This window comes from Clarias gariepinus, chromosome 1 (assembly GCF_024256425.1).
Source record: "Clarias gariepinus isolate MV-2021 ecotype Netherlands chromosome 1, CGAR_prim_01v2, whole genome shotgun sequence".
Lineage (NCBI taxonomy): Eukaryota > Metazoa > Chordata > Actinopteri > Siluriformes > Clariidae > Clarias > Clarias gariepinus.
This window is the reverse complement of record NC_071100.1, coordinates 38,207,374-38,268,321: the sequence shown is the minus strand read 5'-3', so window position 1 is coordinate 38,268,321 and position 60,948 is coordinate 38,207,374. Positions and strand designations below refer to the sequence as shown.

The 60,948-nt window shown below is 38.3% G+C and overlaps 3 protein-coding genes across 3 annotated transcripts; all 3 read right to left on the bottom strand.

The window, feature by feature from the left end:
- Positions 1-3,749: 3,749 nt before the first annotated feature.
- myom1a (myomesin 1a (skelemin)) lies at positions 3,750-42,133 on the bottom strand. The gene is made up of 41 exons (XM_053504424.1): positions 42,025-42,133; positions 40,729-40,958; positions 36,086-36,136; positions 35,910-35,960; positions 35,738-35,788; positions 35,585-35,635; positions 35,334-35,462; positions 34,926-35,103; positions 33,672-33,829; positions 31,809-31,901; positions 31,579-31,667; positions 30,088-30,120; positions 29,774-29,935; positions 29,289-29,450; positions 27,896-28,037; positions 25,870-26,069; positions 25,702-25,758; positions 25,402-25,526; positions 23,918-24,101; positions 23,008-23,182; positions 22,775-22,896; positions 20,584-20,780; positions 16,724-16,850; positions 16,017-16,192; positions 14,317-14,431; positions 14,051-14,207; positions 13,441-13,547; positions 13,116-13,160; positions 12,849-12,985; positions 12,595-12,739; positions 11,673-11,732; positions 11,520-11,587; positions 11,264-11,389; positions 10,481-10,568; positions 10,336-10,374; positions 9,797-9,902; positions 8,559-8,722; positions 8,369-8,405; positions 8,076-8,098; positions 7,739-7,794; positions 3,750-4,831 (listed from the first exon to the last, which is right to left on the bottom strand). Exons 2-41 carry the CDS (start codon positions 40,860-40,862, stop codon positions 4,571-4,573), a joined length of 4,581 nt encoding a protein of 1,526 aa, XP_053360399.1. The 5' UTR covers positions 40,863-40,958; positions 42,025-42,133; the 3' UTR covers positions 3,750-4,570.
- A 956-nt stretch (positions 42,134-43,089) lies between these two features.
- bag1 (BCL2 associated athanogene 1) lies at positions 43,090-51,054 on the bottom strand. Its single transcript, XM_053503065.1, has 7 exons — positions 50,981-51,054; positions 50,586-50,711; positions 48,796-48,878; positions 48,042-48,155; positions 47,829-47,936; positions 45,636-45,698; positions 43,090-45,522 (listed from the first exon to the last, which is right to left on the bottom strand). Exons 1-7 carry the CDS (start codon positions 51,018-51,020, stop codon positions 45,433-45,435), a joined length of 624 nt encoding a protein of 207 aa, XP_053359040.1. The 5' UTR covers positions 51,021-51,054; the 3' UTR covers positions 43,090-45,432.
- Positions 51,055-52,785: 1,731 nt separating this feature from the next.
- On the bottom strand, positions 52,786-56,389 carry chmp5a (charged multivesicular body protein 5a). The gene is made up of 8 exons (XM_053498120.1): positions 56,246-56,389; positions 56,043-56,147; positions 55,842-55,888; positions 54,294-54,387; positions 54,055-54,126; positions 53,727-53,835; positions 53,526-53,641; positions 52,786-53,207 (listed from the first exon to the last, which is right to left on the bottom strand). The coding sequence occupies exons 1-8, from the start codon at positions 56,309-56,311 to the stop codon at positions 53,157-53,159; spliced, it is 660 nt and encodes a 219-aa protein (XP_053354095.1). The 5' UTR covers positions 56,312-56,389; the 3' UTR covers positions 52,786-53,156.
- Positions 56,390-60,948: the final 4,559 nt, after the last annotated feature.

Sequence of the window (60,948 nt, the reverse complement as noted above, 5' to 3'; positions counted from 1 at the left end):
CACCCAGACAGGAAGAACACCTACTGTACATTTGAATGCTTTACATAGATTTTAGTTTAGCTTTCAATACTATTATCAGCCAACACCTGATTGGAAAGCTGAGCCTGTTGGGCCTGAAGCATACAGAAAGGAATTGCAGAGGCTAATGGACTGAAGTAAAGTCAACAACCTGTCTCTGAATTGTTGCTAAAACAAAAGAGATGATTGTTGACTTCAGGAGGAACACCACCAAATTCCTGGGTGTCCACCTGGAGGAGAACCTCAACTGGTCTCTCAACACCAGCTCCTTGCACAAAAAGGCCCAATAACGCCTTTTCTTCCTTAGAAGGCTGAGGTAGGCCTAGCTTCCACCACTGATCCTTACTACTTTCTACAGAGGGGCTATCGAGAGCATCCTGAGCAGCTGCATCAATGTCTGGTTTGGGAATTGTGCTATCTCGGACCACAATACTACAGACGAATAGTGAGGACAGCCAGAAGATCATCAGGGTCTCTCTTCCCTCTATCAAAGACATAAACACCACACGCTTCATCCGCAAAGCCACCAGTATTGTGGCTGATCGGACACCCTCTCACTCACTCTTTACCCTCCTGCCATCTGGAAAAAGGTACCAAAGCATTAGGACCCTCAAATCCAGACCGTGCAAGAGTTTTTTCCACAAGCCATCTGTCTCCTTAAAAAAAGGGACTGGACTGATAAGCACACACACACACACACACACACACACACACACACAGACTGAACTGATAAACACACATGTGGTTCAATTCTCCCATTAACAATATAATGTTGCGGCCAAAAATGTAACAATTTTAGATTAGATAAGGTTGTTGAACCAAAGCCATCATGAACACATGCACCATAATCAAGGCTAAAGAAGGTGAAACATTAGAGTATGCTTTATTTTTAATTTTATTATAGAAACAATACGTATTATAGTGTACAGTGCATCATAGTGTATAGTGTATAGACAATTGAGAAATTAAACAACAATTGCATCTTTTATTATTATTATTATTATTATTATTATTATTATTATTATTATAAAGGCTATTAGGATTTAGGTTGAATTATTATTGTAACCAGCAGATAAACTGTTTAGATTTTGGGATTAATTAAAACCAGGTCAAAGTCACGACTAGACGACTAGACCCGAATTGTTGGGAGGGCAGACATGCTGTTGACATTGAGTTCTACTTGTTTAAATGTTTTTGCCATTCAAAATGATTAATTTTAACCAATTTATTTATAAATGTGTTATTTTATGAACATCTATACTCACAGAATGATAGTTTGAAGAATGACAATTTCACATTTTATAGATTATTGAATAGAAATTTGATAGGTTGGCCCTGGTGTTCATAAATAAATTAAAGATAATTAATTAGAAATGAATCCTAATGTATGGGATTGACTGATATTGTTTACTTAGACTCTTTTAAATTGAAAATTGACATATTTATAGATTGTAGGCTACAATATTTATGAATTAGGTAATAAATATGTCTTATAATCTTAACTCTTAGTGTATAATTTATGAGAATAGACCGAATTTCCTCTGCTTCCTGGTTGGTAATTAGGCCTCAGATCTATAATAAAAGAGTCTGATTTAGTCTGAGAGGGCACCTGTTACTAGTTAGCATGTGTTTTTTTTTTTTCTTCTTTTAGTTAATATATTCAATATTCAATATCCGCCTCAGGGCTAGACTGAGGTAAAAGTAACTTTCGCTCTCCTTTTTGGCTGACAATCACCCAATATGTGATTCACAGTAAGCTGTAGAGTTTGAGATACCGTATATATTCATTGTAAGAAACAGGACTCACACTTGAAACAGTGCAAAAAAATATTCCTGTATCAACATATTTAAATTAAAGTTTATTTAAAAGTTTTATATATACCATAACATGTGCCTTTTGTCGTACCCTGATGCACACATCATTCTGGACTTATCATGACCTTGCTCCAATGCTTAATCTTCTGATTGACCTCACAGGTACGGTATATAATTTTCTTACTGTAAGACTACACAGCTGTTTATCTCCAATCCCTTGGGTTCTCTTTGCATTGTTCGTGTGGAAGCGCTCTTACTTTAACTGTTAAACATAGCCGTGTCTTATACTTACTGTTCTTGTTTTTTACAATTTGTTTCCACTAAGCATTTAAGTGATCTCTTATCATGTTCATTAAGGATAGTTTTCTGACCATATTTCTTCCCTAAAACTGAAAAAGATGCTTAAATGTTTTTTCTTGATGCAGGATATAATAATAATAATAATAATAATAATAATAATAATAATAATAATAATAATCATTCATTAGCAATCTGTAACCAGGGCAACAATGCTGTGCTAAATCCCCCCGCAGTTCTCTGCCTGAAATTTCTTGTGAAACTGGATTAATTTTATTCACCAATATGTTTTTACCTCCCACTGTGAAGACTTGGTGTGAGTATGAACACAATATGAGTGCAGACTATCCCATATAACACAGGACAGGTTGTAACCCTAGCTGTATGTAAGTGCATTTCTGTTGGAAGCTAATTGTTTTAGCTAAACTATTAGCCAGCAAGCTACAGAAACCTCTAAGTTAAACAAGCAGCTGTTGACCTTCTGTACATACTGTAGTGCTGAATAATCGACAGAAATAGTTATTAAAGTTATTCTGTTGTAAGAGAGCAATACTGTGTTAGAACTGAATGTTATTCTCTTCACAACACGGTGTGCCCTTCAGTTACAAGTGTGTTACTGTGTCACAACATACGTAGTGTTATCCTGTTAGTGTTTCACGTGTTACGTGTTATTTTTTCTAAAACGTGTATATTCTTCTAAAATGTGTAATTCTGTTATAACACAGTATGATCTTATGTTGTGTTATTTTGTCACATACTGTGGGTTATGCCTTAACAGCAGTGTATTGCTTTTTCAAGTGTTATTTAGTCACAAACATGTATTCTTCTTTTTTTGTTGTTTAACATCAGCTGGCATCAGGTTGGTTACATTACCGCCAACTTCTCCCTCATCTTAATGCCTCTTAAAGCCAATTTTCCAGACCAGCCTTTCTTAAAAACGTCTAATGCATCCCTTCCCTTGTTGTGTCCTGAACGCTTCACCTGCTTTATCCAGTACTTCCACACACTTTTCCTTCTGACCAACTAAGCATCTAGTTGGAATTCTGTTGGGTGCATCACTGGCATCAAGAGATCTCTCTCTTCTCAGCTTCCTTGTATTTGTAACAGAATAACACTCTTGTAACAAAATAACGTGAATCACTGCGCACAGATGGTTGTTTTTGAGAAAGACTGGCCTGGAAAAGTCGGCTTTAGTGGAGAACATAAAAGAGTGTGCTGTTCCATACTTCTTATTCTGTTATGACAAACTTTGTTATTCTGTTACAATAGAGTGTTCTTCTATTACAACACAGTGTGTTGAGTATAGGGCAATAACAGAGTATTATAAATACAGAGAATTATTCTGTTGCAGAATTTCTAGATTGCATTTCAACAGGGTTGTAATTGAGGTAATTTACAGATATTAAGCTTTTAGTTGGTTTATACCACATGCTGACTGCAGCCCTCAAATCGTTTTGATCATTTTCAATTTGCAATAACCAATACCAGTTAATGCATCCTGAGCCAAGTAAAATAAATTATAGAAATAAGCATGCATCACATATCAGCTTTTTTTTTTAGTGAACTTATGGTAAGGATAACTTGACATCAGCCCAAACAGGTTTCGTGAACAAAAAGGACATTTTTTGCATTGCAGAGCTTTATTCGTGATTGTCACATAACACTGTCTTTTGGTTTCTGTTATTAAGACATATGCAGGGTGACATCAGACCATCAAACAGATATAAACAGACAGCCTAGAACCTTAAAAGCCTTTTTTTGCTTCACGCAGTCTGCTTAAAATTAAAACACATCCATATAGCACTAATGCAATTTCAAATCCGGCATACAGAGATACATTAGAGTTAGACATTACACCAATTCCTACAGCGTGCTGGCTTTCTTATATCATTTTTAAGAGGTTCCCTTTTAGTACTAATATAATGAATATATTTAGACAAAAGGAGTTTACCCTCTTAGCTGAGCTGTTTCCTAAATTACTGTACCTTCAAACATGGAGGGATGACCTCCAGGTTGGAAACAACAAATAGTACGGACACAATTAACGCAAGACAACACAAACAGAAATAAAATATTAAAACAGCAAAGACATGTGCTAGTTTGAATATGGCAACATTTAAAGCATTTTATTTCAAAGCATGTTCACCTTTCTCATGAAACATGAAAAGTATAATTGGTTGATTAAAGCTGGGTACTGAATGTGCCATGTAAGTGCTTTAGATCTGGTGTTATTCTAGATTACAACACTGGGCGCGACTGATATGTTTGCTTTTCACAAAGGTGTTAAGTATTCTGGTTAATTTTTGATGAAGTAATAATTAATCATTTATATATGTATTCTTATGTAACACTGAGGTTGCACATGATTTGGAATAAAATGCTTTAGGATACACACTGGTCATATCATAGCCCATCTCTCTCCTTCAGCTTCTGCATTTCTCTAATCCTTCTTTTCAGCCTCATCTTCTGGTATGTAGACGCTGACTGTGAACTCGCCAGCCTCTGTTCCATACTTGTTCTTCACCATCAGGGCGTACTTGCCCGAGTCAGTGGAACTGACTGCTGCGATGGTGATGCTGGCAAACTTGCCGTGCTCGAACTTGAGCGTGAGGTGATCATCAGGTACCAGCTGTTTGTCATTCTTCACCCAGCTGACTTCAGGCTGTGGGTCGCCCCACACGTTGCCGGTGAGGTTCAAAGACTGAACGAGAATAATGGAAAAGAATATGAGCATCCAGAAAGCCAGTACCACAAACCTAATGTACTTGGATAGTGACACAATTCTTTGTAATTTCACCTCCATAATGAATTAGAAATTGAGCAATCAATATGTGATTGAAGTGGCGACTACTCAAGAATTAGTTGTTTCAAAATTATCGCATTAACCATTTAGGAATTATAGACATTTTTTACAAAGTCTGTCCATTTTTCAAAGGTTCAGAAGCAACTAGACAAACTAAGGAAAGGACTTGTGATGAAATTTCTCATGAATGGAGGTGCAAAACTGATAAACAATTACAGAAGACTTAAAACACAATTCAGTGATGAGCCACTCGTTGAATGGTGCCAACGTTTTAAAGAAGGCTGTACGTCTGTGAATCATGATCCCGGCTGACCCCCGTGGAAATTCAGCAAGTGGAACAGCTGATCCTTGAGAATTTAAGAAATGCATCTGGCTGTGGGAACTGTACAAGCAATCATTCGCAACCACCACTTGCACATTACCTGCTTCTAGGAGCATTTCAGTTGTGAAGCATTTCAAACATTTCCACCATGATGGGATCCAAGCACTAGAGAAATTCCTGGATAAATAGGGGCAGATTTGACTCTCATAACTGTGTTTTGTCATCCTGCATAATCAAAAGTCCCGGTTTGACTTGAACACATCGTATTAGGATTGCCTTCTTTAGCTTCCCTCCCTTGAGATGCTTTTCCAGGTCTTTACTGCAGCCACCTTCTGTTGCTGCCTGTTTGTTGGGCTTTATGTCTTTGTTTTTTTCCTCATACAGTACAGTATGTTAAACGCATGCTCAATTGGGTTAAAGTTAATTGAGTGACTCTGCCTTTAAATAACATTCATTTTTCACTTAAAGAAGAGCTTGGGTTACTTTAGCATTATGTTTTGAGTCATTATCCATCTGCCCTGTGAAGTGCTGTCCTATAGGATTTGTAGCATTTGACTGAATCTGAGCAAAAGGAAGAGCTCTATACACTTTAGTTCTCATCCTGCTACTTCCTACAGCATATCCATAATAATACAATTATATGTATAATACACGTGTAGCCAGGTTCAGTTGGGAACCATGAATGTTCATGCCTTGCAAATGTATTGGATCATAAGCCCTTTCTTTGCTCCTTCATATATATTTCTTATTTTTCTGTTAGAGCTGGGCGGATGTTTTATGTTTTCTAGCAAATCAGATTTGTTTGTACTTGGCTACATGCTGTGAATGGGTTTTTTCTTGACCAAGGATCATTCAGGATCATCCATTGTACTGTAGTTGTCTTTCATGATCCTCCAGGCCTTTTGGAGCTGCTGAGCTTGCCAGTGCATTCTCTCTCTTTTTAAATAATGCATCACATTATTGATTTAGCCTCCTCTAAAGTTTCTATCCTTCTGATAGGTCTGTTTTGTTTTTCCAGGTTGAATGATGGACTTCTCATTTAGGACTTGCACCAATTCCTCTTTGGACTACAAATTTAAAATTCCCATGAACAGCTTAAATAAAATGCAAGAAACATTCTTCTTAATAACAATAACAAAATAGTTGAAACCGCTCAGTCAATTGTCTAAATGCTTTAGAACTTGTGGAAATTAAGTGACTTTGTAAAAATGTCCGTAATTCCTAAATGGTTAATGCAATAGTTTTGTTGGAACCCTTGGAACTCAACCGGACGTCTTAACTTCAAACACACCATGATTGCTTAGTTTCAAATCTTGTATCTTGTGTACATGGTACAAATACTCAGACGCATAATCACAGTATAGCATATACTACATATCTCATATGAAGGCATTTAGCCAAAATACCATATAAATGTTTATATGAACAGTTTGAGAGCAGTTTTCCTGTTTGAGTATCTCATGTATCTTGTACACAAAGCGTTTGAGTGCTATGGGCTTTTGGAAATATTACTATAACATCTATCATGGCTTGGAAAGAGGAAAAACAGACAAGTATTGATTTTTCGGGTGAAACGGAAGGTTGCGCTACAGTATCCCACATAACTTTATTAAATATATAACATGGTGTTTACACAACATCCACATTGCATAAGGTCCCTTTTTACAGCACATCTCCTGGATGGTAAAGAGCGCATTCTGTACCTGTAGGTCCTAAAAGCTGGGATAAGAGTAATTTATAAATGTTATTCTTCTTGGCTTCACCATTCTCCAAAAATACATTTAGCGCATCTATTTCACTCACACCAGCTGCTATTTTGCCCGGCACAACAGTAGTTTCACTTCACTGATCCTGTGTCAGAAAGAAGCGATATAATGGAGTTTTTGGTTGCGTCAACTTTTGTTGTGTAACGCGGCTACTCCATTCCGTGGTTTCCCTAAAACGTAGAAGTTGAAAACTTCCAAAAAAAAGATTATGTAGCAATTTGTGCAGATCAGAGGAAAATAATTTTCCAAAATGAGTAAAAGTCAGAAAATGGCATTTATCGCATTTTGCAGTCAAACTGTTCACATGCTATTTTAGCTAAACAACAACACATTATTTATTATTTATTTATTATTGGCCTTATGCTATGTCGTGTGTCCATGAACCATACAAGTCTCTACAAGTAAGCTGTTACCATGGGAACAATACTGGATTATACAGAGTGCTTTAATATAAACCTGTAAGTTAAATTATATGTAGCTGCCACTATTTTCAGAGCTGCTCTCATTAAAAACTTATCAACACCTTTTGACTAATCAGTTTTTAACAACACTATGGTATAAATGACATTATTATTCAGAAAACTACTTTGCATTACACTGTAATAATCTGAAAAAAGAAGCTGATATCTCAATTAAGCATGAGGTGTAATGTGATAATGAGATATAATTTGATAATGGGTTTTCTGGCATCCTGTGTAGTTGGAGATGTATTACTACCTTGCCCTCCTGGATAGTCACCACATCTGGCAGGCCTCCGATTACACGTGCTCGGTCTAAGAATAAAAAGAAAGCTGTCAGTAAGCCTCTTGGTAAATCATCGTCTACTCTAAATAAATTTCCTTCTTTGAAGAAACAAAATCAGGAAATAAGGTGACATCACAGACGAGGATCGAAACATTCCCAAGACCTAGACAGGAGATGCCTTGCCTACTGCATCACTACTATTCATGCATGATTTGTGTAGGGAAGGTGGCTTGAAATAGCATACACATGCTTTTAGAACAAAGTGTCTTCAGGAAAGAAGACGACAGTGGCAGTGGAGACAATCACTTACTTCTTTCTGCAATAGCTGCAGCCCTGAGGAAGGAAATGGATAAGCACGCTGTTAGTGAAGGCTTTAAATAGCATCAGAGCCCGTTAAGGTGATATGGTCTACTTCCACATATCAGTGTCAGAAAAAGCCTGAGCTAATATCGTCATAAGGATGTACTCAGATGTTGTTTTCTATTTTAGGTAAGATTTTTTTGATAGGAGATTTTTTTTCTTTGCATGTTTGTAAATGATACGTTCAGTTAAAGATAAAAATCAGGATATAGATCATTTATTGTATTAGAATTAAGTACTTACTTAAGCCTCTGGAACTCTGAAAAGGCCTCTTCCCATACTTTTATGGAATAGAATAGGAGAAAAAATTAATATGATTTTGTTCAGCAAAAAAAAGGACTAATAATAAACGTAGGTCTAAAATTTGCAGTATCCTCACACAGAGACAAAGGCAATGCAGATAAAGCATGCTTGAAACACCTGAAGCCTTTACCTTGCCCAGTGAGGTCAAGAACTCTCCTGACGCTGCCCTCGCCGGCGAAGATGTCGATTGCATACTTGCCCTTGTTCTTGTCTGTGGGCTCGTTGATTTTCAGCCACAGCTGGTCTTCTGTGACCCCACACTGCACTTTGTCTGAGTATGAAATCTTGCCATCTCTGAATGGCCACAAAAATGAGAATGAGTCAGAGGACACTGTTGGGGCTACCAACGATTAAACTCATACAATAAAAAAAAGTGCTAGTACAGGGACATGCTGACATACGGAGAATACTAATTTTTTTTGCAGATGCCAGCATGAGTGCAGTTAGGGATGTAAACCTCAATACAGAACTAGCATGTGCTTGGTGTTGGAAATTGTAATGCACGACACAAAACACATTAGCAAATTCATTCTCCGAGAGCCAGACTATCTTTGGACTTTTGTTCTCTGTAGAGTGCGCTGCACTTAAAAAGTCCCCCGACTACACATTTGTGGATGTAGTGCAGTGGAGATAAAAGTGGCTAAAGGCAAATTTCACTTTTGATCTGACTCCAATACTGTTCCATAAAATATATATGAAATATATATGAAGTATATGATGTAAGAGAGGCTGGCATTTCAAATTCTGGGCATTTATTTAAATATTTTCGTTTTATGAGTGGTATGATGGTGCAGCACGACGCATAGCAGCCGTACGCCTCTAGAGTCCTCAGTTTGACCCCAAGCTATGTGGAAAGCCTGTACATTCTTCCTGTTCACATGGGTTATCTCCGGGGTTTGCCAGATTCCTCCCTTGTTGTTAGGCGACTGGTGATACTATATTAGGTGTGAATGAGTGTGTAAATGGTGCTTTGTGATAGACTTGCATCCAATTTATTGCCTAAGTATTCCCAGGACAGAATGTGTGCATACACTCTGATCATGATCATTAAGAAAATAATAATAATAATAATAATAATAATAATAATAATAATAATAATAATAATGAATTAATTAATGGTTACATAAGGTGAAGGCATTTCCGTTTTAACATCTGTGATTTTGAGGGGAAAAAAACCCTCTTATTTGTTAGTGTCATGTTTCCCAACTTTAACACTGTTTGCCTGCAGCTGTTTTGGGGGCTTATTTAAATGCAGTCTGTCTGCGATCTAACACTGACAGCAACATTTCAGTGCTCAGCACACATGTATACTAAAGGCACAAGGAAAAAAGTGCAAAGAGGGGATGAGTGAGGATGAAAAATACCTACTTGTGAAACCAGCCAACAGGGAGCTCCTCTGTATGATACACCACTTGTGTGTAGAGGATGATTCCATGCTCGGTGCTCTGAACCTTCAATTCGGTAGAAGAGTGGGCTGTGACGAACAAAAGAGCATCAGCATTACATACAGAATTTCCGGCCCTATTTCTTGCTGCCTTTCCCACAGACCTAAACGCAGACATCAGTTCGGCTCCTGTGCTTATTTTAACACAGCCAATTGAGCAGTCTTTGAAGCCGATTATCAGGCCCCAGTAACGAACCCTGCTTCAAAGTCACTTAAATCCTTTTCTTTTGCCACCTTGATCCGAAATCGACATCACCCGGGTCTGCTCAGCAATTTTCCACCAACTTCAAAGCACGGTCGGACATTAAATGCTCTGTAGTATCATGCAGTACATCTCATTTAATCAGGTCTTTCCTTTCATTTATCACCTTTACACCAGTAAGCATTAATGAGCCATTTCTAGAATGGTGTGAATGTATTACAAAATAGAAAAAAAAAAAAGATAAAGATAAAGATATCTCACCTATAACTTTGAACATTGCATTCAACACAGCCTTATAACCTTTAGGGAAGAGTCAGATCATCATAGGTTAGAATATCAGACTGCAGCCTTTCAGAAGACATAAGCCTCATTTTGATTTTTTTTACCAAAATAAAAAGGTTCTTACCTGCTTCTGTCAGATCAAGCAATGTCTTATCCTTTCCTCTGCTGTCTGACAGTTCCACCTCATAAACACCTGCGTCTTTCTTTGTGAGCTGTTCAGAGAATCATAATAGACACGAGAGAGAAAATGAAAGAGCCGCATCGCGGATACGAAATAATTTCAAAGAAGCAAACAAAAATAAACAACAAAAATCCGAAAAGGCAAGCTTTTTTCCTGCGATGGATGCTGCAGGTAGACAGGAACACCATAGTAAAAGAAGACAATGGATAGGTGAATAAAATCACATGAAACTTGGTGATAACTTATAAAATTATATAAAAAGCTGCAGACTTTGGGTTTGCTTGGGCTTCCTTTAATGGCAGATTTCAGTCTTTCAGATTTTCATTCTTTTTAACAAGCTGGAAATTAAACAGATACTGCAGTTAAGTCCAATAGCGTCCGGCTCACGTCTACAGACCTGCACGCACTGATGTTAACCGTTTCAAGCAACATGTTCCATTTACAAGAAAAGAATGCAACCTAATTGATAATCCTTAATTGTTTAACAAAAAAAGTGATATGACAAGAGAACAATTTATTTAGCAATATTTAGCACCAGAAACTGATATATTTAACGCACATTGCCATACATTGTGAATTTAATATGTTGCATGGAGTTATATGCATATAAAGTACTGTATTTATGCGGCCAACTAGTGAAAACAGAAGGTTTTAGCGAACTGAAGCCTGTGGCGTAGCTGCTAGCAAGGTGAACACATTTCCCACAATGCCCCGCATCTGCCTGACCTTGCCGATGTTGAAGGACAGCATGTTCTCTGCAATGCCAATTTTCTTAGCATCTTCATCACCCTCAGCAATGTCAATTCCATCCTTAATCCAGGTTACCTGGGTGTCAGCTTTGATATTTCCTACCTGAAGAGATGAGAATGGGGGAGGGGTGGGGGTGGGGTGGCGGAGTTGAGTAGAAGAGGCAGACATAAAATATTAATTCGACTGACCGGTGGAAGTGAGGAAAATTCATGATTATTGTGCACAACCTTACCCTGCTTTTAAGGTGCACATCACATTCTTCGGTGACCTCGAAACTAAGGTATTCCACAAAGTGAGGACCTGGGTGTGAAAATCGAAAGGGTGACATTGTTGAAAAGGTTAAAGTCGAAAAACTCATCCGGCATTCGAATGCTGCGTGGTGTACCTTGTCTCCTGACCCACTCTGCTCTCTCAAACTCGGACTTCTTCTGAAGCTCAGCAAACTCTGTTGCGTGAAAACACAATATCTCAATTTAGTCCTTTGTAACATTCATCCTCTACAGTAAGTGATTGCATTTCACCGGCCTGAGCTGCATCACAGGGTGGCATAACACTCTTAGCTGTCTGTACCCTCTTTAACATGCATGATTTTAAACACGTCCACTAGTGTGATTGACAAGCAGGGCGGGGCTTCCCGTTTTCTTCCCACTACCCAGCATAGCCAGTTTTCCAAACCCATTATTCCTCAACTATGAAAGGTTTTGGCACAATTGAGACTCAAATCTAAAATTTCAGGGAATGAAATGCAATTTTTTAATTTTTCAAATTTTTTTACCCACATTATGGTGTATACATTAAAAATACTTTAAACAATACCTTCCAACAGAGCTTCAGTTCAGGACTTATTATAGTCTTTAGAATAAAAAATATATATATTAAAATTTCACTATGCAGGCTTTCACACAACTACTATTCGCAGGAAGAACCTGGAGTTGAATTTGAGATCAAGTGCATGACTCCTGATACATAACAGCTTTAAATACTAAAGAATCTGGCAGAGAACAAAAAGCTGCTGTATTGTGGGATAATGCAGACTATGTAAAAACAGTCATTAGCGTTTGCCTCTTTAGCTGATAATGGACTCGGAGCTAAAACCCGATACAGTAGCACCCAACAATAGTGTTTAATAATGGAGTTATATGATCAATCAGTAAAGCCTGATAAAGTTCAGTCAGCAGTTAAGAGAACGCTGTCTATTGCTAATGGAGCCCTTGCTCCTGTGAGGATGCCTCGGTTTCACATGATCTTGTCCTGCCCTCTACAGGACATACCCAGATACGGCAAAGTGATTTCGGAGGAGGTGGTACCTTTTCCAATAAGCACCAAGCTGGTGCGGCCCGTAGCTTTGCCATCAACAAGGTTAAACGTGAAGGTTCCTTCATCGGAGATTTCCAAAGAGTCCATAAACATCTCAATAATGCCGGTGTTCTTGTCGAAATTCATGGTGTATTTCTGAGGAATTAGGAACATTTATCAGGGTCTGTGTATGTGTGTGTGTGTTTGTGTAATAAGACACATAATAAGTAAAATGGAGAGGCATGAAATGTGTCTAGCTGTATACCTTTCCGTGAGTAATGATGTTATCGTTGAAAACATGCTCCACTTTGCAGTTGGCGGTAAACTTGGCAACCTGCGCCCAGAATCGCACACGTCCTTTCTCCTGTAGCTCAACAGCCATTTGACTCTTGAAAGGAATAACTGTAAAGAAAACACCATGATAAGTATAGCTATTAAGTAACATAAAAAGGTTTCAAATAATAATAATCACAGGGAAAGGGCATTGAGCTAAACAGCAACTTTGATGCCACGGTTGTTGTTCTGTACTTACTGGGGAACTTGTGATCGTGGCTGATGTCCAACAAGCGCCTCAGACCTATGAAATATTTTCGAAACGCATTCCATTAACATGTACACCGGATAACGCAGCTCTAACAGGACTAGATAAAGATTGAATTCCTAGAATCCTTGCAACTTCTTCTAAAATCCGTACATACAACCTCTTTGACATGAGCACGCATGTCCTTGAATTGTTACGATTTTAAAAGGAGACATGATGCACCAGCTTCTGGAAAACATTACCAGTCTTTCTGTCCAAAGCCAGAAGATAGAATGTCACTGTCATTAGCCAGAGAGTTGGGGGGGAAGTGACTCACCCTCCTCTGTCAGTGTGTAGCTGGCAGAAACTCCATCAGTGTTGGTGACAGCACAAGAGTAGATGCCCAGGTCTTCCAGTGAAGGATCTTTAAAGATGACTCTGGATCTAAAGACGAGAATTAGAGAAAAGATGTGTGTAATGTTTTAATTGAGCGAGATTCTTTCCAACGAGCCGACAGTCTTTACATTCCAATAACACTAATTAGCCTTTGTGCTTTCTATAACGGCTAAATGACACCAATTAATTATTTTTTTTTACTTCGTTTTCCATAAAAAAAAAAAAAAAACTTTTCTTTACTCATTTTGCCTCACACTTTCATCCTGTCTTGGCTTTCGCAGCACATCTGGCACAGCAAAGGTGACACACGTCTCTTCTGGCTTCCAGACAGCCTGCCACTATTCATCCTCACACTAGCGCCCACACAGCATTGTCCAACGCCTGATACTAACTGCTAAATATCTACCACTGCCATGTGACCAAACCTTCCTCCACACAACACAAGCACTATAGATCTTACTGATAAAAAAAAACAACAACACACAGATAAACAACACAAGGTGTGAAAAAAAAAAACCCAAGTAGTTCTAATTACTAAGGCAGAAACTCACTTTCCCTTGACTGTTTCGACATTGAGACGGGAGGTATCGGTGAGTTCCTGGTAGTTCTTCGACCACACAAACTTAGAACTTTCGGTCATTTCAGAGCACTCAAAGATCAGCGAGATCACTCCGTCATCATCCACATCGACCACAATCTCATTAGTGCCTAAGGAAAGACCAGGTCATGAAAAACGGGATTTAAAAAGGCAGTCCTGGGAAAGACGCTGGAATGATAGATCGGTTTGTCCGATGGTGTCTGAGCCTGATTTGTTTACCTGGGCGAGTCTGAGCGATGATGGGGTCTGTGGCTTCAGAGGGTCCACCGACACCTGCGATATTCTTAGCATGGACACGCAGTTTGTAGGAGGCGCCTTCTTTCAAGCCAGATATCTGAGGCACAGAAAGGTTTATTAGTATTAATGACACACATCTTATTATAACAGCCTTGACATCGGTGAAACAGGATCCATCTTGTGTAATATTCCTTAGGGGAAATGGTGGTGACATGCTGGAACCGAGGGGGTCAGGAGAAACTACGGCGCTAATGTGGAACAGATTCGAACAGCACTCATTAGCTATACAGTACATGTGGTAGTCTGGAAAGGTCAGACGTTGCTAGAGCTATATGTCTGGAAAAGCCTGACATAAGAAAGCATGAATAAGAGTGTTTTAATTTAGACGCATTTCTAACCTTGTGTATTCCACAACAACGGTAGCTGACTCACGCAAAGAATATTAATCTTTCTTATGCACGTAATATAACTTAATTATTAATATTTATTGAATATTAACTTCTACTTCTAACGTACTACTTGTACGTTTCCACAAGCCCATATACCATAGTGGAACAGACATAGTCGTGTAATCAGTTTGTGTTCACTCTGATAAGGACTCTCCGATTGTCTGCGATGTTCCTGCGCCATCACATGGTCAACACCGAGTAGAGCATTTACACAAAGTTCTTCAACGGATTGAAAAAAGACATTCCTTCAGAAATGTAGGCCTCTGAACGAAACTCACTGAATGAATCAGAGCATATTTTCCTACTGAAAAGCGATCGAGTCAGTCAAGTGAAGAGGCAGTGAGGAGGAAGATGGAATGCCGTGAGTGACCCATACCTCAGCAATGTTTTCTACATTAGGTACATAAGGTCATAAAGGTACAAGGTGGTGTTCAAGTCAAACCGGGGCTTGATGAAATGTCTTGTGAATTAAGGCGGAAAAAACATTTGACATTTACAAAATCATGGTGCTGCAGTAAAATATCTGAACGGTGCACATGTTTTAAAGAAGGACGTTGTGAGTGACAGAATGTTCGTGAATAACGAGGTTGCTGGGTCCCACTGCAGTTTCTCCCGTGAACATTCATTGAGTGAAACACCTGATCTTTGAAAATTGACAGATAACTTGTCACTAGCTTGTGGAAGAGACGCATCTGACTGTGAGAACTGTCCACACAATCGTCCACTAACACCACATTACAGGAACTCGGCTGGAGTAATTGCTACATCCCTTATACAGTCTTGACCTCGCTCCAAGCCATTTCCACATGTTTAGGCCGTTAAAGGAGTTCCTGGGAGGCCAGTGTTTCAGATGTGAAGCATGATCAAGAGCCAATCATGGCTCTGGTGTATTGAGAAAACATTCTACCTTGATGGTATCCAAGCACTAGAAAAACACTAAGGTATTAGTGATGCAGGGGATTCTGCAGAGAAATAAATAACTCTGATAACTATGTTCTCTTATTCTCCACAAGCAGAAGTCCCGGTTTGACTTGAACACCCCTTATAGAAGTGTCAGGTCATTTTTCAGTGAAATTCAAAAGAATACTTCTAAGTATATATATATATATATATATATCAGTTCTGTAAAATCCTGAAGTTTTCACTGTACATACAGTATGACCCCCATGTGAATGTCCTTTCCAGGCCACCACACATCTTCAGTATCAGATTCTATGTGTGATTTAGTCTAACCTGTAGAAATTCATCCTTGGTGGACCTATCCTGAACTCCTCTCCATTTGCCATCCCCCTCCTTGATGTCCACATAGTAGCCGGTGATGGGGCTGCGGCCGTTGAATGTGGGTGGCTCCCAAAGCAGCACCAGTGAATCCTTTCTCAGCTCCAGCACGTGAAGCCCATGAGGAGGACCTGCGTTAGTGTTACCCAGATAAAAACACAGACACATAACAAGGATGCTTCAGATCATGTAAAAAAAAAAAATCAGATAGACTGTTAATTAGAGGGAAGTGAACATTGGTCATAATGAAGAAAGAGTAGTGAGGACTTAGAATCATGTCATGATCATCTGACTGCCTTTCTTATTATATGTTTGTAAAGGGAGACACCTGTCGGCCATTGTTGAAACTGCACATTGCAAATAGGTTCAATTTTCACAACCCATACTCAAACATGGACTGATTCCTATTATTGTACATAAGTGCAACTCTTCTTATACACTATATGCACTGCAATCAAGATAATGCAATAAGTTCATGCTGTTAATGCTAAATGACCCCTACTAGCTATAAATGATCATGAGCTCATTAAAGAGAGTCAGTGAATCATTGTATTTCCATCCAGCTTTTACAGGGTAAGGAAATGACCTATACAGCTAAGTGTTGATTAAATGATTCATTGAGCATCACTGCACAGTAGAACTTCTTCCGCTGACTAATTTACCTGGCAACGCAACAGTCCACTCCTTACACTCAAAGGCAACTTCGGTGACACAGGACTCGCTAATACCAGCCTGGTTAATTGCCCGAACCTGGAACTGGTACAACAGATTCTCCTTCAGGTTCTCCACCTGAACACAAGGAAAGGAGGGAAGTTATTTTAATAGTTTATTATACCTTTGTACATGGCCAAAACAGGGTATCGGTAAAAAAAAGTGTCTCACCTAGGTGAAAAAGTGAATGTTTAAGTAAAATCATATAACACCATTTTTCATAACTTAATTTTTCTTAAAAATTCTCTCAACCCATGCTTACTTTTTTGCAAAAATTTATATTTTTATCAGCCATTTAGCTCATGCCATTTAATCTAGTGTCCGTAACCTTATGGAATGCAAATCTTTCAATGATCTTGGCCAGTTTAGATTTGACATAAAAAAACATAAAAATGAAAAAGTTTATTATTCTAAAATGCAAAATTGCAACATGTACTGTATGTGACATGGTTACGGTCACTACAGATTTTTTACTTTTTAAACTTTTACCAAAAAACTATTTAAGCAACAATATGCTTTTAGAAGCTTTCGCCAATATGAATAATTATTATTGTTTGAAATACTGAAAAATGGCCATTTATGGGCATATGTAAAATCCCCCTATCAGTCACAACAAAATCATATCTTATTGTTTGAAATGCAGAAATTTGGAAAACTCATGCAGACAGAAATCAAAGTGCACCAAGTTTAAATCTTCTGATTTACTTCAGACACATTCATGTAGGAATATAGACGTGGGCTGTTTCTAGGCCTTTGGGGTCGAGTGTAAAATTCTCCTTGACACCACACTGCCAACCCAATCAAACAATTTAAGCTTAAGACCACAAGAGGGCCTCTATGGAACAATTAACCATGCTGAGAGCCATATGCTCATCATCACTAACTGACAAAATATATATTATTACAAAATATAAAATTCGGTATTCTTACAGGACCTGGCTCAGGGGTCCTAAGCAACTGCTTATACCACTTATAACTTGAGACACACACTTGGATGTGTCTTTTTAGCAAATTTCTTTCCTTTTTCCACTGTGCACAAACACATCTTACCTCTATGTGCCCAAGAACCTTCCATCCATCCATCATCCATCTATCCAACCTATGTAGTACAACTAGGGACTTTGGAGGCCAGCGGTACCACTGTATTTATTTCCATTTTATGATCGTGGTAGGACCGCCAGTTAACATTTACATGCGCAATCATACAGTACACTACGGGTAATTTGGGAACGCCGATTGGACTAATCTGCATGTCTTTGGACTGTGGGAGGAAACCGGAGTATGCGGAGGAAACCCACCAAGGACAGAGAGAACATGCAAACTCCTGGAGTCGAACCCACAACCCTGTACAAGGCCACAGTGCTTACCACTACGCCACTGCCATTATTTGTTCGTATTAGAGAACTATATAAATTCATAGTTAAATTTGTTAGGGAGGAAGGATACACACCCCTATTCTAAAAGCAGAGACATTACCATGGTAAAAAAAAGATATAGTGAAATACTTATTATATTTTGTTAACATTCTTACATGCCTTATTATACTACACATAACTACAGCATGTGAAGTGTTCTCGTGAATTAGCATCATATTTAATTCTTTCTTTAAAAGTGTGATATGTGCAATGTGCAGTAGTTAATGTATTTCCTGATTACAGTTCTGGTTCGAAGGTAAACCTATGGGACTCAACAACGGCACGCATGCACGCACGCACACACATTTTAAACTATCTGGCTTCTCGACAGAATTCATCTTTTAGTTTCGCAAGAGCAATGCACATATAATGTTCCACGGCTAAGCAGTATTTTATATTTACAGCATTTAGCAGATGGGGTTATTCAGACTGACTTACAAAATTGTTTGGAAAACTCTATCAATAAATCTATCCATATACTGGCTTACTACAGTATGTCACTCCCTAAGTGTACCATCAGTCTAAAACACTGTTGAGGAGAGTTTGATTGATTGATTGATTGATTGATATTGATATTGATTAATTAATTGATTAATTGTTAACCCAAATACTTAAGAAAATGTCATGTGTTAGATATTGTTTGAGAGCTGCCATTGACTCAGCTGTTCTGATATCTTGAGGATATTCTCAATGCTAAGTACATTCAGCCTGTGGTAAATTCGGTTGATCAGGCCTATATGGTAGAGTGGCCAGAGAGTCTCATCAGACCTGAGAATTTTGTTTCTCATGGTGCCTTTTGGTAAACTCCAGGCGGGCTTGCCATTTGCTTTTTACTAAGGAGTGGCTTTCGTCTGCCCACTTTACCATATAGGCCTGATTGGCGAATTGCTGCAGAGATGATTGTCCCTCTGGAGCTCTGATAGAGTGACCATCAGGTTCTTGGTCACCTCTCTGATTAAGGCTCAGTTTAGATGGCCGGCCAGCTCTAGGAAGAGTCCTGTTGGTTTCAAACTTCTTCCACTTATGGATGATGGAGGACACTGTGCTCATTGGGACCTTCAAAGCAGCAGAAATTTTTCAGTAACCTTCCCCAGATTTGTGCCTCGACACAATCCTGTCTCGGAGGTCTACAGACAATTCCTTCGACTTCATGCTTGGTTTGTGCTCTGACATGAACTGTCAACTGTGAGACCTTACTGTATATATAGTGGGACTCCCTCTGCCCTCCGGACCTGACTGACCCATCCTGGTGCCCCGCTTCTGGTTGGAGATCTCGTCGCATGGATGCCCCGTGTGTCTCTTTGGAATGTGTCTGGTCCCTGGGAATGGTTTTACTTTACCATAAAGACAGTTCTGGCCTCGACTGGTGTTGGCAGCTGTTTCTTGATAGTTCAAGATTGCAATTGTCTCCAATAACTACCTGGACTCCATATTTACATCAGTTAACATCAACTGTTATACCTGAACTGCCTGCCATCTAACACACTGTATAAATGCAGATCAATTCCTGCTTTCTGTTTCACCCACATGAGGATGGGTTCCCTGTTGAGTCTGGTTCCTCTCAAGGTTTCTTCCTATTACCATCTCAGGGAGTTTTTCCTTGCCACTGTTGCCCGCGGCTTGCTTACCAGGGAACGATCTGCTCATCTTGATTCATGCACACTTACATTCCATACAGACTTAAACAATTCTTTTGATTGTTTAAAGCTACTTTGTGACAATGACAATTGTTAAAAGCGCTATGCAAATAAAATTGAATTGAATTGAATTAAATTGAATATAGAAAGGTGTGTGCCTTTTCAAATCATGTCCAATCAACTAAATTTACCACAGGTGGACTCCAATTAAGCTGCAGAAACATCTCAAGGATGATCAGGGGAAACAGGATGATCAGGGGAAACAGGATGCGCCTGAGCTCAGTTTTGCAAACACTGTGAATACTTCTGTACATGTGCCTGAATTTTTTTATTTGTAATAAATTGGCAAAAATTTCAAGTAAACTTTTTTCACGTTGTCATTATGGGGTGTTGTGTGTAGAATTCTAAGGAAAAAAAAATATTTAATCTATTTTAGAATAAGGCTGAGACATAACAAAATGTGAAAAAAGTGATGCGCTGTGAATACTTTCCGGATGCACTGTATGAATTTTGCTCCCACAAGTACATATTAGAAATCTAACGTAAAAGTTTGTTAACATCCATTTTTGGTATTAAACCCTACAATTCAGACCTCTAAACAAAAGACAAGTGCATGCTGATTGAAAAGTATTTTTAGAACCTAATAATGTATGATTTGTACGTATCTATTTTAAAATACTCAAACGAAAAAGGTGTGTACTGTATTTATTCTTCTGTATGAATCCTTAGTGAAGTCTAGTGAGTTGCTTCACAATTTACCTTATAGGAAGTTCCAGTGACAGCCTTGGTGTTGATCTCATGCCACCTGCTTACGACACTGCCCTTAACGGTCCTGTAGTCCAGGTAGTAACCCCTGATGTCGGCTCCACCGGTCTTAGGAGAAGCCTGCCAGTTCAACACCATGTAGTCACGGACACGCTCCACCATAGTGAGACCAGAGGGAGGAGAAGGCACCTCTGTACAGGGAACATCTGAGGGTTAATCATCTACTCCAAATGATCAATCTAACTACTCTATATATCCCACATACACCGATCAGCCATAACATTAAAACCGCCTACAGTACCTAATATTAAGTGGGTCCACCCTTACTGTATATCATAACAGTAATGCACTGTGTGTTCTGACACCTTTCTATCACAACCAGCATTAACCTTTTTCACTGATAACCCTGTCGCCAGTATTGTACACCGGTTTTCCTTCCTTGACTTACTTCTGGTAGGTTCTGAATGCTGCAGACCAGGAACAGCCCACAAGAACTGCAGTTTTGGAGCTGCTCTAAACCAGTCCTCTACTCATAACAATCTGGCCAGTGTCAAAATCACTCAAATCCTTATGCTTGTCCATTTTTTTCTCCTTTCAACATAACAACCTCAGGAAAAAGGTTCACTTGCTGCCTAATATATATCCCACCCACTTCCATGCGCCATTGAAAATGTAGCTACTGTGAAAAGGGCCAAATTTTAATGGCTAGACAACTGGGTCAGAACCACTCCAAAAATATTTCCAGTTCATTGGTTGGACCACTTTTGGTATGCCCTGACCATTGCAGTTAGGGAACATTCCACAGGAGATGCTCTGACCCAGTTGTCTAGCCATTACAATGTGATCGAGGCTCACTGAGCTACACATGGGGAGATAATGCTGGTTTATATACTTTGATACAAAACATCCAAAGCTACTGCAGCTCAATCTGAAGAAAAAGTTCATGCTGGTTCTACTAGAAAGGTTTTTACTGTTTTGGGTTATTACCTACAGGTGGTCATGATGTTATGGCTGATCACTGTGAAGTCCTGTCTAAATGTACACAATATTATCCATCCTGTTATTAGTATATAAAAATAAAGGTTCTTAATATTAAATAGGAAGAACCAAAATGATGCTGTTACTCGTAAAACAATAAATTTTACACCGAGGTACAATCAGTACATTATTACCCAGCTAATTTAGATGATCCCTATAGTCATCATCATTTTTTCAGCCGAGAAACATTACTATAAATGTCTAGCATTGCTTTTTAACTCTTATTAAAGTTAAGTAAGTCAAGTATAAAAGGTCCGTTCCCAAAGTGTACTGATGATACCTGAAACGATCTCATAAAATGTGAACATTCTGTGCAGATCATATCTTACCAAGAATTCCGGTTAAAAAGCCACACATCACCTGTTGTGCATTTTAATAAGTTGGATTAAAAGTTAATAGGAGAGAACACTTTCTGATAGCACATTCAGTACAAACCAGCTCTCCTGTCAAGCATTATCACATATCATGCTTCTACTCACTGTGCTCTCATTCCCACCATGACTCTGGGATGGATCAGGAGCCTCTTCGTCATGTCGTAAGCACCGCATGCCCTAAAGTCATTTATGAAACACAGCAGGAGACACACAGCATGGACACAGAATGCTGCACACTCCACATTCTGAACATAAGGCAGGTTATTTATTAAGGCCAAAAGGAAACTACATAGCTGATTCTATCATAGGTCTCGATGATGTTAGGTTTGATTGGTGAATAATATGGTCGGATGCGAGATGGCAGTGCACATGCAGCACAGTCTCCATGCAGTAAGTCCACATCAGAGTGAGAACAGCATCATTTGGCTGTGTCCAAATATGTCTTCAAAAGGGCACTGTGAATGTAACTAGTTATTCTGCCCGGACAGGAGTTCTACAGGGTCCTGTGATAAATGAAATGATGGAAAGTGCAGAGATGGTGATGAAAACTGGCGGAAATGAAATTGTATGTACAGTACAGAGAAAGTATTTCTGTGTGTGAACAGTCAAAAAACCAAAGCTGCAGCTGTAAACAAAATAAAGGAATAAAGTCCATTCATGTCAGTGATCAATTGCGTTTGTTCTAATACTGATAGCGTGTGCACTTATTATATTGCATATTTCAATGAATAGATCTGCTACATCCTTAAAGGATATTTTGCTGTGGGACTCACCAATAGCTGCTTTTACAAGGCATTGTTCAGACTCGCTGGAATAAGTGCTGTAGCCGGCAGCGTTCACGGCCTTCACTCTGAACACACATTTGTCTCCCGTGTTCAATCCGTGACACACAAACCTACAAATCAAAGTTCCCACCAAGATCCAGATTGAGGCAAGGACACACACTGGTTTTATAGATTCAATTAGAGCAAAAATGTGGAAAAAATACATAAAAGAGCAGATCTACCTGGTGTCTTTGACTGGTTTGTTGTTACATGGCACCCACACATTGCTGCCAACAACGCTGACTTCCACGTAATAGCGCACAAGATCTCTGGCCTCTTTAGAAGACCCCCAGGTCACCACAACAGAGGTGGCGGTGTTCCTGATCGGCACAACCGGCCCGGGTGCCGAGGGCAAGTCTAAAAACGTTGGACAGTGAAGACAGATGGAGAGAAAAAAAAAAGAAACATTTTCAATAAGACTATTGAGTTAGTTGGAATAATTTGAAACAAAAAGGAAACTATTAGGTAAAAAAACACAATAACAAGTACTTAAAAATATAAGCAGAATATACAGTCGTGTGAAAGTTAGAGTTCCCTTTTTTAATTCTGTTCTCGTGTGTGTGTGTGTGTGTGTGTGTGAAAAAAAAGAAGACTCAACAATTTTTCGATGTCTGTCTAAAAAGAAAATGAAAGCATGACTGTGGTTTGCGAAATTCCTTCTGCATCCGAACAAACCACAAGACCAAAGTGGAGTTGTTTGGCCTTGATGCCCATCACCATGTTTAGCCTCATAGCCACTGTCAAGCATGGCGGTGGATCATCGGGGCTTGTTTTTGCAGCCACAGGACCTGAAACTTGAGTCATGCATCAGGGCAATGATGTGAAGCACACCAGTAAATCTACATCAAAATGGCCGAAAAAATTAAACAATCAAGGTTTTTGGAATGGCCTAATCAAAGACCTCAACCCAATTGGAACGCTGTGGTGGTACCTTAAGAGAGCTGTAGGTTAGGGATTTAAAATAACATAAGTACAAAAAGCATCACCTGAGTAATATTTGGTACAAGCTTTTGATAACTGATCAAAAAAACCCACTCCTGTTAATGAACTCAGACTTCAGCTCTTGGTATTCAGGTCGAATCGCTCTCTTACCCAGTCTATCTCCAACAGTCGTTTCTCCAGTTTCCTCAGATGACTCGCTGACACCTGCAGAGTTGCAGGAGCGCACGCGGAAACTGTAGGATTTGCCCTCGGCCAAGTCGAAGAGGGCAAAGCGAGGGGACTTTGCTGGCATTCCAGTGTTCACCCTCTGCCAGGTGTCCGTGCCAACCATGCACTGCGAACGAACCAACAGTACAACCAGTTACAGAGTCAGAACCAGGTCAAGGTGGTGTCGTATTTATAAAGTTAAAGCTCACAGTAGAAGAAGGATAGAATTTTCAAATAGTCAGAAAGCAGTTGTGCCAGTGTGTTTCTTGTCAGTGTGAATTATTTGCTTAGCGACTTTGGAGAGTTTCAAGGGATATCATACAGCATAAGTAAAAGCTATTGAGGGAAATGTATTTGAAAGGTATTTGAAAAGCAACAACTTAACATGATAGCTTCTGGGCTTTGTTTGGGGATTAAAAAATATATGTGTTTTTTTTTTTGTGGTTTATTCAGTCACGGTTTCTGTTCATTAGTAAATGGTTCATGGAGCCTAGACAGTGGGTCTCTGATCATATATTATGATCAAACAAAATATTATTCCATGCAATTAAATAATAAGACTAATGCCGAAATGGTTGGATTATGTTCATTAAATAAATGAGTGTTGTGACCTCCAGGTTTATAAAATGGTGCCGATTTAAGTTAATACATAAAACTGTTTAAAATTTGTCAAAGAATGTCAAACTGCAATTTTGTCTGAGATACACTATATGGACAAAGGTATTTGGCCAAACCTGCGATGACATTGTATCAAAATACATTGACTTTAATATGGAGTTGTCCTTCCTTTCACAGCTATACTGTAACAGTGTAACAGTGTCTTCTCTTCCACTCTTCTTGGGAGGCTGTCCACAAGATTTTTGGAGTGTTTTTGTGCGCATTCATTCTGTAGAGCATTTATGAGGTCAGGCACTGGTGCTGGACGAGAAGGCCTGCTTCACAATCTCCATTCCTGTTCATCCCAAAGGTGCTCAATGGGGTTGAGGTCAGGGCTCTGTGCGGGACAGTCAAGTTCTTCCTCATCAAATGTCTCATCTCAGTCCTTGATTTGTGCACTGGGGCACAGTCATGTTGGAATAGAAAAGCGTCTTTTCCAAACTGTTGCATTGTCTAAGATACCTAAGTACGCTGAAGCATTAGGATTTCCCTTCACTGGGGATAAGGGGCCTGACTGAAACACCTAAATCCAATAATTAACAGGTTCGGCTAAATACTTTTGTTCATATGGTGCACTTGTTCCATTTTGCGGTACAATGGATTTTGCTTTTTTAAATTTTATTTATCACCCATATACAGGATTTAAAATGAAACAAATTCCATAATTTAGTAATTTAACTATTCATATTATATCGCAAGGAATTTATATCTATCATTATGACCAGGACGTGATACAGGTATAGGTTATGTCCTTTCAAATATTTGCTCACCTTCTCCACATAATACATAACTCCTTCATGTCCTCTCTGCACAGGAGGCTTCCAGCTGAGCACCACGTAGCTCTTAGTGGCCTCAGTCACAGCCAGATCAGTAGGAGGCCCAGGGATTATACCAACTGAGAGAGAGAGAGAAGCATGAGAGAGGGGAAGAGAGAGGAGTAATGTCCTTAATAACCTCTATTCTGGATGAAATTGTGTTTATGTGTACTGTAGATCTCTCCGACTTCAAGAAACGCAAGAAGGAAATGTCTATACCACACACATATTACAAGTGATTCGATTAAATCTTACCTGTGGGTTCTTCCTCAGTGAATTTAATCATACCAGTCCATGGAGCAGAAACGCCAGCTAATGTAAGAGCAATAAGAAAGATGGTCAATGCCATACATCAATCCACTGTATACTGCACTGAAAAGAAAAATAATAATAATAATAATACAGTACAGAACGATCACTCACCTCTCAGACGGGCGCGGTCAGCTGGGTCCATTGCAAGTACAGGGTCAGAGACACGAGAAGGGTGACTGACCCCGGCTAGGTTCAGAGCGCTAACACGGAAAATGTAAGTGCGCCCCTCGATGAGCCCGGTGACTGGAAAACGGGCGTATTTTACGGGAGTGTCGTTACACTGGGTCCAGTGATGAGTGCCAACTTCACACCTGCAAACGGCACGTGAGTCATTAACATGTTATTTTAGTTAAAAAGATTATTCTCCAAAATTCTCCTGAAATCTCTCTCTCCGTTTCAATAATTGTAGAATTTGTTATAGGGTATATGATACATTATTTATCAAGAAAAAGTATTCACCAGGAATCAGTCCAAAAAGCAGTCCCTGAAACACTCACACCCCTCCTCCACCCTTCAAATCCCTTCCTCTCACTAATCAGAATTTATCCACTGTGAGGTAATTAAAGGCTGTTTTGTAACAGTGGAAAGAGACAGGCACAGAGGTTTAATTAAGGAAGGTTGCACGGGGAGCAAAGCTCATGTGTATTTGGTTTATGTGAATAGCAAGCAAACCAAAAGCAAACAAAAAAGCAAACAAAAACCAAAAGTTTAAATCAAAACGCACGATATACAGTATACAAGGGCTGTACTGAAAGTAATGCAAAAAGTCTAGTCTAGCATAGGATCATTTAAATTGCATTTAAGTTGGTAGAGTACCTCTATCTAATCGACATACTGTAGTGTCCCATCACAAGCGATTTTGCATTTGCTTTCGAGTCCTTATATAATCCTGGTCTCCCTCAGCATGGTTTGTTTTTAATGCTGAATTCACCATCTTCAAACGTCTTCATCCATCTGTGCATACCGCTCTTGTCAATGGTGTAATCCCCATAAACATTTTATAGTGCAGTAGGAGACCATCAACTCAACTGTACCTTTGTATAAAAAAAACATTTACTCTACCAATATGTGCAATTTAAACAACCTATGTTAATTACGGTATGCCCACTTTTGCATTACTTTTAGTACAGCCCTTTTCTTATTCAAGAACACATGTGGGACTAAACCAATATACTGTATTCCACCTACCGTCTGTGAACAGCCAATATCTCACAAGAAAAAAGGTGATATATGGAATGTTCACAGGCTTTAGGGGGAATACATTATACTGGTTTATTGTTACTACAGTGAGACCATCGTCTACGGCCATCTGTGCAATTTGCATGAATTATGTTAGTTAAGACAAAAAAAAAAAAACTATGCCCACTTCTGCATAACTTTTGGTGCAGCCGTCAAATTATGTACCCTAGGTTATAGTTGGTATGTGCAATTAAATTTTCACTCCTCACATCTATTCATGTAACTTTAAATTATTTTTAAAGATACCCTATATCCATAGTTCCATAAAAAATATACAGGGTGGCGTACAGGCTGCATCTATAGGCAATAATGTACTAAAAAATATTAATCAGAGCAAATGCTCAAATTGATGGCTTCTGACTTGTGTATATGTTGAATACAAAATGTTAAACATGTTTTAAATTATCAGAACTGATGCTATTACTGTACATGCAGGGGTGGTTTCCCCCTTTAATGCAGCGATATTATTCTGGACTGATCCTGATAGACTTTAGACAGCCACAATTAAAAAAAGAGCGGTGTTAAAGCTGATCCTATTCAGTCATCTGCTGTTAGTTTTAAAGCCATCATGGGACTGAAAAAAAAAAAAAAGTTTCATAAAAGGGAAATGAACACCAGTGGATTCAGACCTTGTTGCTACACTGTACAGTATATTTAAAGTACATGTATCACTGAGGATACCAACCCTGCAGAACAAGAAGTTCAGTTTGGAATAAACTTTTCTGACAAAACATTCCCAATACATTTGCATCCAGGAAAGAATTTGTATTCCCCCACTTCCTCCCACTGTAGCCTCTGAGCAAGTGTGTACTTTGGCAACCTCTGAGTCTGACTCATTTCATGTGGATGAACTTGCACATACACACACACTCACTCACACACACTCACACTCACTGACCTGTCTATAAAGTAGCCCAGGATGGAGCTGCTGCCCTCAACTGCAGGCTGTTTCCAGGTCACCACCACATAATCCTTATTAGCATCATGACACTTCACATCCAGGGGGGCAACAGGGACTCCTTCAACCTCCACGTCAGAATCTGATGCACACAAACACACATACATTCACTGTTTTTTGTTTTATTATGATGATGTATATCGTATAAAAAGTCCCAGTCTCAGGCAGAGTCACATAGCAGAACTTCATAGTTTGAACACTATAAAAACACAAAATGAAAATAAATGATTACTAGAGCACAAGACAGCTCTTGATGAGTTTAAAATGGGCTTGCATGCGTTTTTATTGCCATCCTTTTGGTGACTTCAGCCTGATATAGAAACAGCATTGCCTACTGTAGGTGAAACCTAATACAGGGAGCGTTCTTCTGCTGCAGCTTAAAGACACAGTGCAAAAAACTGCTCATGGAACTAACAGTCACATCTAATTTGCTTCAAAATTCTGAAATTCTATAAGGGGTGTTTCAAAACAAACCAGGACTTTTGATTGTGCAGAATAACAGATCATGGTTATGAGAGTAAAAACTACCTACATTTCTCTATTTCACCCTCTGTTACACTGATGCACTCATCCCAGTGTTTCATTAGTGCTTGGACACCATCAAGGTAGAAGGTTTTCTCAGTACACCTGTAATCCTAAAACGCTGGCCTCCCAGGAACTCCATTCAGCACCCAAATTCAGAACTGTACAGTCTCATTACCATTCAGTCTCATTAAAGTACTGTTATTGAAATGTTTTGTAAATGTCCAAGTCATCACTGTGATCTTGGTTTGACTTAATATTTGTTTGTATAAAATGAAAAATGTATAGAAGTCAATCCATGACAACTCTAATATTATTTCCTAAAAGGTGTATAAATGTACAAATTGACATGTCTCTCTAGATACCGATTCAACAAATCATTTGCTTCACGATGTTAAAGATAGATAGATAAATTACAATAATTTATACAGTAACACATTAGTGCCCCAGTACAAAGTGTTGCTGTTATGAACTTAAGTGTTATAAACTTGAGCCAATTTGTCACCTTCACCTTCCTCCTTGTTTGACTGATGGCACTTAATCAGTAAACTAGCATCCAAGGTATAAGTATTTAATCAATGACAGAAACTTCAATGCACTTTTTGTCAAATACCTAAATGTAAATGTGTCATGTCCCTTGTTACTGCTTCACATGTGTTAATAAATGATTTTTCCAAATAAAATATCGAAATAAAACCATATGTTAATGTTTGAAATCAATGACTCTGTTCAACTTTAAACCCACATGTAAATTTAACGTATTTAACGGTACAACTGGAGCCCTATAAGGCGTTGTGTTTGCAAACTTCACCTCGGACGAACACGAAGGCGGAGTGAGAGTCGAAGCCTGACTTGGTGTTGATGCGCAGAGTGTAAAGTCCCTCGTCTTCTTTGTTGAGGTGGAGGAGTGTGAGTGTTGCTCGCTGTCCGCTCCAGTGCATCTGCACCCATTTGGATGGCTCCAGAAGTACACCTTTTTAAATACATAAATGACTGTGATTGACGTGAAATTGTTCACGTGCCGTGAAATTGTTTGGTAACTTGTTTAGGACTAACTGACCATTTATTCAAATAAAATCTGTAAGATGTATGATAGCTTGGTTTATCCTATAAAAATTACACGCAAATTGAAAATCAAAATATAAATATCAGAACCTTAAGCATGTACCAGAACAGAAGATATTTGTATGTGATACAGTATCTATACACTCCATACATATTATATAATATAATATAATTTATCATTACAAATATCCATTATACATAGATATCTTTCTAAGCCAAGTGTCTACCCACCATTCCTGTACCAGAGCACCTCAGGCTGATAGCGTTTCACAGTGGGATACACGATGACAGTGCAGCCCAAACTCATGGTCTCTCCTTCACGGCCAAAAGCCACTCCAAACTTATCGATAATGGTGGTCCTGAAGGTAACTCCATATTCAGGACTGAAACCATCTTAGCAGAGGAAGACAGCTAAGAATTAGATCTTTAAAGTGAAAGATGTTTGGTGTATGTATTTAGTTTAAGAACTATACGACGCTGTAATACAGCACATAGATTTGTGTGAATGGATAAAGGTGTATGTTTATAGAAATCTAGAAACTCACGGGGTCTTTCAGACACTTCTTCATCTTTGAATCCTTTAAAAGACAAGTGCAAATAGACATCAGTTCTGCAATGAACAGATTTATTTAAATGAATATCCACCCACATTCACTGGAATGTTGCTAGACCCTAGACTGGTTTTAGTTCCTCTTCATCTAAACCCCTTAGCATTAAGAACACAACCAGCCTTAATAAAAGGGAATAGAGATAAGATATTTGTCTTTCATTTTTACTATAACAGTCACTATAGTGTTGCTTGAAAAAACATTTAAAAAAGAATAAACAGTTGTAATAAAAATCTGCGAAGATCATATCTGGGCCGTAATATGACAAAGAATGTCATTGAATTATTCTGTAAAAAGACCCTAGTTGACCTCTAGGGCACTAAAGGCCTAAAATAGAGACTGAGGAGGTGTCAGCTGGCTCTTCTGCTCCAAATATACTTTACTTGAATGTCTGCCTGCCTGCCTGCTACACACTCACTCCACTTAGCACATTGTAGTGGAAAAAATGCTTTTACTATGGGAAATGCATTAGTGAATGGAGATGACCCACCATGCAGCTGTGCACACTAAAGCGGCCAATCAGGTCTAAATTGTTGTTTGAGAATACTTCAGTGTGATTGTAAATATACATATATGGAACTAATAGTAATTAATAATAAAAAAAAAAAACTGCTTCATCCTGGTCAGGATCATGGTGGATCAAGAGATTATCCAAAGATCCCTGGGCAGGAATACAGCTTGGATGTGTTGCCCATCCTTGGCAGCGTACTTTATTAAAACCTAGGGGTAACTTATAGTCACTCGTCCACCTACCAATATGTTTTTTTAATGTGGGCGGACAATAGGAACACATTTCTTTGCCCGATATATTGTACTGTGCAAAAGTCTTTAGCCACCACTCATTTCCTCATATTAAATTGAATTCAATTATGTAGATTAATTAAAAGAAATCTGAACAAAGGTTGTTGTTTTTTTGCGACAGGCTGCAAATTGCTTAAAAAGAAAAAAATTAACAATAGGCTGTTTATGTAACAGCCTTACCAGCAGCCTCATTTCCCCTCTCGTCTGTTCCAACCACCAGCATCACCAGTATACTAATCACTGGTCTGATCATCTGGCATCATCTAGACCTGTTTCTCACTGGTTCATGCCACTTCTTCTGCACAATACTGTATATTGTTATTATCGTTAGTTTTGTGGTTATTTATGTAATATTAATTCCCCGAAAATTAAGTAATTTGACAATTCCGGATTAGTTTTTCATAATCTATGACATAGAACATAACATAAAAAAATGTATGAAACAGCTTTGTTTACAATGTCACCATGCCCTATTTGCTGTTACGCAAGTTGTTTGTGATGATAACAATACAGAGCACCGGATTTTCCTGAAGTGTTGATCTCATTTTACTTTGGACACAACCACAATAAAACCGCAAAACCTAAATAAAACCCCTAATATACTAGAAGAAGAATCTCTGAACTCACTTTTAATGATGACCGAGGCAAAGGCAGAGCTCTCGCCTTTCAGGTTGAGAGCTGAAATGCGATATTCTGCCGTGTCAGTGAATTCACAGCTGTAATGTAACAATAAGAGCAATATTATTACAAAATCAACTCATCCATAGCATCCATCAAAAAACAGATGTATTCGTTCAACAACAAAGTCAAAGGTAACTAGAAAGTCATAAGGCTTATACACAAGTCAATTTTCTTACTTTTTAATCTCCAGAGAGTGCATGTTGTAATTGCTTTCTGTAGTGTACTTCTCAGCATGAGCCTTAGCATCGATGAGTACGTTATTTTTGTACCTGATCACGAAGGAGGTAAACAAGGCAGAAAAAAAATACATTATACTGTATATACACCGTCTTATAAAAAAGTTTTGGCACCCCTTGATAAATAACAGATCTTGGTGATTTTTTTAAATTAAAAAGACAGTCTCTCTTAAAAAATAGAAAAAATGCAAAATTTTTCAGCAAACATTGATGCATAGTTACTTTTTATGTCATAAATTGAACAAAGATAAAAAATAAAAACATGATTGTGGCACTGTGCAAAAGTTTGGGCACCCTACATAATCAGTACAGTACTTAGTAACACCTCCTCTGACAGATATCACAGCTTGCAAACGTTATAACGTTTATAGCCAGCTAAAAGTTTTTCAAATCTTGTACTTCTTACTACTTTTCTTCGATTCTTTCATGCAAAAGGCTTCTAGTTCTGTAATATTCTTTAGACGTCTTGCATGCACAGCTCTTTTAAGATCTACCCACAAATTTTCAATGATGTTTAAATCATGGGACATTAAGCCTTTTACAGATGGTGTGATGTTTGCTTCCAGAATTTGCTGGTACAGTATTTAGTGGAATCCATTGTTTCCTCCAACTGTGCAATGTTTCCTGTGCCACTGGCTGCAGCACAACTCTGAAGCATGATACAGTAGATCCACCCCCATGCATAATAGTTGGCAAGGTGTTCTTTTCATAAAATGCTGCTCCTTTTTTTCTTCAAACATGCCTTTGCTGATTTTGGCTGAAGAGTTCTATTTAAATTTTCAGTCAGTCCACAGCACTTGTTTTTAAAACGCATCAGGTTTCTGTAGACCTTCTGTTGCATACTTTTGACATCGGATTTTAAAATGGGGACGCAGGTAAGGTTTTTTTCTGCTGACTTCTATGAAAGTCTTGTGAAACGGTGCACCACCACTCCTGAGTCTGCTAAATCTTCCTGCAGGTTTTTTGCAGTCAAATGGGGGGTTTAATTTGTCTTTCTGACCAGCATACGAGCAGTTCTCATAGTCTTCCAGATCTCATCTTGACCTCCACAGTTCTCCTGAACTGCCATCTCTTAATTACTGTACATTTCTCACAGTGGAAACTGCAAGCTGACAACGCTTTGCTATCTTCTTGTAGCCTTCTCCTGCATTGTGGCAACGATAACTTTCATTTAGAGTCCTAAACAGCTGCTTAGAAGAACCAGTGGTTGTTTAATAAGTATTTATAAAGCTTTGAAATTGGCATTTCCTTATGACAGCTGTTGCCATGCATCTAATCCAACAAGCTGACTATGGTCTGGAAACCTTGTAGAAAGAATCTGAGACTCTGGAACTCTTAGGGTGCCCAAACTTTTGCACAGTGCCATAATAATGTTTTTGATTTTTTATTTTAGTTTAATTTATGAATATAAAACTTTGAGCATATACACACACACACACAACTACAAGCAATTTTGGAAACGCCAATTTACCTACAACCAATTTTCCGTGGGAGAAATCTGAAGTACCTGATGGAAACCCACCAAGCACAGGGAGAACATGCAAACTTCATGCACACAAACCTATAGCAGGAATCAAACCCCTGACCCTGGAGGTGTGAGACCGCAGTGCTAACCACTGCATCTCCGTGCCACTTGAAGTTTTTTAAAAGCTACAAAAATTAAATCTATTTTTAAAAATTCTTTTAGAGTCAGCCTATTTTGTGTCCTTGTCCATAAACTTTGTTTATACGGCTATAAAACAAGTCGTTATGCCGCAAGCAAAAAAGAAATAATCATGGTGAATGGTAAACACAGAACCTCACCAGGCCACGCGAGGTTTGGGCCAGCCAGCGACGGTGCAGTGCAGCGTCACACTCTTTCCCTCCCACACAGTCTGACCACGCGGCTTCACAATGAACTCAGGAGGATGAGTCAGACTGTCCGTGTTCAGCTTCCTCTGGAACTCATACTTTTCTTCAATCTGTAATGGAGTAAACAAGAGTATGGTTCATCCCTACTAAAGCTAAACTGTACCAGTGCTAGAGTAGAGTTAGAAATGACGAGACGATTCTACAAATTAGATTAAAATTAGTTGGTTACAATAGATGGGCATGAGTATTTATGTGGCTGAAAGCCCTCAAATAAAATACTTTTATACTCCATCCACCCATCTAGGAACCTCTGTAGTCCAAATAAGAGGCCCCCGATTAACCGCCTCCCTCTGTTATTCCTGCTGTAAGTAGTTACCAGATTACGGGCCAAACTTCACTGAGTGATGATGGTCGAATAATTGAAAAAGTCTTGACTAAAACAACATAGATGAGGAATCACAAAGGATTTTTCATTTTCTGCAATTGAAAAGTACTCGAACTAGTTACCTTTATCAGAAGGTAATGCTATAATGTAACTGATTACTTTTTAATGACAGTAATTAGTTACTTTATTACTATATTTAGCACAGGGAGAACATATAAACTCCATCCACAAAGACCTCAAGGCGGGAATCGAACCCGAACCCCAGTGGTGCAAGTCCACAGTGCTAACCACTACACCACTGTGCCTCCAAAATTTTTCCATACATTATATATTTCTCAAACTAAAACTCCATGACTGAACTGAAACGTATTAGCATTTTAAAATCTGGTTTCCTGACAGCAAGAAAAAGTAAAAAGTTTTAAATTGTTTTCCTGACTGTGTTGCAGGAGCTCCAAGGACATTTTGACAGCTGGTATCTGATTTCTAACTAAATAAATGTAGCTAATGTGGATTGTGCTTTGGCATGTAGGTGTCTAACAACCCTGACATTCATTGTGTGATATATGAGACAGACCGACTGTCTTTGGGCAGACTGACTGCTTTTGTCACTTGGTTTGTTAAAACTTGCGACTTATATAACATAATTTTGACAAGAGGATTGCATAATCAAATTTTAACTGAAAAAAAACTTTAAATTTCCCGGTTGAGATGTCAACGTATGTTATAATCCAAAAACCCAATTTGTTTTTTTTTGGGGTGAATTCAGCCACAGAAATGGCTTCATGGTTTCTATGCACATAGGGATAAACATCCTTCATCACCTTCCTGCTAAGGGCCATTTTTTCTGCAGACTCCCTCACAGTCGTACTGCGGCTCTTCTTCACCAGTTTCAGCTGGTACTCGGTGTCTCTGGAGAAGAGGTTCTTCATGACCACGTAGCCCAAACCCTCCTCCTTCGCCTCCTCCTGGCTCTCCATCAGATCTTGTGTAGCCAAATAACTGTTGGAAGAGATGGATTGACTTATACAAGGACGAGCAAGGCTCAGATTAATCAAAGTGGAAGCAAAAGAGTCAGATATTTAGATTACGGTAGAATATTAACACAGAATGTGTTTTATACACCTCAGCATGACCAGATATGACTCTATATCTCAGTTCGTTTAACATATTTGGTACATTTCATCTACTGTTTGAAGTAATGGTTTGGAAAGTATATGAAAGCCAGGCACCTGCTTCTACAAACTGGCACCACGTATCCCACAACACTCTCCTCTTTGTCCAGTGCCAGGCAGGCACACTTGTGTTCCTTGGCGTACAAAGCCTTTTTTTCCTCTTGCATCTTACTTGAAGCCTTCATCCTAAAGAAATGTCCAACAGCAGTGGATAAAATAAAAATAAAACAGAGCAGCAACATTTACTATCAAAGGTAATATGACTGCTCTTGCTCCAATAAAGAACATCGCATTGCCCTGCTGCTAACCTGGAGATGGAGCTCAGTTTCTTTTCCTGCTTCTTATCTGAAATTTGCACGCTAAAGCAGGCACATGACAAAAACAAAGATAGTTATTTTGCATCAAAGTATGATTTTTACCATGGTTTTTGTTTCAGAAATCCATAATGGCCTGCTGCTAACCTGGAGATGGAGCTCAGTTTCTTCTCCTGCTTCTTGGCTGAAGTATGCACGCTAAAGCAGGCACATGAGCAAAAAAAACAAGACAGTTATTTTACGTTAAAGTATGATTCATACCATTGTTGTTGTTGTTTTTTGTTGTTTTTTTAGAAATCCATGATGCCCCGTTGCTAACCTGGAGATGGAGCTCAGTTTCTTCTCCTGCTTCTTGGCTGAAGTATGCACGCTAAAGCAGGCACATGAGCAAAAAAAAACAAGACAGTTATTTTACGTTAAAGTATGTTACATACCATTGATTTTTTTTTTTGTTTTTTTTGTTATTTTAGAAATCCATAATGCCCTGCTGCTAACCTGGAGATGGAGCTCAGTTTCTTCTCCTGCTTTCTACTTGACGCCTGCACCCTAAAGAAGAAGCAACAGCAGTCAGGCCACAAACCCACAAGGTCAAGCAGCAGGATGAAAACAAAAACAGCAGCGGTTTCTACTGTTAAAGCTAACATTCCTGGCTTGGGTCAATAAATAAAAAACACAGTAATGTGGAAGTTCCTGGAGTTTAAACGAAATGAAAATGTTAATCTGTTTGTTACATGAAGATCTTGTTCAGTGTGTTAGTGAAAGCTTAAGTGATGTATAGTTATACAAAAGCAAATCTGTTAATGTGTTCAAAAAAGCACTATTGAGCTATGTGATGCACAGGAACGAAATGATCATCTGATTTCTTACTTAATTTCAATGCATTCTTTACACCATGGTACAGTAGCTTTAGTCTGATCTCTTTAAGACTACAATTAAACTGCAGGATGCAAAAGTTGGCCTGATTTACCTTTTGGTAAAGTTGTATATAAGTGCTTCAATGGGTCAAACTGAACCAAAAATTCCCATAAGATTATAAACGGTAATGGTATCCTGCACTCACACCTTATGCATGTTGATAAATAGAAACCACCGATGACTGGGTTCAGATGATTGACAGCTGATTGACATTTAGTGACATTCATAAAATTTCAATTAAGACAAAGCTCACAGTGAGCTCAAAGCGACAAAATAATTACCTCACCTACAGTATACTCATCCATTCTCACTCAATTATTTTCTATACCACCACCTGTACAGGGTTGTGGGAGACCTGGAGCCTATCCCAGGGGACTAGGAGGGATACACCCTGGTGATAAACACATCTTACACTATGGCTCTTTGGTCATCATAGGTTTTGTTGTTGTCACATACATTGATTTGAGATCCATGAGATTTTTGCCAGAATTCAGTACAGACCGCTGCAGTGTGGCAAAAATCCTAAATATCAAAAAACTAACTTAATAAATAAATTAATAAATAAATAAATAAATTACTAAATAAATGACCATGTTTTATGTAAATGTAGCATTTTAGATGTCATGTTCCTTGAAGCAATGTTTCCACAATTTGCGCCTGATGAAGCCTGGCATCGTCATCTTAAAATATGCCTGTGCCATCAGAGTCGTTCAGTTTATTCATCATTCAGCTCATCAGATCATTCAGTATGCTCAGTTGAGCTCATTTTTAGGTCGAACCTACTATAGACCTGACCTAATACAGTAGGTATTAGGTATGATGGAGGCATCATTTTATCCGCTTCTCCTCTTACCCTGATGAGCCCATGAATCTGGAACAGGGTAAATCTGGACTCATCAGACCACTTAACATTTTCCCATGCTCCACAGTCCCTAGCAAAGCTCCCTAATAAAATTAAGCCTGTTTTTCCCCCAAAAAGCCTTACTGATAAGTACTTCTCTTAAGGCTGCACAGCTGTTTAGTCACAATCCCTGGAGTTCTCTTCACATGTGGAAATACTCTCACTTTAATTATTAAACATAGCAGGGAGTTTTTTAATTATTATTTCACCGAATGTTTTTTACGATCACATTTCTCCCTCGCAGGTGATGGGTCACCACTATCCTTTCTGATTTTAATAATGCATTTTACAGTTCCTTAGTAATTCCAGCAATCTCTTTAATTGTTGTCTTTGCTTGATGCAGGACAATAATGTGACCCATCAGAACCACAGGACAATAACTGGACCCTTCTGAACCACAGGACAATAACTGGACCCTTCTGAACCACAGGTAGTCTTCTGACATGGATGTTTAAGAAATGAGACACTACTCACTGCATCAATTCGAGTTAAATAACTTGTTGCCAGCTAAACCATCTTAATCACTGCAGTAATTATCCAATGAAAGTATCTTAACTATTTCCTTAGAGGGCAATATAACTTCTGTCACTTCATAGTGAGTCTCCTTAAATAAATTGCTCATAGGAAACAACAAAACAAATTGCAAACCAACAGGATTTTCATGACTGTCAAAAGCACAAAACAAAAAATTCTGTTTCCAGTATTCTGCATTGCATAGCATCTATGGGATTCACGTGACAAAAGACCGAATGACTCGGAGTAGAAGAGTCATTGAGAAAGAACCGCTCAATTCTGTTTACCTGTACATAACCTACGGAGGTTTACGCGGTGATTTGCGCATGCGCGCCCAGTAGAAAATGAACGAATCACTCTCTAAGACTACTGGTTCTTCTGAGTCACGTTAAAGATTAGTTTAAAAAGAATGAAACGTTCATGAACTACCCATCAATAATCTTTGGACGAGCACTTTACCACTCTGACACTCTGAAGGAAAAAAAACAAAATTAGAAAAAAATTGTCCAGTTGTCTATTTTCAACCGTAGACAACGTTCTAGCAACTTAAGCAATTCAGTTGTATTTTAAAAGTAAAAGGATTGCTCTTAAAAAAAAGAAGAAGCTTAGCTGAATTGGATCGCAGCAGGAGTTAAACCTGGAGGCATGTAAAGTCCTGTCACATACTTCCACCTGCCAGAGGTAGTACGGACTTCCTGTTGTTCACATGCTTGGCAAACGGGGCCTGCAATGCACAAAGCTCTGCTATCTGCTGAGATTAATCCTTCATCCCTGGCTGTGTCCTAATTTATCTCTGCATTACACCAGCATTAACCTTCTTAGTGAGAAGGATCGAGGCAATTCATATTGTATTTATTCTCATTATCGCTTCATCGACTATTAAGGCAGGTTTCATCGCAGCAGGTGATGGGATTTATATGTTCACTCTTATAATAAAGATAAATTGGCCTAACATATACACACAAATGAAAAAATACGATTTCGAGTGGAAAACACTTTAATAAAGCAAGGCAATAATATCACTTTGCAGCATAAAGCGTTCAAGTGTCCTCGTCAGTATTGCACATTTCCAGAATTCAATTGGAAAAGTGGCCGTACAGTTGTAGTACAGTAACAGGGATCTCGAGCCTCTAAATTTCCCTGTCTCGCGAGCCACAAATAGCCCAGGGACACATTAATATCCCTGGCTTTTTAACAGCAGAGAGGTTCAATTTCCCCCCTCTAGCTCGGTCATGGAGAACCATGATCATCATGCAGAAGAAAATCTGATTATTTATTGATGGAAGCCATTTGGCAGACAATTTTAATGATCGCGACTAACAAGTGAGGAACATCTAAATCCTATTATGTTACTGCGTAAAGAGCCTGATTTGGTAGTGGTATAGTTTGCAAATAACACCGTTATTGCACATTTAGCCAGTAATGTACTTAACTTGTGTAATTTCTGTATGCCATAAAATAACTATAAGCGCACTGGTTTCCCAACACACATTAAGCTGTGCTTTATCTCAGAAACTGTTTAATGCTAAATGTACTGTCAGGAAATGATGCACAAAGCAAAATAATAACAATCATATAACAGTATAGAGATTCACCATGGACAATAATATAAGATATTTGTCTTCAAAACCCAAAGCATATATAAACTGTAAAAACCATATCCATAGCAAATTCATAGACTTAGACTAAACAACTTTGTGGAAATAAGAAAACCACTTGCTAGTTAGGCTAATGAGAAAAAAAGACTTTCATCTTGTTCGGGAGCATAATGATTATGACTTTGGAGCAATGGAAAAAGGTCACATAATCTGATGAGTTCAGATCGACTCTATACCAGAGCGATTGGTGCACCAGAGTAAGAAGGGAAGCGCATGAAACGATGCACCCATCATGCATAGAGGCCACTGTACAAGCCTCTGGAGGCAGTGTTATGATCTGGGGTTACTTCAGTTGGTCAGGTCTAGACTCAGCAAATCTAAGTGGCGATAAATAACGTATGATGATGGGTGATGGGTGATGACCTGAATGTATTGAATTACTGACCAGGTTATCACATCAATGGAGTTTTTCTTCCCTGATGGCACTGGCATATTCCAAGACTCATATTGTGAAAGAGGGGTTCTGGGACAATGAGGAATTATTTTCGCACATGACCTGGCCACCACGTTGTTTACTGTAATCAAAGCTTGAACAGCTCTGAGTTGTTACTTTACTAAAGGTTTTACTTTCCAATTACAGTTCATATCCATCTCACACCACTTCTACAGGAGATAATCTCACCGAGGTTGTGTACTCAATGAATAACTTTAGCTGTAATCCTATAAAACATGCAACTCATCCTTTCACCTCAAATAACAATGTACAGATGTCTAAGGGTAAATTAATGATTAAAACATTCTGCAGTCCATTGGCACCCAAACTCAAGATTTCTGTGTCCTGTTCCCTTAGGACATTTTTTCTTGCCCCTGTCGCCTGCACTTATTAGTGATCTAAACATAATTCTACATCCAGATTTTTTGCTGCTGTGTATCAGTGTCTATTGTTAAAGGTCATAATTGGAATAAATTCGAACTTGCTTGAATCCTAATGTTAATCAATATATTGTACATACAAATTTTGTCTTGTCTTAAAATCCTGGTTAGAAGACTGAGCTCAGGTGTAAAAATGAGTTAGGAAGATGAGGTGTTATTCATTATGTTAAGCATGTGAGCTTCTATGCTGGTTAAAGTGTGAGGTAGCCAGTTTCCAGATGCTAGTCAGCACACATCAGGGGAGAGCACGGTGACAAGTCATCACTGGCTCCTCTTACCCCACGCTGCTCATGTGAGCGGCATACGACTGGCGGCTAAAGGACGACAGAGAACTTTGGTGGTAGCTGCTTTCATATTGAGTCTCCAGGTTCCGTCGTTGCTGCTCCTGTTGCACTTGGATGGATCCTGACATCCTGAGTGGGTCTTGGATTGACTTGTGGTTGATTTCTGAAAGTCCCGTAGGCCCGTTCCCCCTCGCTTTGGTGCTTTAGTTGCACTCGCAGTTTAACTAAGGATCAATTCCAATGCAGCTCGGTCAAGATATGAACATGTGCAAGTTTTGCACTTCAGACTTGTTTACACTGCAGTACAGATGTATTCGGCTTGGAGTTTTTTTTTTATGACACATTACGATTTTTGCACACACATTAAATCAAATATTTGGGGCAATTTTGGGGATTGTAAAAAAAAAACATACTTTTTTTTTCCCTTGAAATTTTTATTTTTAAAATTGTATAAAACTGAAAAAATAAGATTGATTAATGGAAATTTAAAGTGCGTAAACATCATTCAATCGCTAAAACTCTATCTTGATTTAAAAAAGGATTGGTGCCACTCCCAGAATCTATTACTATTTGTTTGTGTCTCTTTCTTTTTAAACCTGCATCAGCCATGTTTTCTATGCAAATATTATAATGATCCCTGGTCACATGACTATGCATGCCATTTGGAGAAATTTTCATATTAAAAAAAAACTTCCACCTTTTAATTTTATTGCATTTATTTTAACAGAATTTGTCAAATTATACAATATGTCAGCGGTTACTTATTCAACATGAGCCGAATACATCTTTAACTTTTAGTCAATACGTACAATGCCAGAAAACTATTTCACAAGTAATAATAATGTTAAACAAATTGATTTACCCAGTCTGAAGTTTTGAAAAGAAGTAGACTTAATCACTGTTAAAGAAAGGTTTATCATATTTCATGATGATACATCATCATGTAGGAAAAGGTAGACAGTATTATTAGAAAACGTACTGTAGAATACAGTACCTGCTGGTTCGCAACACCTAACATGGTGGTGCTTAAAAATATTACAGCAATGTATTAAATAAGTGCAACACAAATTGGATTGTAAATGAATATCAAAAGTAAAGCTATTGTAGAACATATCAAAGCATAAAGCATATAAGGCATAAAAATCTATCAGGAAAAAAACTAGGATAGTTAGGCAGACAGTACACTACCAATTTACACAACATTAATTAAAGCTAACGATTCTCAATCATTTAGGCAAGTCATAACACAATAAGCTGGTCATTATAAGCCAAGAAAATGCAGCTTCTTACCAAACTCCAAATTTTGCAGGAAAAAAAATGAGTTAGAAGCGACTCAACTCCAAAAGTGGCCTAAATCCGGGCAGGGCAGCGGTGCGGGGTGACGGAGCGGAGTGCAGGAGCACAGGGGCCAAAAATAATGCTGAGCACTCGGTGAGAGCAGTGCGACCTTGTATGGTGAGCGGAGCGTTAAATTTAGCCTGCAGGGGACAGCCGCAAACAGGGTTGCCAGATTGAGTCCATGGCATGGGGCCTTGTAGACAGTTTACACCCTACCTGACTAACCACAAATCGGGCCAAAAAGAAGCCCTTTGTTTAATCTCAGAGTATCTTTAGAGAAGAAGTCATCTTATTAAAAAGTCAGCTCAAGTAACATGTTGGAAACTAGAATGACGCCACCTGCTAAATTTAACACGTCTAAGACGATTAAACAATCACTAAGAATAATTCATTACAAATAATTTCCTTTTCTCATGTTGTGCTTTAATCACCTTACATATAACTTAGTTTGTACAGGCCTATGAACCCATCCACAGCTGTACCACAGTGTAGCTTACAAAACATTGCTCTTTCAATCTAACACTGCTAAAAATGTTCTATAAAATCCATAATGAACAACATTCTGTAAAATGTCTGCAGACATCCTATTCAAATTTAGTCTCAAAGTTCTCTAGGAAAAACATTCTAAACAAATACATCTTTGCAAAAACTGTTCTACAAATATACGAATATACTACTTAAACTTTATGTGAAAATTCTACAGGACAGGAAAGACAACTCATTTTACATGACTTGTTTCAGAACAAGATAAGGCTTACAGGGTAGGGTATGGTTAAATTATTCATTGTAAATTAATGATAAAAGTTAAAAATGGAACTAAGGAACTCAAATAAAATATTAATAAGACACTCCAATGACTAAAGTAGGCCTAGTGGGGCATTTAGTCTTTATATGGAATAATGTAAATCACTCATCACAACATGAACAATTCAATTCAATTTAAAACTTTATTTGTATAGCACTTTTTAACTATGAACAATGCACCTTCACAGGAATAAAAACTCTGGATGTGTATTAAAAAAAAATATTTATTCCTAAAGAGCAAGCAGAGAGGTGACAGTGGCAATGTGGTATGACATGAGGAAGTACCCTTGTGTGCAACCAGACTCAATAGGAGGTCCTCATTTTAGGTGATACCAAATAGAATCACCATAAAATCACTTTTGTAATTGTGTCACAAATGTATAACAGAAAATATGTTTTTGCATTGATATTAAGTCTACATTGGTTAGGTTACCAACTGATGGGGATTTGGGTACAAAACTGTTCATGGTAATTTCAGGCCTTAAACTATTGATGCGATTGCGGTCATAAACTATCATAGTGAAACTGCCTGTATCAATGCAATCCAAGTCAAACTTTTCAAGGAGTAGTAAAGACATTTTGAACATTCAGCATCATTCAGCACAGGTAAAGCAGCTGGCTAAATGGCATTACACTTATACAAAATCTTTTACTAACTTGAGTAAATAAACTTTGCTGTTATGGTCTAACACCTTTTATTACCAAAGTTTATTATTAATTATTAGCCTAAAACCTGAACATATTTTGCTCAAATAAACACTGATTTTGTGATGCAAGTTATATAGGGAAAAAAAGTATTAACTGATTATTTTCTGAAACCTATTTATCCAGGCTAAGGTCAATTGTAGACAATGAATCAGTCCAAAGAACATGGGGCAGAAATACACCATGAACAGGACATCACTCAATCATCAAAACAGACAGTAAAACTCACACAAAAATCCTGTAATTGTCCAAGTTCGGGTGGATTTTCTCTAAGGTTACTGATGATTACAAGAAAATACCAAAGCTCTTGAACCACTTAAAGATCAAATGTAATATTCTTTTTACAAGTACATTTTAGAACTCATCTATTTAAAAACTTGAGTAGTGGTAAATTCATTTTGAAGGCATCATAATTTCATGAAAAGCAATATGTACACAAACCTGATGATGCGATTTGGCATGACTAATATCTGATAGTACACGATTTGTAGTATGACAGAGCTTCCTAATTTACAACAGCAAATACATTGCAGTAAAAGCTACATTACAGACACCATATAAAATGGTTTGAAGCAAAGACTTTGAAAGCATAATAAAGCTGCAACTACATTTATCCCCTGCTTAGGATCCAACACAATAGCAACTGTTGCACAAAATTTTCTTGAATATAGACAATTTTATGTCTCAGTAAATAATTCCACATTTTGTTTTAAAAGAATATTTAAGTTGGTTTCCAGCACTAAGCGAATCAAAACACTGATGAGAAGTTAGGAGCACCATATATTGCACCAGGTTTTGACCAAATTTATTTCCTAATGAACTCAAGTCACACAAAATATGTACTTTTATATACAGTATGGTGCAAAAGTCTTAAGCCACCCCTCATTTCTTCATATTAAATTTAATCCTATTATGTAGAATTAATTAAATAAATGAGAACATATTTTGTATTGTAACAGGCTACAAAGTGCCTAAAAAAAAGAGATTTTAATGTTTATAAAAACAATGTTTATGTAACAACCTCAGCAGCAACCTTATTTTTCCTCTCGTCTATTCTAGGCACTCAGTATCACCGGCCTGATCATCTGTCTTCATCTACACCTGGTTCTCACTGGATCGTGCATTAAGTTATGCTTTTTCATATGCTTGAACTAAAAGGTTACTCAAAGCTCTGCCCGCGGGCAACGACCTAATAACCTCATCTGGAAATCAAATAAAGATATATTACCACCTCACAGGATGACATAAAAATTTATGGTGATGCCATCTACTGTTTTTAGGTAAGAAATGCTGTGACAAATACACACCGGCGGCAGGCCAAACAGAATGTCTGATTCATAAAGACAGATGATCATAAGTCACTGTGTGGCATAACAAATTAAAAACATTTCTCTGAAACGGGTCAGGTACAGTACAGTACAGACTAAAAATGTGAGCCAAAAAAAAAGTCCTTCAGGAAGTCAGGAGAACTATTTCTCCAAGACTACATTAAAACACAAGAAAGTCTGGCTCGTTGAAAGTAAATGGAGAAATAAGGAGTGGCGCATAACTTTTACAAAGCACCATACAGTACTCTGTAATAAAAATTAATACAAAGTACCTGCATAGAGTACACGTCCTAACAATGGAGAACATTAGACCAATTCAATTTTCAGCATGAACCTGCTGCAAGCATCTCCACTATTTTACGGTTTAACCTTCAGATCACTGCGACATGTTTAAAGTTGCCCTTTAAAGGACGAATATATAAATAAACACCGTTGAACCTGCTCCTGTCCTGAAGCTCAGTGTTATTGTTCCTCAGTCGCTCACAGAGCAAATATTAATGTAATCGGTGTTCATGAGCTCCCACTATTCAGTCAGGGCTAAATTTTTGTTTTGGATTTTGGCCAGATGATCTGATATACCGGCTTCGATCTTGTCACACTGAGCAAGAAATCCCTGTAAAAAAAAACACACACACACACACAATTATAATTACATACTGCCATATGATCATTTGACTAGTGATACAACATGGTAATGTTTAAAACATATATAAAATACACTTATACCTGTACAGATTTTACAAGGCCCTTTTTCTTCATCCTACAGTCGCTAAAATTCTCAGGCAAAGTCTGCAATTAAAGAAACCAGTATTACATTTACATTACATTTAGGCATTTGACAGATGCCCTTATCCAGAGTGACTTACATTTTTTTACTTCTTATTATAAATCTGAGCAGTTGAGGGTTAAGGGCCTTGCTCAAGGGCCCAACAGGGACAACTTCGGGTCATCGTAGGATTTGAACCTTCTGAACCTTAGTCAAATACCTTAACCACTGAGCTACTCCTAAGTATTAGAACTGTTAATTAGCTGTAATGTGTACAAATTAACTATATGAAGTAGCGAGGTTCTTATCTGTTTAGAAAAACTTGATGTAAACCATACACCCTTTGTGTTGAATACTCATAGAGATACATCAGTATTTTTTAATCCAGACATAGTATTATACCTGGTACTGTCTTAAGGTAAATGTCCATTAATCTTGACACTTATACAAGAACAAGTAATCACAAAAAGCAAGGACAATTTAATTAAACTCTGTTTAAACCGATTGCGGTCATGCGCTGCTAAAAATGCAGTCTTTGTACTGTGTTTCATTTCAGATTAGTTTTTTTATGTTACTGATACTGTAAAGAAATATCATAGCTCTTTCCGATTGTTTAAAGATTCAAAATTTACCGTCTGCTCTTAATTACAGTAAACAATAAAAGACACTATTTATTATACATTAAAAAAACTATACATTATTTACTTTTGTCTATAATAAGCATAACAATGTACACTAGGCTTGTGTCACATAGTATGGTATGTATGGATAATATGTAAGCAAATGTGATTGATAAGCAAAACAGCTTGTATGAGTGAACAGTACTAATGCTACATCCACACACACCTCCTCCTCTTTCTTTTTTCTACAGATCCATTTTGTGTTTGACTTAAGCGAACATTTTTAAAACATTTGAAAACTCAATGTAATTGAACAATTACAGTGGTTCTTAATTTCTGAATCTTTCTTGATAATGTCTCCGCAATCCCTGTTGGAAAGCAACTTCTTATTAACATTACAGCAAAGTCATTAAATGGGTACCGGATGACTGTGATTTGTAAACGTTAGGCTCAAATTGAATTTTAATGTTTAATATCATCTAAATTATAATTATGTACCACTGGCAGTTTTTTTGTAGTGCATAATTACTCAGCTATTACCTGAAACCCAAGCTGTTTAAAATAACCGTATTCCTGCATCAAATTATGACTTTATTCTCCGATTCCTCCATTCGTAACATTTAATTTTGCCTATCGCTGTTTTTTTTTTTCATATTCAGGATGATCTCAAATTATATATAAACAAAACTGCATCTATACTGTTAGTATGTAACAAAGAAAGAATTAACTCTTTGTAACTCAGATGTTTGATGGATCACTGTATGATAAGCATAACTTTGCACTTGTTAAAAAGCTTTTCAAGCAAAAGGTGCATTTCTGAGAGTTTTTTGTCTAAAAATGGAACAGATTGTCAGGCAAAAAAACTAAGCAAAAAAAAAAAAAATATGGTGGAAAAAAGACCAAATTTAAATCATAAATAAACTGCACAGCTCCCTTTTGAAATGAAACAGCATGACAAACAACCCCTTCAAGCACACTGCCTGGCCAGAAAAAAAGCAACTCGCCATTTCAGGAGGGGCCAATTTGTTGGGCTGCATCAAGCAATGAAAACAACTTTAAATTACTGGAACTGGGTTAAGAACCATTTAACACCTCATCAAACAATTGGAAAGATCCTGCTAAACCGAAACTTAAAACTTAAAAGAAAAAAAATATTTAAAAAATCTTGAATTGGTCAGGTCTAGGCTCGACAACAATATGTGGCAATAAAACAAAGTCAGCTGATGACCTAAATGTACTGAATGACCAGGTTATCACATCTATGGAGTTTTTATTCCCTTATGGTACAGGATATACTCCAAGATTTAGATTGTAAAAGAGTGAGTCTGGGAGCATGAGAAATCATTTTTACACATGAACTGGCCACCACATTGTGTGCTGTAATCAAAGCTAAAAAGTAATCAATCAAAAGTGCTAAAATGAAATCTTAAAAATGTGTGAACTTTTTTTTGGCCCAGCAGTGTATACAGGCAAAAAAATAATAATAGTTATATTTACTTTAAAACAAATCATTTAATGATATAAAATAATTACCATGGCATCAATTTCCTCAAGGATCTTCATAAACTGCTCAGCAGCCACTTTTACTCTGTGGTCCAGTTTATTAAGAGCTTCAGCTTGCAGATCCTTCGCTAAGAAGCCCTAAGCAATCCCGAGCAGCACAGCAAAAATTAATACAAACTAAACATAACACTCAGAATTCATATACACATTAGGACAAAAAGCTGTGGGAGAATTAATACGTGCATTTTTCAGTCCTGTCAGTTCACCGTGTACTTTCTCCAACTTCTTGGCTGTTTGTTCCACAGACTTCTCGATGTCTTTCAGCTTTTTGAGTTCAACCTCCTCTTCTGGACTATTCTAGCAAGTCAAAGTTTAAAACATACATATCTCTATTTACACCAATAAACCTTTCAAAAACATATTTATAAGTAAGATTGTGAGAGGGGAAAAAGTGATTCAGTTATGAAACAAGCCTCTTGTGTAAGCACTGCGAACACTAATTAGTCAAACATCACCTTCGTTAGAATCCCCGTGTGCCCGCATTAGAAGCCACACACACTCACATGCTCACTGTCAAGTTGAGTTTTGAGGCTGTGGAAGCATTAGAGGCGGTAAAATGTCACCGGTTCTTATTTACACTATTTCATCCCATGTGGTAGGAGTGTATCATTGGCTGTTTGTTTGGAAATAATAATCATGCCAAAGAAAACAGATACGTACTGCTCAGTGAAAATGCTGCTTTTCTTTTGTTTAATTTAATTTGAATTTAAGTTAAATGTTAAACTCTCGTATTTAAAGTTAGTTTGTATTGTTAGAATGTGGCACTTGGTCCAAATTGGTCCACTAGTCTATCCAAATTTAAGTGAAAAAATTAACATTATAAGGAACTAGCTACTATAATTTATATATATATAGTAACGGCAGGTGAATTGTGATCCTCATGTCTTAAGACTACTTCATATTTATTTGTTTGTTTATTTAGTAACTCATTAATTACCCTTTTCCCGATCATCATAAGTTTGCATCCTTGCTTTATTCCCAGGCTGGACAGACTTTCCTCCATTTCCTTTAAGGATTTCCCTAGAGCAAAAGAAGCATGATGCAAGATCTCAATTTTAGCCTTTTATTCTTTTAATAAAAAATAATAATAAATAAATAAATACAAATATGGCATTAACACCATACACTCAGGTAAAACACAGTATTGGTGCTGATTTTATTTTTAGTATGTTACACAAACAGTTCTATGCAAAGGTTTAGGCACCCCTTAATACCAGATAAATAAATAACAGATTTTGGTAATTTTTTTATTTAAAAGATGTTGACAGTCTCTCTTGGAAATGAAAAAAATGCACACTATTTTCAGCAAACATTGACGTATAGTTACTTTTTATGTCATAAATTGAACAAAGATAAAGAATAAAAACATTATTGTGGCACTGTGCAAAAGTTTGGGCACCCTAAATAATCAGTATTTAGTAACACCTCCTCTGACAGATATCACAGCTTGCTCATCTTGACCTCTACAGTTCCCCTGAACTGCCATCTCTTAATTACATTTCTCACTGTGGAAACTGCAAGCTGACAACTCTTTGCCATCTTCTCGTAACATTCACCTGCATTGTAAGCATCAATAACTTTCATTTTACACATCTTACACAGCTGCTTAGAGGAACTAATGGTTGTTGAGTGTCCACAAGTGTGTGCATATGGTTTGAGAAACCTTTGTATTTGTAAAGCTTTGAAATTGGCAATTACTAATGACAGCTGTTGCCATGCATCAGATCTAACAAGCTGACTAATGTCTGAAACCTTTTAAAAAAATCTGAGACTCTTAGGGTACCCAAACTTTTGAACAGTGCCATAATAATGTTTTTATTTTTGTTCAATTAATGGCACAAGAAGTAACTATGCATCAATGTTTGATGAAAATATTGTCCTTTTTTTCATTTCCAAGAGAGACTGTGTTAACATATTTTCAATTTAAGAACTCGACAAAATCTGTTATTTATCAAGGCGTGCCTAAACTTTTGCATAAGCCTGTATAATACAGAAAACATGTGTGCAAAAGCAGCTACTTCTGAAGTTGCAACATGGAAGTTACCAATCTTCAAGCTGTTATCTTCAGCCATTATGAGGAGCCGATTTTATATTTTTTTTCTCACTTCAAACAATAATGATATAAATTTCAAATTATTCATATTTCTTTTTGAGTATTGATACAAAATTTGGTTAAAGCTTCTAGAAGCATATGGCCTGTAAAATCTGTTGCTTAAATTAAAGAATCAGTTTTTTTTGGTAAAAGCTTAAAAAGTAAAAAAAAAAAAAAAAAAATCTGCAATGTCCATAACCATGTCAAATTTATGTTGCAATATCTTAACAATTTTGCCTTTTAAAATACAAACTTTTTCAGGTTTATGTCTTTCCATGTGAAATCTAAACTGCCCAAGTTTCTTCTAAATGTCAGCTAGGATCATGAAAAGATTTGAACTAATAAAAGTTAAAGACACTACATAAAAGGGCAAATTATATTTAGCAAATGTGTTTCCTTTTTTCTGATAAAACGCCAGATATGTACGCTCATTTACAAAAAAAAAAAAAAAAGCATGGGTTTAGGAGATGAAGCGTTAAGTATTTAAAAAAATGGTGTAATATGATCCTACCTGTGAATTTACTTTTTCATCTAGGTGAGACACTTTTTTAGCACCAATACCAGGATTAGGTCGACTAACAACATTAAAATATAAGGAATTGCAATGATTATTAATTAACCTTTACAGTTATTACCTTTAAATATTATTTTCTGAGCTGCCTGTGGGACTCCAGTGGTTTGTGCCAGGGCTTCTGACAGGTCTTTCACCCTGGGCTCATTTCCATCCTGTCCTGTTAGTGTGATGCTGTGTTTGGAGCTTCCTAAAGTAACAAACACATTAGTCCTGGTTACAGCTTTATAAAACCAGAGCGCATATAATAGAACGTATACAACGAAAACACGGAGCTAGCAAGCTAGCAACAAATATAAACACGAAACACAAGCGATAACTCTGTTAAGGAGGAGGTTACACGGTAACAAGCTAACTTCCGTTTTTTGATAATTAACTAAAGGTATGTGGAGAGATTAACAAATGACTGTTTTTAAGTCAAAGCTAATAAAACAGAGAGTGAAGGTTAGCAGTGTTTACCATGAGAAACTGTCACTGTAACTGTGCTGCTGTCCGCCATCTCCACACACTCGCAGTAGACCGGCAGGGACACCGGATGTGACGTAGTACGCACCGGTTGCCATGGCCTGTCTCATACTGCCACGCAGTGGACAAATCTGATATCAGCCATAACATTATGACCACCCGCCTAAGCTAGCATAACAGCGATGCACTGTGTGCTCTGACACCTTTCCCTCACAACCAGCTTTAATCATTAACCACTCCCCATGTGCATCAGTGAGCCTTGGCCACCCATGACCCTGTTTTTCCTCCTTGGATCACTTTTGACCAGGAACATCCCACAAGAGCTGCAGTTTTGTATTTGCTCTGACCCAGTCCTTTAGCCATCACAATTTGGCCCTTGTCAAAGTCACTCAGATCTTTACACTTGCCCATATTTTCAACAACTTCAGGGACAAAACATTCACTTGCTACCTAATACTGTATATCCCACGCACTTTCACCAACTACTGCAGGTCTTCTGGGATGTTCCCAGTCCGCAGTGGTAAGAACTGACCAAAAGTAATACAAGGAAGGAAAACCGGTGACAGTGTCATGGGTGACCAAAATGCATCACATCATCTCCTTTTCTAATTACTATTTAATATCATTTTCCGACAACACTGCGAGTGAGGAAAACACCCTGATTGAGACACCAGTCTATCACAGGCCAAGAGATTTTGAATTTGAAGAAGGTCAAACATGTATTGGCATGTTTTTGAAGACACTTACAATCCATTCACAGTTGGTGAGAACATACTGTATGAACCTCCACTGAAACTCAGTAATGAACCCGGGAACCTTAGTGCTGTGAGGCGGCATTTGTCTTCTGTGCCAGCATGTCACTTATATTCATTTTAAATCTATAAATTTTCACTCCCCTTTAGTAAATGCTTTATACTGATAAGAGTAATAGTGGATCCAGAGGCTAGCCCAGCAACACTGGTAATAAGGAAAACATACAGGATGGGATGACAGTCCATCACAGGGCACAACACAAACATAGTCACACCTCTAAGCAATTTAGAGTAGCCAATGTACTTACCCGGCAGGTGGAAAGAACAAAAAACCCTTATAGTTTGAGGTGGAACGCTGCACCTGCTGCATCACTATACCTTCTTTAAAAACTTAGAAACCTTAAAAACATGGTACTACACTTACTTTGCATGTTATTAGAGACACCTGTACAGCTGCACATTTATGTAGATGTCTAATCAGCTGATCATGTATCAGCAGGACATCGCAAAACATATCAGGCTGATACAGATCAAGTGCTTCAACTTTTTGGATGAGAAAGGTCAAAGGAGAATGACAAGACAGTTAAGACTGAAAGTCTATAGTAACTCAAACCTTGGAATTCACATAGCCATCATTTTATATCTGCCTAGCACTCAATTTTTCTTTTAAGCATTCTATGTAAACTTTATGGACTGTTCTCTGTGTGGGAAAACCCCAGGATATCAGCAGTTTCTAAAATACCTGAACCAACCTATCTGGAACCAAAAATTATACCATTATCAACCATGTCACTAAGATCACACTTTTTCTTCATTGTGATGTTTTGACCTAATGTATTTTTTATTGCACTAATTGGCTGATTACATAACTGTGTAAATGCACAGTTGTATAGGTATTCCTAATAAAACCTTTAATTAAAACATAAAATTTGTAACAGCAGAAAAAAAAAACAGTTAAACATCTGCAGTACAGTAGGTAAGGGACACACATGAGCCCAGAACTAGACGTCTTGGTTTTTAATAGATATGAAATCTGTCTGCTGAACATTAATATCATAAATAACAACCAAGTAATACAAAATGTTTATTTCTACATTTTTGTGCTTTATTCATTAATGGTCAGATATCACAATATACTGTAGATGCATGATGATGATGATGATGATGATTATGACAATGATAACGATGATGATACCAATGGTATTTCTATTTTTTATATTTGTCAAAGAGCAAAAAATATAGTCTGTTAACCAAAATACTAATGGAAATAGAAAATGACAAGGCCACATGCTTGAGCAAAAATCTCCATTAACTCATTCGGAAAGGGTTCATTGGCAAACAACTCTTGAATGCCACATTTACAGAAATACTGAAGTGATCTTCAGTCAAAAAAGAGAACCTGCAGTATTCATCCCGGTCTATGTTGCTGGAATCTGTGGCAATCCGAACTCGTCGACCAGAACACCATCCTGAGAAACAGACACACCTATTAAACAAAGGACTGGCCAGTTTAAATGATTCACATTTTGAACACCTGGCTGTTATTCATTTGTCTGTTAAAACTCTGACTACAATCATAATGTTCATAATGATTATACACATTGCTTTTCTGCCCACATTATAGGACATACAGTATATAAATCTTACAGTTTTCTTTCTCACCAAACCCAGAAAAAAACGAGAAATAAAGTCTTCTACATGATACAGTGCTTCCACAGTATTTCTAAACTGAAAGGATACCACCCGAGTGAAGAAACATATCTAGACTTGACTGATCTAAGTGTAACCTTATTTGTTTTGCTGTCACTGGGCATTCCCTCTGGGATGGAGGGTGCCGACGAGGCTTCATCTAGATAGGAGCTGTCATCATCCAGTAATAACTCATCTCCGAGCGCATCCAGCTCTGTAGCAAAAACCAAATGAAGTGATCTGTACTCAGGATTATCAGCTTTTGTATCACAGATATACATATACAGTGGACCACCTACCCGCTTCTAGTTCATCCTCATCAATGTCTGGTGTACCATAGCTGCGACTCAGAGCCTCCTGCACTTCACTGGCTTCCTCCATCATGTCCTCAAGCTGGTCCTGTAAGTCCTAATAGGCATAAATATGTACAGTATAATGATGAGCCTACTTTATTTTACAGTAGAATCAGAATGCAAAGACACAAACATAATTATGCAATGATAATGTTTATGCTTAGTGAAATTATATCATCCACACAAGGCCTAGGGTTAGGGTATTAAATACATGCACAATTATGTAAACGATATCATTATTTTATATTTTTGAATAACATAAACTGAGTTATACTTCAATCTGATCCATCTTCACTTGCTTATAGGCTTTTTTCATTTCCTTTGCCCCAATCTTCATTGCTTCAACCTAGAAAAGTACAATAAAATAGCTGTTTTTTTTTGCATCAATAGATCCGTGTGAAGTTTCAACTAGGATATCTGCAATTCATGGTAAGGAGGTTAATGCAATGTAATCCATAATACTAGACTCTGTATCTTGGGGACTGGAGAGCAAAGTCAAATGTATTGACTTACTGTTGTTTTGGTGTCCTTTAAAGACTGAATTGTATAGTTGGCCTGTTCCATGTTAAAGGACTGCTGGGATAGCTGATCTCTTTGACTTTCGTATCTTCAACATAATAAGAAACACAAGGACATATCAGGTGCACTACAGACTGGAAACAGTTGTCTAGCTGTGTGTCTTGTCAGCCCCAGCCCAGTACAAATGATTTTTTCTACTCTAACAAACGAAATTCAATATCTCACTGTAAGGTTTAAAAGTTGGTCGATGTAATCAACAAATCGATGTGTGTTAGTGTGAAAGCAAGGAAATCAGCACAATGCGCTGGACATCAGCTACACAAGACAGAAGATGTCATCTTTAGTAAATGATTACTTTTTTATACAGCAATTTATGCCTTGTTGCTTTATAAATTCTGCCATAAAGACAAGCAATATATTTAAATATATATATATTTTTAGAATATATGCAAATATTTAAAACTGGCCCATTGTGTGATTGTGGGCAGCACGGTGGCTTAGTGGTTAGCACTGTCACCTCGCACCTCCAGAGTCTGGGTTTGATTCCCATCTCAAGGTCTGTGTGCATGGAGTTTGCATGTTCTTCCTGTGCTTAGTGGGTTTTCTCCGGGTACTCCGGTTTCCTCCCATTGTCCAAAAATATTTAGATTACCCTAAATGGTGTTCCCAAATTGCCCGTACTGTGAGAATAAAAGCATGTGTGGATACAAGAAGATGACTAAGTGTGTGTGTATGTGTGTTTGTGTTTAAGAAAACATACATTTTGACCTAGATTTTAAATATATTCCAATATAAAACATATAATTAGTTAATTGGTTTAGGGTAAGCACTGTCACCTTGCACCTCCACGGTTGGGGGTACGAATCTCCGGTGCATGGAGATTGTGCGTTCTCCATGTGCTTGGTGGTTTTCACTGGGGTTTCACTGATTCCCACCACCGTCCATTGACATGTGCTGTATTGCCAATTAGCATTTCCATTTGTGCTTTGTAGTAGAGTGTGAAAGTGTTTGCTTTTAAATGTGAATGTGTTGGCCTGGGCCCCATGTTCAAGGCTTCCTCAAGATAAGTTGTATAGAAATTGGATGGATGGATATCAGAATGCGGAATAATGATTTTTTTTTTATATATATATATATATAGTAAAAGATTGTATGTAATTTTTTTAAATGTATCTTTTCCATAATAGTCACCTAAACTCTTACATCTATATAATCATTCATACCATTTTATCTTATATACGGGGTTGCGGGGGGCCTGGACCCTGGATGGGGTGGCAATCCATTACAGAACACACACTCATTTATAAACTAGGAGCAATTTGAGAACGCCAATTAGCCAAGTCTGCATGTCTTTGGACCGTGGGAGGAAACCGGAGTCCCTGGAGGAAACCCACCAAGCACGGTGAGAGCATGCAAACGAGGCAGGAATCGAACCCGGACCCTGGAGGTGGACCACTGTGCCACCATTTACACCTATACAGATGAGAGTAAAAAAAAAAAAACACACAATCCAGTATGGTTTATTATGACACAAACACTCACAGCCTCTTCTGCTTGAGCACTCTCATTGCCTTCTGTTTCACTGCGTTCTGTAAAAACAGAGATGATTTATGCATTCAGTCCAGCACACAGGCCAGAGGCTTGCTTTAGTGCAGGAGCATGCATGCATTAACACTCTTCATCTCGCATGGGAACTGAGAATCAGAATCGATGATGTGTGTGTGTGTGTGTGTGTGTGTCTACCTTAGCCGGGCCGTCTCTCATCTTCTTCATCTGGTCCTTGTACTTGATGAGCTCGGCGTCGATCCTCGCGATCTTCTTCTCCATCACCTCGGCTCGCGCATCGATCTGAAACGGCGGCCATCATGAGTGAGGCATCAGTTCCGCGGGCTTTCACGATGCATCATAAGACGACAAGACACACAGCAATGTAAGAGACGGCTCACATTTCCGATACACTCCGAAAGGCTGGGAGGCGCCTGGGTCTTGCTCCTACCGAAAAGGCGGTTCATTGTGACCTTCCCCCTGTTCCTGATCCTGCTCCAGGTCCGGGCTGTACGAGCAGTGTGTGTGTGTGTGTGTGTGAGGGACAGATTCCTTCCAGTGACTCTGAATCGTTTCACAAGCACGAATCGGCCAACAGAATCATCAACAATCTCTGCTTTCCATTACAGTGCTGTGAAAAAGTCTCATTTCCTCACTCTTTTGTAGAAAATATTAAAAGGTTCGAGCTAAAATAAAAGCTGATCAGCTTTAATGTAATTATTATTATTATTATTATTTTAGGTTGAAGCCCATGTACATGTCTCCCTGCAACAATGATGAATCCATAATTGTATTTATTTATTTTTTAAGAAAAGTAATTTCACAAAATTTTGTTTAGTGTGATAACTAGGCTTAATGTCGCCTTGCACCTCCAGGGTCCGGGTTCGATTCCCGGATTCTCGTCTCTGTGTGCATGGAGTTTGCATGTTTTCCCCCGTGCTAACTGGTGTTCCCAAATTGCCTGTAGTGTATGAATGGGTGTGTGTGCCCTGCGATGGATTGGCACCCTGTCCAGGGTGTACCCTGCCTCGTGCTCTAAGCCTCCTGGGATAGGCTACAGGTCCCTGTGACCCTGAATACAGGGATAAAGCGGTATAGATGATGAGTCAGAGTGAGTGAGTGAGTAAAAGGTTAGAGCTAAAAATAAACTGATCCAGGGTGCACCCCGCCGCATGCCCTAAACCTCCTGGGATAGGCTCCAGGCCCCCCGTGACCCTAAATGAGTGAGTGAGTGAGTGAGTGAGTGATAACATAAGGCAGCATGGTGGCTTAGTGGATAGCACTGTTGCCTTGCACCTCCAGGTCTTGGGTTTAAATCCCGTGTTGGGACTGTGTGAATGGAGTTTGCATGTTCCCCCCATGCTTTGTGGTTTTCCTCCCACAGTTCAAAGACATGCAGATTAGGCTAACTGATGTTCCCAAATTGCTCGTAGTGTGTAAATGTTGAGTGGAGGTCATACTGTACCCCAAAATGAAAATTAAATACAATAGTTACCAGTAGCCTTCACTCTCTCTATTTTGACTACAGAGGCTCCTAGTTGGATGAATTCATTGTGACAACATTATATGGTATTTGTGGCAAAATATTAGGAAATTGTACAAAATATATCCAGACAGGATTTAGGAGCTTCTGTCATTACATCTTATTACGATCAATGAGAAAGAAAGGATATAGTAAAGATTGTTTATGCCTTGTTTACGACAAATACACTTCCACAGTTTTGACTGATTCTGTGACAAAATCTGGCTGGACAGACATACAAACATATATATATATATATACAGTGGTGTGAAAAACTATTTGCCCCCCTCCTAATTTCTTATTCTTTTGCATGTTTGTCACACTTAAATGTTTCTGCTCATTAAAAACCGTTAACTATTAGTCAAAGATAACATAATTGAACACAAAATGCAGTTTTTAAATGAAGATTATGTTATTAAGGGAGAAAAAAACCTCCAAATCTACATGGCCCTGTGTGAAAAAGTAATTGCCCCCCCTTGTTAAAAAATAACTTAACTGTGGTTTATCACAGTTAAAAGTTCAATTTCTGTAGTCACCCCCAGGCCTGATTACTGCCACACCTGTTTCAATCAAAAAATCACTTAAATAGGAGCTACCTGACACAGAGAAGTAGACCAAAAGCACCTCAAAAGCTAGACATTATGCCAAGATCTAAAGAAATTCAGAAAAAAATGAGAACAAAAGTAATTGAGATCTATCAGGCTGGTAAAGGTTATAAAGCCATTTCCAAAGCCTTGGGACTCCAGCGAACCACAGTGAGAGCCATTATCCACAAATGGCAAAAACATGGAACAGTGGTGAACCTTCCCAGGATTGGCCGGCCGACCAAAATTACCCCAAGAGCGCAGAGACAACTCATCCGAGAGGCCACAAAAGACCCCAGGACAACATCTAAAGAACTGCAGGCCTCACTTGCCTCAATTAAGGTCAGTGTTCACGACTCCACCAAAAGAAAGAGACTGGGCAAAAACGGCCTGCATGGCAGATTTCCAAGGCGCAAACCACTTTTAAGCAAAAAGAACATCAAGGCTCGTCTCAATTTTGCTAAAAAACATCTCAATGATTGCCAAGACTTTTGGGAAAATATCTTGTGGACCGACGAGACAAAAGTTGAACTTTTTGGAAGGTGCGTGTCCCGTTACATCTGGCGTAAAAGTAACACAGCATTTCAGAAAAAGAACACCATACCAACAGTAAAATATGGGGGTGGTAGTGTGATGGTCTGGGGTTGTTTTGCTGCTTCAGGACCTGGAAGGCTTGCTGTGATAGATGGAACCATGAATTCTACTGTCTACCAAAAAATCCTGAAGGAGAATGTCCGGCCATCTGTTCGTCAACTCAAGCTGAAGCGATCTTGGGTGCTGCAGCAGGACAATGACCCAAAACACACCAGCAAATCCACCTCTGAATGGCTGAAGAAAAACAAAATGAAGACTTTGGAGTGGCCCAGTCAAAGTCCTGACCTGAATCCTATTGAGATGTTGTGGCATGACCTTAAAAAGGCGGTTCATGCTAGAAAACTCTCAAATACAGCTGAATTACAACAATTCTGCAAAGATGAGTGGGCCAAAATTCCTCCAGAGCTCTGTAAAAGACTCGTTGCAAGTTATCGCAAACACTTGATTGCAGTTATTGCTGCTAAGGGTGGCCCAGTCAGTTATTAGGTTCAGGGGGCAATTACTTTTTCACACAGGGCCATGTAAGTTTGGATTTTTTTTCTCCCTAAATAATAAAAACCATCATTTAAAAACTGCATTTTGTGTTTACTTGTGTTATCTTTGACTAATAGTTAAATGTGTTTGATGATCAGAAACATTTAAGTGTGACAAACATGCAAAAGAATAAGAAATCAGGAAGGGGGCAAATAGTTTTTCACACCACTGTATATACACTTACCTAAAGGATTATTAGGAACACCATATTAATACAGTGTTTCACCCCCTTTCGCCTTCAGAACTGCCTTAATTCTACGTGGCATTAATTCAACAAGGTGCTGAAAGCATTCTTTAGAAATGTTGGCCCATACTGATAGGATAGCATCTCACAGTTGATGGAGATTTGTGGGATGCACATCCAGAGCACCAAGCTTCCATTCCACCACATCCCAAAGATGCTCTATTGTGTTGAGATCTGGTGACTGTGGGGGCCATTTTAGTACAGTGAACTCATTGTCATGTTCAAGAAACCAATTTGAAATGCTTTGTGACATGGTGCATTATCCTGCTGGAAGTAGCCATCAGAGGATGGGTACATGGTGGTCATAAAGGGATAGACATTGTCAGAAACAATGCTCAGGTAGCCCGTGGCATTTAAACGATGCCCAATTGACACTAAGGGCCTAAAGTGTGCCAAGAAAACATCCCCCACACCATTACACCACCACCACTAGCCTGCACAGTGGTAACAAGGCATGATGGATCCATGTTCTCATTCTGTTTACATTTACTGTTCTCATTGAAGGTACATCACTTCCAGTGGGTCACACAGTCTGTGCTAAAACAAAAGTTACAGGAATGTAAATATGATCAAGGGATCCTAGCCCTGTAATCAACACAATGTACTGGACTTCAGCCACAGAAGAAAACAGCTGCCATCTTATAATTAATACATCTATTTATGTCATGGGTGGATGTGGATGGTTTTCTGCATCCCATGCATAGCTTTCATATTTTCACCACACCCATATAACTATCTACTGTATATTCACATTACAGCTATGTAAGAAAGGGCTTACTACGTTAGTAATACTTTAGTTTGCATGTTCTCCCTGTGCTTGGTGGGTTTCCTGCAGGTACTCTGGTTTCCTCCAGAGTCCAAAGACATGCAGATTACATTGATTGGCATTCCCAAATTGACTGTAGTGTGTGTGTGTGTGTGTGTGTGTGTCTGTGTGCCCTGTGATGGATTGGCACCCCATCCAGGGAGTTACCTGCACCATGTCCAAAGTCTCCTGCAATAGTTTCCAGGCCCCCCATCTTATATAATGAAGTGATTAATGTAGTGAAGTAATGCCACTATACCAATCATCATGGTAATGGCAGATTTAAATTAGTTAAAATATAGTAGTTAAATAGGTGAAAGTAAACTGTTACATAAACCAAAGGAACCTCTGTTTTTGAAGGGGCTGATCGTGGACTTGGATGCTGAGAGAGAAAAGGGTTGATTCCATTGCAGAGCAGAAGTAAAGCATTGTTAGCAACCTATTAAATGCAGCAGCACTAAGGTTGAGATCTGTGGCCCTGGTAGAGAAGCAAGTAACCATGGTAGTGTTACAGGGTAATGAAGGTTGTGCAGCTGAACTGCTTATAGCTCAAATATAATGAAGCCAATGAGGTGACTTTTGTGTTTGGGGAGGTTATGGAGCGCCATCTAAGGTGGCCCGGTTCCAGGAACACTGGATGAACAGTGGGGTAATTTACCCCAATTTACAAACAATGGGATACCAGACTATCTCAGAGCACTCACGTTCACTTTTTTTTCAATCACATATTTTTAATCAAAAATGGTATAGTATTGTACACAATGCAATGGGCCAACCAACATAATGGGCTTGTGCGCACAATTCCTTTCTTTCACATCATT

Coding starts and splice junctions, on each gene's coding strand:
- myom1a (XM_053504424.1), bottom strand. CDS start 40,862: ATGTCAGGATCCATCCAAGTGCAACAGGAGCAGCAACGACGGAACCTG. Junction 36,137..40,728: donor GCTCACATGAGCAGCGTGGG/GTAAGAGGAGCC, acceptor CTTCTTCTTTAG/GGTGCAGGCGTCAAGTAGAA. Junction 35,104..35,333: donor GTGCCAGTTTGTAGAAGCAG/GTGCCTGGCTTT, acceptor CTCTTCCAACAG/TTATTTGGCTACACAAGATC.
- bag1 (XM_053503065.1), bottom strand. CDS start 51,020: ATGGCGGACAGCAGCACAGTTACAGTGACAGTTTCTCATG. Junction 47,937..48,041: donor AACTGACAGGACTGAAAAAT/GCACGTATTAAT, acceptor GGGATTGCTTAG/GGCTTCTTAGCGAAGGATCT. Junction 45,699..47,828: donor TTGAGGAAATTGATGCCATG/GTAATTATTTTA, acceptor CTTTAATTGCAG/ACTTTGCCTGAGAATTTTAG.
- chmp5a (XM_053498120.1), bottom strand. CDS start 56,311: ATGAACCGCCTTTTCGGTAGGAGCAAGACCCAGGCGCCTCCCAGCCTT. Junction 56,148..56,245: donor TTTCGGAGTGTATCGGAAAT/GTGAGCCGTCTC, acceptor CCGCCGTTTCAG/ATCGATGCGCGAGCCGAGGT. Junction 54,388..55,841: donor GTGCTCAAGCAGAAGAGGCT/GTGAGTGTTTGT, acceptor ATTATGTTGAAG/ATACGAAAGTCAAAGAGATC.